This window comes from Phyllostomus hastatus, unplaced genomic scaffold (assembly GCF_019186645.2).
Source record: "Phyllostomus hastatus isolate PE091 unplaced genomic scaffold, TTU_PhHast_1.1 phas_contig_80, whole genome shotgun sequence".
In the NCBI taxonomy this organism is placed as follows: Eukaryota; Metazoa; Chordata; class Mammalia; order Chiroptera; family Phyllostomidae; genus Phyllostomus; species Phyllostomus hastatus.
In genome coordinates this window covers 13,022,358-13,094,446 of record NW_025333960.1, presented here as the reverse complement: position 1 = coordinate 13,094,446, position 72,089 = coordinate 13,022,358, and the positions used below count along the sequence as shown (strand labels likewise).

The window sequence follows — 72,089 nt, the reverse complement described above, 5'->3', positions numbered from 1 at the left end:
GTGCTGTCTGTCACTACCAGAACCAGTAAGTAGAAATAAGAATTGAATCTCTATGGGTGCCTTATTCAGATGGCCAGCTGTCTGAGAAGACAGCGGGTTATGTGCCCTAAAAACCATCTTAACATCTCATCTCAAGCTGACCTTTTTTAATTAGGATAAGAAAAGGGTAGGTAAGGGGTTTGGAATTCAGGATAAAAGTAGGTAAGGGTTTTGGAATTTAGGGAAAAAGGTTAGTCACGTAAAAGTTGCAGTCCAGCAATTTTCCTCACATCACAGTGATTCTCAGTCTGCATTCTGGTTGGCACAGTTCCCTCCTGGAGCGCAATGGCTCAGATACCATCTTAATCAGTCACAGACGCCCTGGAGCACAAAGGTTGAATTGCTTGTGGGTCTCCTGGAGTCAGTGTAGGTTCAGTCACACATTCCAGTTCCTGGAACAACAGTTTTCTACAAGAATATTTTAAGCTAAAGCTAAAAAATTTTAACTCTTGAGTTTTCCCATCACAAAGCCCAGAATCACACACATATATAGAAGCTTGACTTATTAGAAAGATGGCATAGCAAAACAGTGAAGAAAGGAGAGATTATTTAATAAGTGTTGTTAAAACAAATGATCAGTCATTAAGAAAAAAAATAATTTGGATACCTATCTCACAAAATTCAATTCCAAATGGAGCAAAGTCTTAAATTGAAAAGGTAAACCTTTGAAAGCTAGAAAAGGGTATAGGAGAATATTTTTCTGACCTTGGGATACAGAGGTTTTTAAAAAGACATTTTAAAATGTTCAACATGAAAGAAAAGATGGATAAATTCAACTAAATTAAAATAATAATTTATGCTCATCAAAAGACACACAGGGGAGGCGTGGCCCCCGTGGTGGCTACAAGGGCTCATGCAGAGGCCTGGCTGGGGAAGCCACCAGCCTCCTCCATGCTGGGTGGGGCTTTGTGGAGCAAAACAGAGGCTGGGTCCCGCAGGGAGGAAGGTAAACCGGCTCACCAGCTTGAGATGGACCCGGAAGCAGTGGTGATGGATGCCTTAGGGGAAGAATTTGATACCGTGGTTGGATATTTAGAGGATATTATCATGAGTGACAAGCTCCAGTTATTATAGAGAAACTTCATAAACAAGTACTACCAGGAATTCCAGTTGTCACAGAGAAATGTCCTGGACAAGAAGTACCAGGAGTTTGAAGACAAAAGAAAATAAACTTACCTGCATGCCTATTTTTAACAAATACATTTCTTTGGTAGAAAAATATATTAAAGAACAGCTGTTGGGGTGGATTGCTGGATTTAACATGGCAGGCTTCACAACACCTTCACAGCACCATAAAGGTGAAGGGGGTGCTGACATATTTGACATGCTGCTCACGTTTACTGATTTTCTGGCTTTTAAGGAAATTTTTCTGGATTACAGGGCAGAAAAAGAAGGCCTGGGACTGGATTTAAGCAGGGTGTTAGTGGTGATTTTATTGTGCAAATTATTCTGTGACACTAGGCCCCACCTCCAGGCATTGAGATCGTCTGGACCTCAGCAGCACAATTTACTGGGAGAGGCTTCAGCTAATGACAGAAAAATAGATCTTGGAGAGACCAGCTCTGTTCTGCAACTTTTCATTAATGTCAAGTATTAATGGATCAGAAAAAAAATTCCCTGACCGTCCTGGGACTTATTTCTTTAGAAAAGCCTTGCGTTCAGTAACCCTGGTGCTTTTCCCAATCAGACATCTCTCTCAGGCACTTGTGTCGGGCTCCTGTGGAGCAAGTCCACACCCAGCATTCCACCAGGGGGCCTTCCCCAGTCTACAGGTTGTTCTATCAGCACGAAAGTTTCAGTCCTTCAGCTTCAGTAGGGTTTTTCCTGTTTGGGAGCAGTTATCTAGGATGTTACTTAAGCCAGCTGCCTGTCTTGAAATTTCTGGGGCTTCTGTTTTCACTGTGAGTCTCAGCTGTAGGAATCAACTGAAAGGGATGCCTTTTACCTGAAAGGTACATGTGAAAGTCAATTCCTAGTCTTACATGTGCAGTCCCTCTATCAGTGTGTCTTCTGCTGGTCCTGATGCAGCCCTACTGTTTCTAGAACTCCCTTTTAAGCATTTTGAAAAATATATTTTTATGTTGATAGATGAATACTCAGACTAATCTAATGGATATAATCTCAGAACTTCCACAATTACCCACTTCAAGATTAAAGTGTTAAATGCTATGTGCTTTTCAGTTGTTAGTTCTGTGAAAGCGAAAATGCTTTCTACCCACCTATTTTCCTGGGCACCAATAAATGTGTGCTTATGCTGGCAGTAAACTAAAGGTATCCTTCTCTCCTTTTCTTATAGCATGCTAAGTATTTGTGCAAGTTTGCTTAAACTTTTTCTGCATAAATTAGTTCATTGGGTTTTCTGTTGGGGTAGAGAGTCTACAATTCCTTCTTTCTGTCAAAATCTTCCTACCAAGACTGTTCTACTGATCTAGCTCAGCAGGAATAAGAGATAGCAAACAGCTTTACTTCTTATCTGTCTGTTTTGACTTAGTACATTGGCTTAGTACAATTGCTACAGAACACAAGGAGGTGGGGCAAAGGCAATATACTATTACTGAAAGGAACCCCCCAGGTTCATTATGTCCGCCGCCTTATAGATAAGACATCTCTCAATGCCAGAGATTTGTGAAAAGGAAAGGAAATGTTTATTTAATGCTGTACAGACTTAAAGTAGTGACCTAATGTCTTCATCAAAATCCCAAAGTCCCTTAAAACACCCACAAACACACACAGTCCTTCCTTCCCCGCTTTGCCCAGTCTGGGGTACCATATCTCAGGAAAGGAAATAGAAGTCCATGGCTCAGGCAGCCCCCAGCGTTTCCTAGTAATCTGTGCTCAGCTGGTAGATCTCCCTCAATTCCCAGCACCATCAGCTGTGTCTCCGGGATCTCTGCTAAGACTGGGTGGTGGTTCCCCCTTCTAAAGCTGCAGGGGTCCCTACTCTGGCAAAGCCTCATGGAGAGTCCTTCACTGCCACAGCTGCATGGTCCTCTCTGCACAATGGCCATGGGAGTCCCCACTCTGGGAAAGTCGCATGGTTCTTCCTCCTCAATGCCTGCTGAGGTCCTCCCTCTGCCAGAAGTGGGTGGCTCTCTCCTTTCTATTGCCACAGCCGCATGGGTCTCCTTTCTATTGCCATAGCCAAGTGGTCCTCTCTGCACAATGGCTGCAGGAGTCCCCACTCTGGCAAAGCTGTGTGATCCTCTCCAATGGCAGCCGAGTCTCTCTGTTTAAATCCCTGCACCAATCTTCCTGTGCAGCCCCATTTCTGACTCCTCCCACAATTGGCTACATTTGCCAGCACTCTCATATCCTTCCAGCTTTACTGGGCTGCCATCATTAGTCTGGGCAGGCATGGTGCCACATCATGGAGCCAATCTTCTCCAAGCTCCCATGAAGGGGCTGTAACTCCAGGGACCTGCCCCCCAGTTATGTCTTGGTGGGGAAGTTACTTCCATTCCCCTGGCTTCGATCATGGCCACAGCTATTTAACATATCCATGTAACCAGTTAAAAGTTATAGATATGTTAAATGACCACACCAGAGGTTATCTGCAAAGATGTTGCTATGCAAAACAGCTCTCAATGGCCCTGCTCCCTGTGTCCCTTCCCCAACCCACACCTGTGTGTGTGTGTGTGTGGGGGGGGGGGGGTGTTGGTGAGGACATCCTAATATTTCCTGAACACCTTGAGTTCTGGGCCCCATTTCAAATCCCTATTTGCACCACCCCCCCAGCTGCACCCTGTTACACAATGTTGAACAGAATATTAGTGACCAGGAAACATGGATGTCACACCTCTAAAAAAAGAAAACCTAGTTTAATTCCCAATGTGTACCCTAGATTGTTTTTTAAGTAAAAATAAATATCTGTACTGACTTTTTACTTGGCTCTTCTGGTTTGAAAGGATGAGCTATAGGCTATGTGTTTTCTGTACTTATGCGGCATTTATTAAATATGTTTGTACAATGAATTAAGGAAAATAAGAAGGCAAAACTGCAACCTTGCGTAACATATATTCATATAACCAACAAAAAGTTCAGATCCAGAGTATACAAATAACTTGCACAGAGTGAGACAATAAAATGACCTTCTAGCCCTGACCAGGTGGCTAAGTTGGTTGGAGAATCATCCTGTACACCAAAATGTTGCAGGTTCAATCCCCAGTCAGGGTGTGTAAAGGAGGAAGCTGACTGATGTTCCTCTCTTATATCAATGTTTCTCTTCCTTGCTCCCTTCTTCTCTCTCTAAAATAAAAAAAAAACATATTTTCAGGTGAGGATTTTTAAAACATGACCCATTACCCATTTACCCATTACCCTTGGAAATGGGTAAAATATATGAACAAGCATGGCACAGAATAAGAAACCTACATGGTCAAAAAATATGTAAAAAAAATTCTCAAACACACTAGTAATCAAGAAAATATAAATTAAAAGAACCAATTAAATATAATTTTATTCCTACTAGATTAGCAAATCTAAAAAGTCTGACAATACCACGTGCAGGTGAAAATATAAATTGATAAACCGTTTTAGAAAACAATGTAGCATTATCTTGTAAAGTTTAGCATTCACATGCCATCTATTCCACTCTTAAATATAACCCCTAAAGTAATTCTTAACATGTGAACCAACAGACATGTGTAAGAACAAACATATAATCATTTGCAATAGCAAACATCTGGAGATAATCTAAAATTGTCAGAATGTGATAGATGCTCATAATTCAAATGTCCATTATCAGGAAAATGGGCACAAACTATGGTATATTAACACAGTGGCATATTATGAATGAAAAGAAATGAAGAGAGGCTGAATAAATGACACAGCTTGAAGAAATTTTAGAAACATAATTTTGAATTAGTGGAGCAAAGTGCAGAAATCTAAAGCAGTCTGATAGTATAAAATGCAAATAAGTGATGTTAAGCAAACAGATATACAGGTATAGACAGATATAAAACTATATTTTTTTCAGGCTACTTGCTAAATTAAGGAAGATGGGAAAAGGATATTCCGTTCAACACTCTAGGTCTTAATCTGGGTCATAGATTCAGAAGTGTTTATTTTATTATATATTTATTGAGCATCTATCACATTCTGACAATTTTAAAATGTATTTTGTAATACATATGTGCAAACAAATATATATGGCTACCACAAGTTAATGGGAGGCACATTCTGAGAATTCTGAGCATGATTTCCCCATCTTATATTTGGATTAATACATTTTATATTGCATATTAAGACAAAGTAAGAGTTCATTTTGGCTCTGAAACTTTAAATGAGATTTTCATACTATCTGTAGCTCCAGAGAAATTCCATAACTACTTTTTTGTTATATGACTTTTTCTTTCTTGAAGTACGGTACATATATTTTAAATAACTGATATCAAAGTTTTGTATTTTGCTTTTGAAAGTGTGTTAACACAATTTATGACCTACAGTTTCATTAGGAAAGGTATTATTAATAAAAGCAGTCTCCAACAGTAAAATACCAAATAAATCCATTAAAAGCCACAATCAAAAACCACCATACCCCTGTAAAAGACAAATGAAAGCTTCTGGCATAAGGTATTAGCTTTCATCTCTAAAAAGTCAACAATTATATTCTTTAAATATTACTACTCATCAATATATGTTATTTGAGTTTCTTAGTCCCTGAAGTACATAGCAATATCCCCATCCTAAACTTTGCTACCTACAGATTCACTTCTGGTGGTTCTTGCGTGGGAGGTGTCCAGTGTTCAATACTAGAGCGCTTCAACCTTAGAGACAGTGGCAGAAAAACCTGCAGTCCCAGAGCATGACAATGATTCTTGCTAGAGTTTGCCCATTCAGTAATGCAACATGCAGCTGGTTGCAGCCACACACACACAAAGTTGACGTCTTCTTTAACTAGGATATCACACTGATGGAAAAAGTAAGAGGCTGGTTAGCTAGGAAGGAGGTTGGAGCAGAGCCTTATTACAACAGAGAAGCCGTGGCTCTCAGCCAGCACCTGTATTGAACCAGATGACATAAACGGCACTAACATTAGCGTAGACTTGGGGCTTTCATAGCTCCAGACTCAGCCCACCACCTGAAGTTTAAGTTCATCTTCAAAGACCTAGCACTCATGAAGCATTCTCCCACTATTCCACTGACTTTGTAGCTCAGGTAAATTTATATACTTTCTGAGCTGACTTTTGTCCCCAGGAAGACAACTAACCAACAAACAAAAATATGGGCTCAGTGTGGATGATTATGTAAGGCGTCTAGCAAATTGTCAGGTTGGAAGCCACACAGCATAGTCATTTGAGGAAGCAAGGAGGGCTTCATTAGAGCTGCCTCCTCGTAGGTGTGAGCCTTAGACACAACACGTGAACAGACAACATGAAACACAAACAGAAGGACTGCACGGAACCTTGGAGACCGGCAAGAGTTAACCACAGCCTCGCAAGAAAGCGAAGCTGCCAACCGGCTGCTTTCTCTTTAAGCACCTGAGAGCCAGCCCTGCTGAGGGGACCCGCCGGAAGTCAATGAGCTCGGCCCTGAAGTCAGATTCCTCCGCCGGTGATGGTGCTTGGTGGTCCTGCGGCCTCGCGCGTGTCCATCCCATATTTCCTCCTCTCCCTCCTGCTAGCTTCAGGCTTTCTGGCTGTTGCTTCTCCGGCCAATATTCCGGGGACCCTAGCCCCTGCAGTAGGACTTAGGCCCAGCCTGGTGCGCAGAGACCCGACCGCTGCGCCGCCTCCGGCCGCCCGGATTGGGACAGGCACTTCCGTCGTCTGCTCGGCAGGTCGCAGCCTCGAGGGGAGCCGGTGCGCCGCAGGCGGTGATGGACATGCTGGCGGTCGTGATGCAGGACCTCCTGACCCAGAACCATGCCCTACGCAAGGAGAACGAGGAGCTCATGGACCAGGTGCAGCGACTGCTTTGCGAGAAAGCCAACCTGCTAGCCCAGGTGCGGCCGCCGGCTTGCCCCGTGACTTTTCCCGAAACGTTTAAAGGCGACTCCGCCCGGCTTCCCGAGTTTTTGGTCCAAGCGGCCTCGTACATGAGGTTCTTCGAGGCCAGATTTCCCAACGACACCCTAAAGGTGGCATTTTTAATCAGCCGCCTCTCTGGGGCGGCAGAGGAGTGGGTAGTGCCCTACATCGAGAGGGAGAGCCGCATCCTAGCTCATTACGAGAGCTTCGTAGGCGCGCTGGAGCGAGCCTTTGGCAGGAATGGGTAGAAAACCGCCAGGCCTGGACCCCTGGTGTCGGGAGGAGTGACGGCCGAGAGCCTCTGCGCTCCTCACAACCTCGGCACTGCTTGGCTTCATTCGCAAAGAACTCGTCCAGTTCCCAGCTTCTGGGCTCCAAGCCTTGCTAGAAAGCTTGGGGCCGTCTGTTCTTACCACCTCTGCTACCTTTTCACTCTGCCCAGCAACGCAGCCACTGGCCAGGAGGGAACCTGATAGAAATTGAACGAGCCACCCAGGATCATGCCCCTGCCACCTGGTAACTCTGAAGGCTGTTGCTGACCGCCTTTGAAAATCAGGATCAACCTGGGAAGTGCCTGAGTTTGCCGCAATGCCCGTGGACATTGCTGTGGATCGCTCCCTCCGACACAACTTCCATGGTTAGTGTTCCTGGCAGCCAAATTTTGACATTTCTCCCCCAAGAACCAATTTTCCACTTCATTTCTGTTCTAAAAACACAAGAGTCTCAAAGATAGTGGCTTTTAGTCAGAGAAGTCCAGGCACTGGGCACTACATGGAAAAAAAGTATTTACTTTTAAAATTTGAATAGATATTTATTTTATGTTACCATATATATGCCTAGTGCTGTACTTGGTGTTACCGGAGAAACAAAAATAAAACAAAATATATGTCCTCAGCAAACCTATGCATTTATAGGTTTTCGAAAACCTATAAATGCATATTCTGATGTTTGATAAAATAATACTTTTGTGTGTAAAGAATAGCATATATGATTCTTTTTTAAGTGACCATTTTTACTTTTCGCCGCATAAATTGAACACACGCAGCTTGCAAAGGAGACAGAAAACACTTGAACAATTTTTATGTTTCTGGCTGAATAGGGCAAAAATGCTTTTAAAAATGCATGTACCTACTGGCAAAAAAATGGGGATGTGTTCTTTGAACTATATCCACTTGGCTGTATTCCTTCTTATTAAATGACCTGGCTCCCTCAATTTTTTAACTGCTTTGCATTTTTGGCCTCAATTTTTCTTCTGTAATTAAAGGTATTACTTGATCATTAAAATGTGTTTCAAAAATCTGTGATTCTTTTATGGGAACAAAGAAGGGAGGGGGAAATAGGAGAATCTGAGCCCTTCTATTAAACAAAGGTTTTCTTTAAACCCTCCAAGGAGGGAAATCCATAACTGCCTTTCCTTAAAATACCATGGATTTTGTTGTTCTGGTAGTCAATATAGTCCCACTGAAATGTCCTCTTGAATTCTTGGTTAGACATCTTCATATTCAGAAAAACTCATCACTGCCTCCTTCATGGACAGTTTATATACCTGAGGACCATAGGAGAAACCCCTATATTTTTGCAAGATGTGACTAATGACAGGTTATAGCAATTATTTTAACATTGCTGATTAGCATTATAATAACTCATAAGCAGACTGGGCCCCTCTATGTGACCTTTTATATACCACACTTTTGTAGTCCATGTGTACTAACAAAATAAACTGAATCTTGGGCCTATTTGCTAATAATGTCAAAGCAGTGTTTTTCTCATAGTAAAAAAAATTTACAGGATATAACACCAATTTTTTTTCAATCAACTTCACCAGAGCAAATATTTGATAAGATACAAAAACTTTCTGCCCTGGCTGGTGTGGCTTAGTGGATTGGGTACCAGCCTGCAAACCAAAAGGTTACTGGTACCATCCCCTGTCAGGGCACATGCCTGGGCTACAGGACAGGCTCCCGGTTTAGGACACTTATGAGAGGCAACCAATCAATGTTTCTTATACTGATGTTTCTCTCCCTCTCTTCCTTCCCCTCTCTCTAAAAATAAATAAAATCTTTAAAAACTTTCTAATGAAACATCAACATCAACATTTAATGAGTCAAATAGCATTAAAAATGTAACTCGGAAGTTAAAATATCTCTTAATTTTCTGTAGCTATTTCTTCTTGTTGAGGATCACTTAGTACATAAGGCTTGTTTACAAACAGAAAGGAGCCAGGAGAGAGAGTCTCTGGTCAGTGACTTTCACATCAGATTTTTCCATGTCTGCAGTCAGGTCATAACAGATTATGGTCAGTCCGTTGTCTTCAGCCTTCTGCTGAATGGTGTCGAGGGAATAGATCCTCATCTGCTTTGTTAGGATCACCTTGATGGCCATCTTTCCTATGGACTTAGGAAATTTCTTCATCTGCTAGGTTGAGTTTGTCTTCAGTGTGGGTCTGTAATACTTGGTATATTTGGCCTTTCATTTGAATTCACAGTATGTAATCAATACACTTGAGCAATTCTTCCTTCTTGGGATAGCCTTTAATCATCTTTTTTTCCTGAAAAGGTCAAAGAAAGATGTATTCATGGAATTCATGTTTGTAGTAAGTTGATCTTTTTTTTTCAGATCTAGATTTCAGCTTCGGCAAGCTCCTGTTTCTGAGCTTCCTCCATCACCTGGGGTCCAGTTCCTAAAAATCCATCCAGGTATTGTAGGTAGAGCTCCTCATATTTGCTTTTCAATTGCAGGTTCTCCATTTGCATGACCAGGTTCTTCTGGCTAAACTGCAGTAAATCCATGATGAGACCAGTGGACAGATGTAGACACATGAGGGAGAGTTTGTCACAGGAATATCCAGAAGTCCTAAGAAATCATGCCACCAGCCTTGCTTTAGGTGGACTTCTCAAGAAGTCTTGGCATTATGAATAGTGTTTGTCTCAATAGCCACAGAAACCAGTTTATTCAAGCTTTCTGTAGTGTAGTGCATAAAATAAGAAGTACAAAAACTTTTCTTGCCCTGGCTGGCGTAGCTCAGTGGATTGAGCTCGGGATGCGAACCAAAGTGTCACAGGTTCGATTCCCAGCCAGGGTACATGCCTGGGTTGCAGGCCATAACCCCCAGCAACCGCACATTGATGTTTCTCTCTATCTCCCTCCCTTTCCTCTGTAAAAATAAATAAATAAAATCTTAAAAAAAAAAGACAAGCCTTTCCCTGTCTGCAATAGTATTTCTTAAAAAAAAAAAAAAAAAACCTTTTCTCAAAGCAGACTGTGGGGAATGGGGGTACGGGGTAGAGGTGAGCAAGAGGGGAAAAGGTGGGACAACTATAACTGAACAACAATAAAAAAACAATTTTTTTTTTAAAAAGCAGACTCCTTAAATGGCAACATTCCCAACTGCCCCAAATAATCTATCTCCACATTGGCACCTATAATTTCATTTGAGTCTCTGAAGTTCTTGTATTTGAGGTCTATGGCAGGTCTGACCCATGCTGAGAAAGGGGAGCAGGACTGCTTGTGTGAACTGATACACAAAAAGAATCCACTGTTCCTCCCTCACCTGCTGCTCTCTGAGTCTCCCCTGAGTATCTTTTTATCCTCAAGTGATTCCATTTTGAATCCAAAACTTGATGGGCACTGACAAAAGACAGATTAGTCCCAATAAAGAGTCAGGTGAACTTAAGAAGGGGTACATGTGAAAAAAAATTGCACAGTTGTTTAGTTCCTCTTGAGTTTGGCTTGTTTGGTTTTACTTGATTTGGGCATTTTGTGATTTGCTAGAAAAGCAGTCAACTTCATATATTTAAAATTAGGGAATGCATTCACTCTAGAGCCAAATAAGCATAATTTGTTACGTTTGTTTTTATTTCCTTCAGTGATGCAAATTGTTAAGATTTGACTGCCTTAGTTAAACTAATATTCATGTAATATCTTTATTTTGGACATCTTAATTTTTTGCCAATTGAAGGTACTATGCTAGCAGAGCTGGTAACTACCTATGTAATTCAAACTACAGGTAACTATTAATTCAAGTAAAATAAAATCATTTTCCCTAGGTCTGTTTAAACGGCCTGCTGTCAACAGTGCTCTACAATGATTCTTCAGCTTTAAGGAGCATCAGCATCAGCACCAGCAGAGGGACTTACTTAAAAAAAGAAAGACTGCCACCCCCTATCCCCAGACTTTCTGGGTTAGGATCTGAGAGTTTGCATTTCTAACTAAAGTTCCCAGGTAATGCTGATGCTGTTGGTGAAGGGTAAAACAAATTAGAAATAAGAAAAATATTTAATTCTCACTGGTGCAAAGAACATTTATTTTAGAAAACTTGTCATTAGTCTTTCCCTGCCTCTGAAATGTATGTAACTCTTTTTAAAGCCAAAATAAGCCTCTTGCCTATTTTACAATTCAGGCATTTCTCATTGAAATGGGACCTGGAGCGTCTTTGAAATGTAATCATCCAGGAAAATAGCACCCCTATCTCCCGCTCCGGGAGCACAAAAGCCTAACTAACTTCAGCAGGTATCTGGCTCCAAGTTGCAAAGCTATCTTTTGTCATAAAGATATGAGAAATTTATTTTTCTTTTGTATAAAGGCAATTAGTCTTTGAGAATTATTTATCTTGAGAACATGGATATAATTAATGGGTTTCATCTGCTTTGCTATATAGGTACAGTTTCTCTTTGTCTTTGCTATCTCTCTAGTGCTTTTCCTGTGCTGCCTGCCTCGCATCCTGGTTTAATGTTTATTCCATAATAAAATTGTTTTCTTTCTCATCTATCTTTGTGGAGATTTTTTTAGGTTGATAAGACATGTTATTTTTAATTATATTACAGTTCCCCAAAATCAATTGGGACCACACTTCGAGAACTACTACACAACATAAACCTAAATGTAGAACTTTAAATTTCTCTCTAGGACTTTACCTTGTTTGTTTCACCCTGTTCATACAGCCTGTTGAAATCTTTTTGAATCTTTGAATTCTTCAATTTTCATTCTATCATCCTCCCTACTTTATAGCATCTACATCTACAAAATTTATAAACTTGTTTCATGTTTTCCATACCATTATTAGTAAGTTCTGAAAAGAGCCAGCAAGGGTCCCTGTAACAGGCAATGCTTATTATTATTACTAGTCATCAGACAACTCCATATCATTTAATGTGTTAGATACTAGAGACACAGCTATGAACAAGACAATTCTGACTGAAGTGGCTACAACTGGGAAGACAAGGAAATGGACCATTATAATGCAAAATTGCAGCAGGGCGGTAGGAATTGTGCCTTAGGTAGCACAAAGGAATGCCCCAGTCTCAGCCTTGGAGGGTGTTATGGACTAAATGTTTGTGTCCCTCTAAAATTCATATGTTGAAATCCTAACCCCCAGTGTGCTGATATTAGGAGGTGGGGTTTTGAGAAGGTAAGGCATGAGGGTGGAGCCCTCATAAACAATATTAGAACCCTTATAGAAAGAGACTCATAACATACATCTCTCTGCTCTCTCCCATGCAAGGATATGAGAAGATAGCAATCTCTAAACCAGGAAGCAGGCCCTAACCCAACCCAGGACGTGCAGGCACCTTGATCTTGAACTTCCCAACCTTAGAGCTGTGAGAATTAAATATTTATTCTTCAAGCCACTCAGTCTATGGTATTTGCTATATCAGCCCAAGCTGGCTAAGGCAGGTAGTCAGGAATGGCTTCCTAAGACAATGGCCAAAACATGTTCCAAGGATGAATAGGAACAAGGGAAGAAAAGTGTTGTTGTAGGCAAAGAACTAGTATTTGCAAAGCCCAGAGGTATGAGAATATGATACATTTAGGGAACTGCAGGAAGTTTGACCAAGTTGGGTGTTGGTTAGAGATGCTGTTAGAGAGTAGGCAGAGGCCAGATTGCTCTGCTTAGGAACAGTTTCAAATACTTATCCATCTAATTTACACAACCAGAAACTCAGAAACATTTTGAAGTCATCTCCGTTAGTGAAGGAGTGATGTATGTTCTTGATCTTTCTTGGATCATTAACTCTGTTGGCAGTCAACTGCTGCATAGTTAGAACATCCAAGCAATCCTTTGGTGGGGGAAAAAGGGGCAACAAAAAGGTACTCATTTGTATAGCCAAAAGGATAACCATGGCATGGCCAACATTTATTCTCCCTTTCTTCCTTAGCAAGAAAACTATTTTTAGCTGGGCATATGACCACCAGATTACCTTATACATCACACATTCCCATGTTGTATGTCATCTGTTTGCATTTAACTAAATGGTGGCCATGGAGATCCAGGTAATGTATGGTCACTTCCAACCAACCCAAAATGGCTGTTAACATACTTTTCTCTTCTCTTCTGTCCTACTTTCTGGATTTCAGTTATGATACCTGGTATCCTAGCAGATATCTCAGACCATAAGGATAGCAATGATAAACTAGAGATGGTAGAGCCTAGGTCTATAAGGATGAAGACACCACCTTACCAGCCTTGGACTCCCTGCTTCCAGGCACTGCTAAATGAGCTATGAGAGGGATTTACTCCTTTACTAGGAGAGAGAGTTCTCACTTTCTGCTGAGAGGTATTTGATAATTGATATGAGTTAGTACCACTGCTACTTTCTCTTCCCTTTTCCAAATGGGAATTTTCATTGTGAAATCGTTGGCTATCCATATCCATGTATATCTTTTAATTCATACATTGTCATACCATGACTGTGCATGTATTGCAGAGACACTGAATTCGGAGGTTTCCAGTAGACTTGGAGAATACCTGTGACTTTGTACAGTTTCCTGTAGATTTGAGACAGCTGAGGCCTGGATTGCAACAATCCAAACATAAAAGGAAAGGGATTTGGTCTAAGGTGGAAACAACAGAAGTGGAGAGAAGGGAGAGATTTAAGGTATGTTTTGGAGACAGAAGTGACAGACCTTACAGATAAATGAGATGTGAGAAGTATTTTCCCTCTCTCCACTTCATGAATATTGGAGATTCCATTTCCATTTTCCTACAACCCTTTTCTTATTTCTTCTCAAGGGAGGAGAAGGGAATAAAATTTGATCAGGGCTCACCAGTCTTTAGTCAACCTTTTTGCTGTGGATAGTATCTGTAGACACATTTCCTATGCTCAGGCAGAGCTGGTCCTCTGGTGCTTATTGTTACTCTGTGGTATGGTACGATGCCACTAGACACCTGACTGCACCTGTTCTTACTCCCCTCTAGTCCACTGTTCACACAAGTCATGGTTATTTTTCTTTGTTTAATTTTTCAAAGTAATTCATTTGCTTTACCTAAAGAAGCTGGAAGTCTGTTTTTGGCCTACAACAGTGGAATATTACTAAGGAGCATCTCCAGTTAACTTTGTTCTTTGCTTTGATGCAAGGATGGCATTATTATGATGTAATATTGTATACATGTCACATTTCTCTCACTGGGTTTCATTGTTTGAAACCATCCCTTTGTCAGGTAGCCATAAATATCTGCATCAAAAAATAACATAAAATAAAGCCTCCACTTATAAAAATAGAAAAGAATAGGTTGATAGAGATATTTTCTATTTTTGAAAAGCTTATTAAAAATGAAACAAAAAAATCATTTCAAGTTACAAAAAAATGCATTGACTGACCTTGAAGTTTAAGAAAGCTCAAAAAAAAGTAGGACAATTAAAGAAGACAAGCAAAAAGTCTGAGGAAATGTATGGAATTCGACTAATGATCATGTTTGAAATAAATGGTGTATTGTCATGACTTACTGATCTTCTTAGAATTAATGAATGCTGAGAAAAACATACCAAGGAATGATTTGTAAACAGTCATCAAAACAAGTAGGATTCAACCAGCTCATTGCTTTCTTGTAACTGATTAAAGTTTTAGAAGAAGACAAAAGCAAAAGGGGGGGATCAGGGAATAACAGAAATCGATGTACTCAGTTGAACAATGTCTCCCCAAAATGTATGTCCACCCAGAAACTCAAAATATGACCTCATGTAGAAATAGGATCTTTGCAGGTTTAAACAGTTAAATTAAAATGAGGTCATACTGGATTTGGGTGTATCCTAAATACACTATGACTGGTATCCTAATAAGAGGAAGGGAGAATGTGAGAAACACAGAGACAAACAGAGAAGAAAGGCATGTGCCAGCAGAAGCAGAAATTAAGTGACTGAGCTGCAAACCTAAGGATGCTAAGGATGTCTGGCCACCACCAGAAGCTAGGAGAGAGAGAAGGAACAGCTTCTTCACTGGAACCTCAGAAGGAGCATGGCCTTACTGACACCTTATTTCATCCTTAGGCTACCAGAACTGCAAGAGAATATATTTCTATTCTTCCAAGTCATCCAATTTGTGGTATTTTGTTATGGCAGCTCTCATAAACTAAAACAAGGTAAAAAATTAGAATTTTTTTCAGAAAGTAAATAATGCTATAAACAACATGGAAAATCATAATAATCAGAACCATGATTCCTAACTCAAATATTAAATTCAATGTTTACATTTGCCAAAATCTTTTGAGCTACATGTCTTTTAAGCCACAAGTAGCCCTATATATGTTCAATATTATTAAACAAGAAAATATGGAGGGTAGGGGGATAATCACTACAAAGTAGCAAGCAGAACAGCTCTCAGATCTCAAAGAGTGCCATGGATAGTTTGTATTCCCAACAGAGTAGAAACACCTCCTACTGCCTGAGACATCTGGGAGGATTCACAGAGGGGGCTGCCTTCTGTAGAGGCCATGTTAGAATAAGCTTGCTCTGGACCCACCTAACAAAGCTTTAAATCAAGCCTAAAGCATCAAACTGTTTTCCACTATTAACTACATCCCAAAATAAAGCCCAAAACAGTTTAAGAAAATAAAAGTCAAGCATCCTGTAAGGTAAAATTCACAATGTCCTGAATCTGACTTTAAAAAGAAAAAGTTACCAGGCATGCCAAGAAGCAGGAAATGTGACTCAAACAAAAATATTTTTTTTAAAATGTAGAGGCCCTGGTCAAGTAGATCAGTTGGTTAGAGCATCATCCCAATATATGAAGGTCATAGGTTTGATCCTCAGTCAGGATACATACAAGAATCATCCAATGCATACATAAATAAGTGAAATGACAAACTGATATCTCTCCTTCTGTCTCTAAAAATCAATCAATACAAAAATAAAGCTTATGAGGGGAGAGACCTTAGCTTAAAAAACAAACAAAAAAATAAGACTTCCAGCCAAGATGGAGGCATATGTAGATACATTGGGCCTCCTTGAACAACCAAAAGAAAGACAACAACAAATTTAAAAACAGAAATAACCAGAACTGCCAGAAAATCAAACTGTATGGAAGTCCAACAACCAAGGAGTTAAAGAAGAAACATTCATCCAAACCGGTAGGAGGAGTGGAAACAGGCAGCAGGGGTGGAGAGGACTCGTGGCAAGGCAGTGGCTGAAGGACCAGGGCAGGTGAGGCAGTATCTGGTGAACTGGGTGAGGCAGCAGCTGGATGAGTAGGTGGTTCCATATTTGCATGTGGATAAACTGAGAGGAACAACTGGGGAGCAAGACAGACCACGCAAACCAGGGTTCCAGCATGGGGAAATAAAGCCTCAAAACCTCTGAATGAAAAAACCTGTGGGGGTTGAGGCAGCAGGAGAAACTCCCAACCTCACAGGGTCCTAGAACATACACAAAACCACCCACCTGGGAATCAGCACCAGAAGAGCCCAATTTGCTGTGGATAGCAGAGGAAGTGACTAAAAGCCAACCGAGAGCTGAGCAAACAGCATTGTTCCCTCTCAGACTCCTCCCCATGTACAGCACCACAACACAGTGCAGTGGGTTGCTCCACCTGATGAATACCTAAGGCTCTGCCCCTTACTACATAACAGACAAACCCAGACAAAAAAGATGGCCCAAATGAAAGAACAGATCAAAGCTCCAGAAAAAAATACAACTAAGCAACAAAGAGATAGCCAGCCTATCAGATGCAGAGTTTGAAACACTGGCTCACAGAAATGGTTGAGTATGGTCACAAAATTGAGGAAAAAGTAAAGGCTATGCAACATGAAATAAAGGAAAATGTACAGGGAACCAACAGTGAAGGGAAGAAAACCAGGACTCAAATCAACGGTGTGGACCAGAAGGAAGAAATAAACATTCAACCAGAAAAGAATGAAGAAATAAGAATTCAAGAAAATGGGGAGAGGCTTAGAAACCTCCAGGACAACTTTAAACATTCCAACATCCAAATCATAGGGGTACCAGAAAGAGAAGAGAAAGAGCAAGAAATTGAAAACTTATTTGAAAAAAACAATGAAGGAGAATTTCCCCAATCTGGCAAAGAAAATAGACTTCCAGGAAGTCCAGGAAGTCCTGGAAGCTCAGAGAGACTCAAAGAAGGTGGACCCAAGGAAGCACACACCAAGGCACATCATAATTACATTACCCAAGATGAAAGAGGAGAGAATCTTAAAAGCAGCAAGAGAAAAGGAGACAAGTTACCCACAGAGGAGTTCCCATAAGACTCTCAGCTGATTTCTCAAAAAATAAACATTGCAGGCAAGAAGGGGCTGGAAAGTATTTAAAGTCATAAAATGCAAGGACCTACATCTTAGATCACTCTATCCAACAAAGCTATCATTTAGAATGGAAGGGCAGATAAAGTGCTTCCCAGATAAGGTCAAGTTAAAGGAGTTCATCTTCACCAGGCCCTTATATATGTTAAAGGGACTTATCTAAGAAAAAGAAGATAAAAAATAAGAACAGTTAAATGACAACAAACTCACAAACTCACACCTCACAACTCAAAATGAACCTAAAAAAATCCCCCAAAAATGAACTAAGCAAACAACAGAACAGGAACTGATTCATAGAAATAGAGATCACATGGAAGGTTATCAGCAGGGAGTAGGATAGGTGGAATAGGGGAAACAGTAGGGAATCAGAAGCATAAATGGTAGGTACAGATAGATGGGGGTGGGGGGTATAAAGAATAGTACGGGAAATGTAGAAGCCAAAGAACTTATATGTTTGATCCATGGTCATGAACTAAGGTGGGGGAATGCTGGTGGGAGGGGGGTACAGGACAGAGGGAATAAAGGGGAGAAAAAATGGGACAACTGTAATAGCATAATCAATAAAATATATTTTAAAAATCAAACAGACAAAAAAAAGAATCCTCATACAATGCTGTTGGGAATTTAAAGTGATACAACCATTTCTGAACACAAGTTGGCAGTTTCTAAAAAGTGTGTACACCATGAAGAAAGCCATCAACAAAGGGAAAAGGCAACCTACTGAAGGGGAAAAGATATTTATAAGTGACATATCTGACAAAAGGTTAATATCCAAAATATGTAAATAACTCACACAACTCAACATCAAAAAAATGCAATCATAAGTGGGCAGAGGACCTAGATAGACCTTTCTGCAAAAGAGACAAACAGATGACCAACAGACATGAAAAGATGCTTAACATCAGTAATCATCTGGTAAATGAAAACCAAAACCACAATGAGATATCAACTAACACTTATCAGAATCGCTATTATAAAAAAGACAACAAAGTATAAGTGGTGGCGAGGATGTGAAGAAAAGGAAATCCTATACACTGTTGGGATTGTAAATTGGTGCAACCACTATGAAAAAAAAAGTATGGAGATTCATCAAAAATTAAAGATGGAACTACCATATGACCTAGCAATTCCACTTGTGGGTATTTATCCAGAGAAATTAAAAACACTAACTTGAAAAGATATATGTACCTCTATGTTCATTGCAGCATTATTTACAATAGCCAAGATATGGAAGCAGCCTAGGTATCCTTTGATAGAAGAACAGGCAAAGATGTGGTGTGTATATACAATCGAATATTACTCAGATATAAAAGGGAGTAAAATCTTGCTATTTGTGATAACATGGATAAACCTAGAGGATATATGCTAAGTGAAGTAAATCAGATAAAGACAAATACTATATGATTTCACTTATATGTGGAATCTAAAAAACAAAACGGACAAATAAAACAGAAACTACACTGGCTTGTGTGGCTCAGTGGTTTGAGTGCTGGCTTATGAACTGAAGGTCTCAGGTTTGATTCCCTCTCAGGGCATGTGCCTGGATTGCAGGTTCGGTCTCTGGTCTGGGCATGTACTGGAAGCAACTGATTGATGTTTCTCTCTCACATCACTGTTTCTTTCCCTCAATTTCTCCCTCCCTCCCCCTCTCTATCTAAAAATAAATAAATAAATAAGAAAATAAGTAAATAAATAAAATAATGGGGATGTAATTACAGCATAGGATACATAGTCAATAATGTTGGAATAACTCTCTATGGTGACAGATGGTCACTAGACTTACTGTGATGATCACTTTATAAGGCTATATATAAAGGTCTAATCACCATGTTGTATCCCTGAAACTAATATTATGTTGACTATAATTAAATATATATAATTTTAGTATTCTTACAGAAAATATGAAAAAGAAAATGTAAATCATTATCTAAAACAGGGGTGTCAAACTCACTTTCACTGGGGACCATATCAGCCTCGAGGTTGCCTTCAAAGGGTTGAATGTAATTTCAACTCCTTAAGAGTTAAGGAGTAGTTACATTTATACAACCCTAAAATTATGTCAGCCCTTTGAAGGCAACTGCAAGGCTGATGTGGCCCCCAGTGAACATGAGTTTCACACCACTGATCTAAAACATGCATAAGCAACACAAAACAAATAGAGACTACTAGTTTTTAAGAGTGCATCAAATTTCCTAGGTCATAGGCAAATCTCAGTAAATTGCAAAGTAAATTGAAAAGAACTAATATTGTACATGCTGCTTAAAAAAACACAATGTAATTAAATTTGAAATTGACTATAAGAGATTTTTCACATTTTAGAACTTTAACCCCTGAAAGGAATCACAATGTACTTTTAAAAGATACTTAGAACTAAATAATAGTAACATTAATATCAAAACTTGTTTTATTTTTAACTTATAAAAACAGTAAAGACAGCCCTGGCTGGTGTGACTCAGTGGATTGAGCACCGGCCTGTGAACCAAAGGGTTGCCCATTTGATTCCCAGTCAGAGTACATGTTGGGGTTGCAGACTGGGTCCCCAGTGGGGGTGCTGTGCAAGAGGCAACCACACATTGATGTTTCTGTCCCTTTCTCCCTCCCTACCCCTCTCCAAAAAAGTACATAAATAAAATCTTTGTTTAAAAACAGTAAAGATAAAAATAAAGGTGATAGTACTGAAAATCCTAGAAAATATTGAATAATAAATTACAGGAAGTAGAATGAAGTTAAAAAAACTAAAAGAGACCAAGGAAACAGAAAACCAAAAAAAAAAAAATAACAACAAAAGAAGAGAGGTTACTTTTAAAATGATAGATAAGATACTAGCAAGACTATCAGAAAAAGAAGAGAACCCTGACCAATGAGTGTGGTTCAGTGGGTTGGGCGTCATCCCAAAAAGCAAAAGTTCTGTTGATTCCTGGTCAGGGCACATGCCTGGTTTGCAGGTCAGGTCCCAGGTTGGGAGCAAGTGTGTGGCAGCCGATCCATGTTTCTCTCACACATTGATGTTTCTCTACCTCTCTTTCCCTCTTTATGAAAATAAATAAAATCTTTAAAAAGAGAGAAAAGAAAGCACAAGTATATGATATAAAAATGAAAAAGGAACATAACTTCAGGTAAAGTAGACATTTTAAAAAAATTTTATTAAATTTAAAGCCGGCCTTGGTGCATAGCCTGGTTCTTTCTGCACACAAACAGGCCCAACAGAGGGAGCCACATCTGTGGATTGCTGATTGCTCCCAATAGGTTGACCAGGACCAGTCACAGCAGCATCTGACAAAGGCCCACACCAGAATCTTTGCAGACCTACCTATCCATAGAAAAAAAACAAGGGGCCAAGATGGAAAGACAAAGAAACAGACCACATATGAAAGAATAAGAGAATTTTCCAGAAGAAGGGCTAGATGAAATGGAGGCAAGTGATTTATCAGATTGAGGGTCTAGAGTAATGATTATAAGGATAGTTTTAACAGCATGAAAAAAGACCTAGAAACCATAAAAATAATTACCAGAGACAAAGACTGCAATATCTGAAACAAATACTTCACTGGAAGGAGTAATGACTAGGTCAAATGAAGCAGAGGACTGAATCAGTGATTTGGAAGACAAGGTAGAAAAAAAAACACCCTGGCAGAGCAGAAAAAGAATAAAGAATTTTGAAAAATGAGAAGAACTTAAACATTTTGGACAACATGAAGCATAACAACATCCATATCATGGAAATACCAGAAAAAGCAGCAAGCAAGCAAGGGGTCGAGAACCAGTTTGAAAAAATGATGACTGAAAACTTCCCTAATCTGGTGAAGGAGATACACAAGACTGTGAAGCTCAGAAATTCCAAACTAGTTGGACCCAAAGAGGCCTACACCAAGACACATCGTAATTAAAATGACAAGGCTTAAAGACAAGGAGAGAATCCTAAAAGCCAGAAGAGAAAAGCAGGTAGTTACTTACAAGGGAGCACCAATTAGACTGACATCTGATTTATCACAGACATTTCAGGTGAGAAGGTAGTGGCAATAAATATTCAAGGTGATGAAAAGCAAGGACTTACAACCAAACCTACTTTACCCAGCAAGGCTATCATTTAAAATCAAAGGAGAAATAGGAACTTCCCAGAGAAGAAAAAGCTAAAGGAGTGTGTGAACACCAAATCAGTATAGCAACAAATGTTAAATGGCTTGGTTAAAGAAGGAGAAGAAGAGGAAGATGAAGAAGAATAAGAAGAAGGAGGAGGAGGAGGATGGAGAGGAAAAGGAGGAGGAGGAGACAGAGGTATATTGTCTAACAATAAAATGGCACTAAAAACATATCAATCCATAATCACTTTAAATGTAAATGGTTTAAATGTTCCAACTGAAAAACATAGGGTAGATAAATGGATAAGAAAACAAGATCCATATATATATGCTGTCTCCAAGAGACCCAAAATAAAATTGAAAGATACACACAGACTAAAAGTACAGGGATGGAAAAAATATTTCATGTAAATGAAAAGGAAAAAGAACTGGGTTAGCAATATTTATATCCAATAAAATAGACCTTAAAACCAAGGCTATAGTAAGAGGCAAAGGACACTACATAATGATAAAAGAAGCAATCCAGAAAAGGATATAACCCTTATAAACATTTATGCAACCAACATAGGAGCACCTAAATATGTGAGGCAAATCTTGATGGACATAAAGGGAGGGACTGACAGAAATACAGTCATAGTTGGGCACTTTAACAATCCATAGACTTCATTGGAGAGATCTTCCAGAGGAAAAATCAACAAGGAGAAAGCAGCCTTAAATGATACTAGATCAAATGGTATTAATTGATATCTTCAGAGCATTTAATTCCAAATGCATACTTATCAAATATACATGGAATGTTTTCTAAGATAGACCACAGGTTAGGACACAAAACGAGTCTCAATAAATTTAAGATTGAAATCATATCAAGCATCTTCTCTGACCACAATGTTATGAAACAAGAAATCAATCAGAAGAATAACATTGAAAAACATGCAGATATATGGAAGCTATATACCATGTTATTAAACAATGAATGGGTCAACAATGAGATCTAGGAAGAAATCAAAAGATACTTTGAAACAAATGAAAATGAGGACACTGTGGGATACTAAAAAGAAACCCTAGGAGAGAAATTCATAGTATTACAGGCCTATCTCAAAAAAAAATAAATAAAATAAATAAAAAAGAAAGAAAAGAAAAAGAAAGAGCTCAAATAAACAATCTAACTTCACACTTAAAGGAACTTGAAAAAGAAAAACAAAGCCCAAAGTGAGGAGAAGGAAGGAAATAATAAAGATAAGAGCAGAAATAAATGAAATAGAATAAAAAAATAATACAAAAGATCAATGAATCCAAGAACTGGTTCTTTAAAAAGCTAAACAAGATTGACAAAACCTTAACCAGACTCATCAAGGAAAAAAGAGAAAACACCCAAATAAAAAAAATCAGAAATGAAAAAGGAGAAATAACAACTGACACCAAAGAATACAAAGGCTTATAAGAAATTTATTATGAACAATGCAGTGCAGTGGGTTGCCCTGCCCTGGTGAATACCTAAGGCTCTGCCCCTTACTACATAACAGACAAACCCAGACAAAAAAGATGGCCCAAATGAAAGAACAGATCAAAGCTCCAGAAAAAATACAACTAAGCAACAAAGAGATAGCCAGCCTATCAGATGCAGAGTTTGAAACACTGGCAATCAGGATGCTCACAGAAGTGGTTGAATTTGGTCACAAAATTGAGGAAAAAGTAAAGGCTATGCAACATGAAATAAAGGAAAATGTACAGGGAACCAACAGTGAAGGGAAGAAAACCAGGACTCAAATCAACGGTGTGGACCAGAAGGAAGAAATAAACATTCAACCAGAAAAGAATGAAGAAATAAGAATTCATGAAAATGAGAAGAGGCTTAGGAATCTCCAGGACATCTTTAAACATTCCAACATCCAAATCATGGGGGTACCAGAAAGAGAAGAGAAAGAGCAAGAAATCAGCCCTGGCTGGCGTAGCTCAGTGGATTGAGCACGGGCGGGAACCAAAGTGTCCCAGGTTCGATTCCCAGCCAGGGTACATTCCTGGGTTGCAGGCCATAACCCCCAGCAACCGCACATTGATGTTTCTCTCTCTCTCTCTCTCTTTCTCTCTCTCTCCCTTCCCTCCCTAAAAATAAAATAAATAAATAAAATCTTGAAAAAAAAAAGAAAGAAATTGAAAATTTACTTGAAAAAAAAAATGAAGGAGAATTTCCCCAATCTGGCAAAGAAAATAGACTTCCAGGAAGTCCAGGAAGCTCAGAGAGTCTCAAAGAAGGTGGACCCAAGGAAGAACATACCAAGGCACATCATAATGACATTACCCAAGATGAAAGAGAAGGAGAGAATCTTAAAAGCAGCAAGAGAAAAGGAGACAAGTTACCTACAGAGGAGTTCCCATAAGACTCTCAGCTGACCATAAGACTCTCAGCTGATTTCTCAAAAAAATAAAACTTGCAGGCAAGAAGTGGCTGGAAATAAGTATTTGAAGTCATAAAAGGCAGGACCTACATCCTAGATTACTCTATCCAACAAAGCTATCATTTAGAATGGAAGGGCAGATAAAGTGCTTCCCAGATAAGGTCAAGTTAAAGGAATTTATCATCACCAAGCCCTTATTACATGAAAAGCTAAAGAGACTTATCTAAGAAAAAGATACAAAATAAGAACAGTAAAATGAGAAACTCACAATTATCAACAACCAAACCTAAAAAACACAAAAACAAAAACAAACTAAGCAGACTAGAACAGGAACAAAATCACAGAAATGGAGATCCCATGGAGGGTTATCAGTGGGGAGGGGGAGAGAGCTTAATGGGGGAAAAGGTACAGGGAATAAGAAGCATAAATGGCAGGTACAAAATAGACAGGGAAAGGCTAAGAATAGCGTAGGAAATGTAGAAGCCAAAGAACTTGTATGTATCACCCATGGACGTGAACTAAGGGGGCAATGCTGGTGGGAGACATGGTGCCTGGCAGAGGGAAAAAGGGAAGAAAATGGGACAACTGTGATAGCATAATCAATAAAATATATTAAAAAAAACAAAATTAAGTCGTTTAGTTAATAGAATTGTTCTAATGTTAATTTTTCAGTTTTGATCATTATATTATGGTTATGTAAGATGTTGACATTTGGGTTAGTTTACTCCAGGTATTTGGAAATTCTGTATCCATTTTGCAACATTCTGTAAATAAAAAATTATTTCCAATTAAAAGGCTTTCTTCTAAATTGTAATGTAAATGTTGGAAATATAAAGTTAAGGGAATCTCTCAGAAATTAGATCAAAACAAAGAGATGGAGAATAAGGAATAACAATAAATTTAGAGCATTTGTCTAGAAAAACTGGAGAATGTGAAAACAAGTATGAGGAAATCATAAATGAAATAATTCAAGAAAACTTCCCAGAACTGAAGAGCATAGCAAACAGATCAAAAGGACAAACCAGTTTCTAGTACAAAGACCAACACCAAGAAACGTCATATTTCCTAATATGGGCATAAAGAGAAGTTTCTTCAAAAGTTAAAGACCGAAAAATATATTGGCCACACATAAAGGACCATAAATCAGAATGGCTTCAGATTTATCAAGGTATTTTCAAATTTTTAAGATAAGTTATATTTTTAATACCTATATTCAGATTTTTTTACCCTGAAAGCAGAGGTGAGTTCTCTAGCAGACATCAATGTTATTACTTACAATAAAAGCTGCACCAGCTCCCTACACCCAGCTCCCTACAGGTGACATGGCAGCCATGTCACCCTGCACAGGGGCTCTGCCCCTTCCTCCTCCTGAGAAGCACAGATATTATTTTTGTTCCCTAGTCATTAACAATCTTTTAGAATGTAAATGACTGGCTACAGGCTTTGTAGTCCATCCCTTTAAAATGTAAACACATTGGGAAGTAAGGCTCTCAATCTCTTTGGAGGTCTCTGGCTATTCAATATCTCTTTAGCTTGAAAGATTAGTCTTTCAACCGAGGTGCCACTTCAGGTTTGCTCAGAAGGCACTAACTGCAGAATCACCAGAATATTCACTTTCTGGCATTATTTTTTGATCTAGAAGTCAACCCCCAGCCATCAATAAGTAAGAAGGTAAAGTGGATCTCAAAAGCTCACCTTCTATTCACTCCTCAGATGGAGGCTGTGCTCCTCCACCAAAGCAAGAGAGTGAACCAAGAAAAGAAGACAGCAGGCGATCCAGGAGTACTTAAATTTAGAAATATGATTTTCATTTCTTTTAGATGTATCTCCAATGTCTGAGAATGTCCTTAAGATAAGCAGGAAAGCCCAGGTTTAGTTCCATTACATCAAGTGTGGTTTAAATTATTTTGCTAGGAGTTGTGACAGTTTGAGTGGACTTTGTACATTCTGTTCATTTTCAACAGTGACACAAATGTAAGAGATGGTCACCGGCTTCCAAACCCTCCTCTCCTACTACCCCTCATAGGCATTCAGGAACTTGGATCTTATGATCACCTTTGGTGCCCGTTTTAAGTTATAAGGCAAGCAAATTTCAAGTAAGTACATTAAAAATGTCTGGCCCTGGCCAGGCGGCTCAGTTCAGTTAGCTGGAACATCAACCCGCAAGCATAAATTGTGGGCTCAATTCCTGGGGTCAGGGCACCTATAAGAGGCAACCAATCAATGTTTCTCTCTCAGATTGATGTCTGTTTGTCCCTCTCTCTCTCATTAAATACATACATACATACATACATACATACATACATAAAATTAGAATGTTTGGAGAAAATATGCAAACTAAATGATTGTAAAATGATAGGCTTGACTTCTGAAATAAGCTTAAAGACTGTGTGGTACAAGCCCCTCCTTTAAAACAGATAATTTGCCAATTAAAAAGTAGGCAAAGGACCTGAACAAACATTTTTCCAAAGAAGATACACAAACAGCCAACAAATATGTGACAAGATGCTAATCACTAGTTATTAGAAAAATATAAATTAAACCACAGTGATGTATTACCTTGAGTCTGTTAGAATGGCCATCAACAAAAAGACAAGAGATAACACATGCTGGTATGGATTTGGAAAAAACTAAACTTGTACACTGTTGTTTCCTCAGAAAATCAAAAATAGAACTATCATATTATCTAGCAATTCTACTTCTAGGAATATATCCAAAGGAAACAAAAACACTAACTTAAAAATATGTTTGCACCCTTATTCATTACAGCATTATTTATAATGGTCAAGACATGGAAACAACCTAAGTGTCCATCCACAGATGAATGGCTAAGGAAGCTGTGGTACATACAGGCATAGCTCATTTTATTGAGCTTCCCTTTATTGTACTTCCCAAATTTGTTTTTGTAAAAATTGAAGTCAAGACCTACCATCAGAAAAAAGATTACTACTCACTTTATTGTGGTAATCTGAAGCCAAACCTGTAATATCTCTGCGGTATCCTTGTATATACAATGAGGAAATTGTATATACAAAAACATATATACAAAAATTAGGAAATCTACCATTGTGACAACACGGAGGCATGATGCTAAGTGAAATAAGTCAGACAAAGACAAATACTGTCAGATCTCACCAACATGTCCAATCTAATTTCTAAAAGCTACCACACTTAGAAAAAGAGATCAGATTCATGGTTACCAGAAGCCAGGGGTGGGTGGAGGGGAGCTTGGAGGAAGGTGATCAAAAGATAAAATTTCGGTTATGAGATAAATAAGTACTAGGGATGTATAACATGATAACTAGTTAGCACTGCAGTATAATATTTAGGAAAGTTAAGAGAGTAAGTTCCTCACAGTTCTTAGTACAAGGAGAATTATTTTTCTTTTTATTGTATCTATATGAGATGATGAATGTTAACCAAATTGTGGTAAACATTTCACAACATATGTAAATCAAACCATAACGCTGTATACCTTAAATCTGTACAATGATGTATGTCAATTATTTCTCAATAAAACTAGAAAAATAAGAAAACTGTTGTGGTCTCATAATTCAGTTTGGGAAAATAATTATATAGCACTTACAATTCATTCATTCCTCTTTTCTCAATGCCACATTTATTACAGACTATTAAATACAGAGCGGGGTAAAAGTAGATTTAGTTGTAAGTACATTGGGCAGAATTTTTTCTTGTATTATTACTTGTTAATTATTGTATTATTTTCCATAAGAACTGTAAATCTACTTTTGCTCCACCCTATGTAATCTATTTTTATACTAATCCAGGTCAATTGGTTCAGTAGCCTTCCAATCTGGTCACTATTTCCTGTTTCATACTTGCTGAAAGATTGCTGGAAGACTGAAGAATACAATAGAATATCTCAGTCATTCCGAGATTTAGGAGCAACAGCACCTACACACACCCTTCATTCAATTAAATGTAAACAGCATAAGAATGAAGTGTAATTTTAAGTTCCTCATCAACCATCTCCATCTGTTATACTGTTTGAGGTCAGTAATCTTTTAAATCAGTTATACCTGATCATAAAATATTTTAAAGCTAAATTTCCAATCTATTACCTATGGAAGAAATGAATTTATCTTTTGAAATAATAAGTAAGGGCAGGGTAAACTGGGCAGGGAATTGCCATATGCATTTTAGCTGAAGAAAGTAAGAAGAGTTATGCAGCTATCCCAAGGTGGTGATAGCCTGAAAGCAGTACAGATAGAACCTTAATTCAAGTTTTCTAGCACCTTTCAGAGAGGTGGGGATCTCCTAACATAACCACGTTCACAAACATTAAACATTAATTTTGACACCACAATAGATGGCCTTTGGTCTGGTGGGGTTTCCCTGGCTCACTGAAGAAGGGAACAGGAAGAAAGCCAACAAGTAGCTCTGTTCTTGTGCAATCATCCATGACACCCTATCTGCAGTTTCCCACATTTGGAGCAGCCTCTAGAACCAAAGGACGGTAAAACAATGTTGGTTTAGTATTTGGCTCCTTGCATGAGGAACCCCTTGGAGAATTCAAAATATGGGAACTGATTTATGATATAAACTTAGGGGCACCGTTTGCATTCATGCCTCTACCTCTCCTCCAGCTGCTCTCTCCCCCCAACAGTGGACTGAAGTTGGTAAGACTGTGTGCAAGGCCACAGCTGCTCCTTTGCCTGTTTAAGGGCATTATGACATGGTGACTATGGGCATAGGCTTTGGAGGCAACTGGACCTGTTCTATCCTGGCTCTGATAACAACTAACTGGTAGGACTTTTAACTTCTCTGAATCCTGGTATTCTCATCAGTAATAAGGTGCCTTAAAGTAGTCCCAAAGCACAGAGATCACGTATGTAATGCCTGATACCTGGTAAATATGCAACAAATGTTATGTTTGGGGGCTTTTAGGGAATACCTGCTCACTCTCAATTCTCATTTCAGAGTTGCTGCTGAGCATACCTTGTATTGCTCATTAAGCTCCATCCTCTAGGACTTTCTGAGTTAATATACCATGATCAAAGCTTCTGGAAGACCAGGTTATTGGGGGGGGGGCGGGGGTTGGTCTAATTTTCTTTGTATCAGTATCTTTTCTTGATGCCAGGATCTATTATTTTAAAGAAATAAACCATAGTCTCATATTCCCCTTTCCAAATTCATTATCAATGAAAAAAGTAAGAATCATGCTATAGAAATGGTAATATTTAACAAATACATTTTCTCAGTATACATTCAAAAAAGTCACTTGAGAATGTTTCTTGACTATATTAAAAACTCAAATTACTTTCTGAAGTATGTTCTAAGAACCAGATAAAAATACATACTGCAGCAGATTTTTTAAAATTAGGTACATTTATGACCATTATTTGTAAATCTTGTGACACTTTGTAAAACTTGGAAAGGTGACCAGTTAACCCCGTCCTGGATGGTAAGCTCTGTGAGGGCAGGAGTGTCTGCCTTATTCACTGCTCCATCTCCAGCATCAAGTCCAATGCCTGGCACATACGAGGCATTCAGTGAACATTTATTGACTGATTCTTTATAGAAAATACTTTTATGTAGGATTCATGGAAATGTCCTCCAAAGAAGAGCAAGTAAAACTGATTCAGTGAACTTGTATTCTGAACTAAAAGAAAAATCAAAATTATTGGGTATAATGTAAGACCCTTTGGAAAGAAAGTAATAGATCATCCTAGAATTCATGTAAGCCAGAAAGAGAAAGGCTGGGCGTAGTCTGAAATACACCCAGTTGTAGAAAAACAAAATATAAAAATTACCCCCCCAAACACATGATTTCACAGGGGACTCGAGAGGCAGCTCTCAAGACTGCAGTGCTGGCTGTGCCACCAGAGACAGGAGCAGGGAGCCTTGCAGAGGCCAGTGTACACTTGACTGTGTGCCAACAGCCTACTTAAACGATGGGAGATTACAAAACCAAAGAGAATCCTAAAATGAATACATTTGTGAGAAGAAAGCCGCAAATGGGTTTAAGATTACATAAGTGCTAGTATAAACACAGCTTTCACAGACATTTTCAGTTAAGACCAAAGGCGATCTAGTCTCCAGCTTGGGGCTGATGACCATAAAACTGACTTGTCAAAATCAAGAGAACTCCAGTCTGACTCTGCTTCTCTACTGAGAACGCTCTTTCAGGAGGAAACATTTAGGATGCACCTAAAAGGCAGTGGATGCTGGGCTAAATATTTTGTACTGGTTATCATATTTAATCTTCACAGCAGACCATGAGCCAGAACTACTAATTACTATTTTAGAAATGATAAAACTAAGGTTCAGGGCAGTAAAGACCGTGCCTAAATTTATACATTAACTGATAACCAGAACCAGGATCCAGTTCAAGTTGGACTATATGTCTTTCCACTAAACCACACTTCCCCCTAGTTATACTGAAAATATTTACATGAATACTGGCAATTGGGAATACCTCTTCAAGAGACCATGAAATCACACAACTGCCGAAATGTTACAATCCATCTAAATTACATCTAGAGCACTTAGATCAGTATGGTGACCTTTAAGGAATCATGGATAATAGATGATGGGAGAATACCACCTTCATTTCTAAAAATATGCTTAATACAAGACTGAGTACACTCTGTGAGGTGGAGCCAAATCTCTTCTGCCTTTTTATCTCTGGGATCCAGCCTAGGGCCTCAATACATGATGGATAAATGAAGCAAGGTATCTCTACATCTGAACTGTTGTCAAGCAGATGCATGTTTAAGTTTCTTCTGAATAGTGCCAAAGGGCAGGAAGTACCCAGTTACAAGGGGGTATACAAAAATGGTCACAAAATTAAAAGACCAAGAAGCTGTTAGGTCTGTGTCAAGGTGGGTGTGGAGCATTAGGGAGGTAGGGAGTTCCCTATGACTGAAAGTGCTTGTTGATTTCAGTCATTAGGAGGCTTCAGAATAAATGTAAGTCCTCAGCTCTCACTGTGATGGTTGTCAATGGTTACCTTGCCTCCCTCTGATGTTTTCATTGTCTCTCATACATTTGTGAGGTGTGGGAGCATGGTGAGCTTGGGTAATGAAGAAACTAAAGGTAAATGGCAGAGGGAAGGGAGAGTTCTCCATTGTCTTCCCTGGAAACCTCAGCACCTTAAATCCCACAACTCAGAACTCAAGATTAAAGCCCTTACATTAATTCTGCTACACCTACACAGGCTTTTATAATTGATCTAGAAACTAATCACCAACAGCATTACTCAGGAAAATGTATCTAGGTTCCCAATGACTGAGGTAGACAACCTTTTACAACATAACACATTAAATGGAAACTACACATAAATTTACATCATTCTCCTTCACCTCAATCTTTCCTATCAACAAAATAGGAGGAATTTATTAGTAGAACATTCGCTTGATGGCAAGTTCTGTAATTACTAACAATTTTAAATTTGTGATCAAGTTAATTAGCAGGTAAATGACCTAAAGTTTAGACGTCCTAAAATTCTCTTCCACAATCACTGCCAATACAATGCAAGTTGGCATAAAAGGTAACATCAAGTTGTAGGTAGATACTCTTGTTCAAAATAAAAAAGTATGTGACTTTTTTAAATAACGAAGAGATAGTAACACTGACATTTACAATTTCCTTACCCTAACATGACAAATTCAGTGTAAGGACATTTCAGAATTAACCCCATGACTGGAGTTATCCTTGAACTGCCTAAAATGATGGTTTCACAATGCAGGGAACTATAAAGGCCAGCTGGGTGAGAGAGGCAGTCTCAACGATCCTTTGCAGCCACCAAGAAGATAACAAGGGGGGAGAAAACGGGAGGGAGAGGGGGAGGCCTGGGCTGGGGGTAAAAGGCAGAAAATTGTACTAAAACAACAATTAAAAAAAAAGAAGATAAGCACCCTAACACACATATGAACCCAGTACCAGTGGTAGAAATTATAATATAAATATATCTCATGCAAAAATAGGACAAATAATATTTACATAATACAAATAAAGGACTAAAATTTAAGCTTTCTTTTTGGGGGTACCACTGTGACTATGTGGTTTCAATAAGGGTTAATGCCACGTTAACTTGAAACTCTGAAAAACCATAAAGATAGCATAGAAAATGCACGTTGGTAGAAACTTGGATGTGTGAAAGGTTGTTATGAAAAAATGGAAACAGGAATGATAGAATTATATTTTCTCATACATACTAAAATGAAGACCCAAAAACAGTTTGTTAAAGTAGCTATCAACAAGATGTTAAATTATTTTTCTTCTGCTTTGGTTAAAACAGCCTAGGAATATCGATCACTTCCCCTTCTACTAATAGCATATAAACAGTGACAAGACTACTTCTAGGATGGAAAAACAACTTTCTTCAAAAGAAATTAATTTTAAACTAAACATTTTACCAATAAATAAGTTTCTTAAAAGGCAGTATCTTCATCCAACAAGCTTGGCATAACCCATATATTGACTTAAAAAGTAAAATTTCTCCCAAATAGTAATTGCAGGTGTTAATGCAACAAACTGTGAAATGAAATTATTTTAATGTATCTTTAAAAAAACTATCAACCAAAAATAAATTTTAAGTCAACATTTTTCTAAAATTGTACATTCCAAAATAATTGACTAATGCTTTATTATAGAACATAATTCAAACTATTGTTGATATTTCAATATATTCCAAAAGAAATTGTTTAAAAATTTTTTCATACACCAAAATTGGAACATCATTTATAATTCTGTTACAGCTATGAAAAGGCAATCAACTCTACTTAAAACTGTAACCAGTGATGAAATATACTTCAAAAACATAAACATTTGGTCTGACAATCTTTAATATTGGTTAACAACAGACTGATGCTTCTTGCTGATGGAAGTTATTTTAATTCAATGTGCAAAAAAATGTGCAGCTGTCTACTTTTCCTTGAAATACCTAAGACCAACACTTCTATACTATTTACACACTTAAAAGATTTCAAATGTATTAATTTAAGCAATGATATTGCATCTCCTTTACGGATAAATCATATGCTACAGAGAGCACAAAAGCTTGATAACATTGTTAAGTTACACGAAGGTATCTGAAGAGGCATACCTGCTCTTGTCCTAATTTCAAAATCAATTAAGAATTATTTTGATCTAGGAAGTCTTGGAATTATTGCAAATGTGAAAACCTTGTCTGTGAGAGCCAGGTTCCTATCTACCCTTTTCTAAACCTTTCGCCTCTGGTCCACTCTACAAAGCCCACCCATTCAGAGTGGCAATGCCCCAAATAAGAGGAATGAAGGAACTCAGCCCCCAGATCACCAACATCTCTGTGGATTTGCTTAGCCTTCTGGTCTTGTTACCACATTTTTGGGGTAAGTATGGGCAATCAACCAAAATGGATGAAGAGACACTTCAGCAAAGCAACCATTATTTGTCCACAAAAACTGTAAAAAACAGTGATAGAAAATTAACAAATCAAATATAAATTGAAGAGCATTCCACATTTCCAGGCCTTGTTTTCATATTTGTGCAGTGTTCTTGGTCAACCACCAGTATTTTCTGTGTCTACATTAAGCACTTTTATTAAATTATTTAAAATGCTGTTTTGACCCTAAGTCACATATAATTGGGATTGGGAAATCAATTTACTCAATTATCACTCTGTGCAGCGTGTTCACCAGTGCAGCAGTGTAGGGAGGAATTAAAAAATGGAATAGAAGTCTCTCACTTCTGAACTGGACACAGGAATCCTCAAACTAAAACCATAAAAGAGAAAGGGTGGGACTTACTGGCAACATTAATACTACACACCAGACAGGACAGTGAAACTGTTTGGTCAGAACCAATCAACATCATTTCCTTGAAAAGTTTTAAAAACACCTAACCAGGCACTGCCTTAAGTCCAGTGAGTACAATGCTCCATAAGTTAAAAAAAAAAATACAGTGACCAATGTTCATTTGTTATGAACAATGCAACCTCAGTCTCCATGGGTCAGGCAAAGTGTTCATGTCCCACCACCTCTAGCTACAGGCTATTGTTTCCAACTGCTGCTCCGCTTCGGCAGCCATCGCTGCCGCCTGCAACTGTTCTGTCTCGCTCTGAATGGCACTGGGGGTAACCTGCTTCCTTTCACTGTGCATATTGTTCTCGTGCCTTTTCAGATCAGATGCCTTGGCAAACGCTTTGGTGCATGAGCCACACACAAAAGGTTTTTCCCCTCTGTGTCTTCGTTCATGATCTTTGAGGTGGGACTTGTGTTTAAAGGCTTTGTCACACATGTGACACGCAAACGGTCTTTCATTACTGTGAACCCTCTCGTGCTTCTTTAGGTCTGGGGCACGAATAAATGATTTTCCACACACCTCACAACTGTAGGGCTTATATCCCGTGTGGATTTTTAGGTGTTCTTTTAGGTGGGCCTGAGTGGTAAAACCTTTTGTACACATTTCACAAACAAAAGGCCTGTCTGCTGTGTGGAGTTTTTCATGTTTCCTCAATCTGCCTTCGTCAGAAAAGGTTTTACCACATGCCTGACAGGCGATCTGCTCCCGATGATGGCCGTAAAGTAAATACTCAAACTTCATGTCACTGGCAGCAGTTGTCCAGCCTGGTGTCTGTTCATCCTTCACTTCACTCATTCCATCATTAAATGTTAAGGCTTGAGGAGTCTGAGACCCCAAATCTTTCGATTCTGGGGTCTCCATGGATTCTACTTCCTGGCCATAGCAATTTACTTTTCGAACTTCCTCACTCCCCAGCTCTTTCAAGATTGCTTCCTGAACCCTGAGTGTAGTTGTAGGCGACTTGCCATCCTCCTGACTCGGCGGGGTGCCTTCTACGGTGTCATCAGATGGACTGTCATCTTGATCTCCAATTTCTTCCACATCATCATCCTGAGTATCAGCAGCATCTCCAATGGGGCGATTTATTTTGAGGCAATACTTAGTTTTGGACTGGCCATTATTTTCATCAGGACTAGACACATCACGCTTCTGAGAACAGAGTTTATCCAAAAATCGGATACCAAGAATCTGACCTGATGACATCATTAAGTTAACATCTTCTTTTTTCACAGAAATCTTTGCTGTGTACATGTAGTTCAGGACCTCTTCAAAGATATCAGAACGTAGAAAATCTATTTCTATGACTGAAGAGCTATCAACCTCAAGCTTCTTAAAAAGCTTTTTAAAGTAGGTGCTGCAGGCGGCAAGAACACATCTGTGTGCTCTGAATTTCACATCTTCAACGACAATAGCAATATCACAAAACTCTCCTTCCAGGCGTTGTTCGTTTAGTGTTTTCAGAAATAGAGTTTTATGATCATCGTCATTATATTTAATGGTTTCAGACATACTGATGAAAAACTCCTACAAAAAATTTTTAAAAAGAAAGTTTGATAATTATGAACAACACTTTTTCATACAGAAAACAGATTTTCATTTTATGATCAATTTTTTATACTGAACAATTTCAAAAAGTCATTCTGAGTGGTTTAAGAACATGAGTAGAAAAGACATCCCATCTTAGGGATTTCCATATTGTTACTTCTATTTATCTTCAGTTTACAAAGTATTTGCCTAGTTATAATTATAGCCAACTTTTACTAAGCACATGATACATACCAGGTGTTTTTCTATGTGCTTTGCATGTCTTCACAAATGTAATGATCAAATAAACCCATGCAATAGGTATCATTATCTCTACTTCATAGATGAGGTTGGGAACCTGCCCAATACTCTAGTTATTTAGTGAAGAGCTGGGACTCAATTTCAGGCAATCTAGCTCCAAAACCTGTGATTCCTGACAAGTAAAGGTAATAATGACAATTCAGTTTCAAGGTTTAAGAAACAGCTCTGAGGCAAAGATACACCAGTCCTGTCTGTTGCGCCTACTCTATTTTCACATAGAGGAAGGCTCAGTAAAATAAGTAACAGCGTTCAGTGTTCTACTTCCTAGACAGAACAGACAAATCAGTGTTGCAGAGCTAGAAAGGGATATCACTGCCAAAATATTCCATTTGATGTGGACTTCTAGTTTTTCCACACTGGTTTGGTTTGGGGCCAATGAATGAGGGCTAAGGTTTAATATGACCCTCAAAGAATCAGATGACATTTGGGAAGAGAGGCGATAAGCAGCTTCATTCCCTCTGGATGCCAATCTATCTGCTATCCAGACAAAAATGTCTTTAAAGGTTAGATGTACTTGACAAGGGCTGCAAGTATTTTACAAGCAAAAGGAATTTAGAACTGGCACAAAAGACATCTGTCACAACATTAAAGAAATTAATATTTTTAAAAGTATTATTTATTTATTTATCTTAGAGAGAAAGAAAGGGAGAGAAAGAGACACATCAATTTTTTGTTCCATTTGTTTATGCGTTCGTGGGTTGATTCTTATATGTGTCCTGATTCGGTATTGAACCTGCAACTTTAGCGTATCAGGATGATGCTCTGATCAACTTAGCTACCCAGCCAGGGCATGAAAATTGATCTTTTGAAAATAATGTATTCTGGTTTCTTTTCAAAAACATTGTTTTCCTTTCATTCAATACAATATGAGGAAAATAGACATTTTTCCCCAGAGAAATGTAAGTGCTAACACAATTGATATATGTGTATATCTACATACATTATTTTTAAAAGCAAATACTGAATCATAGTTTCAAGATTTAATATCCAAAGTTATAGTTACCATGAACAATTCAGGCTATTGTCTTAATGCTTGAAATGCCAAATTCTTCAGATCAGAATAACTGATCAGGGGCACGCCCGTCCTACAAGAGAAAAGGACACACAAGAGTAAGGTAGGATCTTCTTCTATCTAAAATTCTAAACAAGAATTTTTTAAAAATAAACTTTCCTTTCTTGTCCTGCCGCTTGCACATGTACCCATTTTCAGGATGGGGACAGAGGTCTAGCTCTGGGAAGACTTGAAGGAGAACAAGAAAGGGCTGCAGCACTTAGGGTGTGGAAAGACTGTGCACAGGGAATCAGAGGATACACTGGAGAGCCACTAAAGAATTTCTCCTCACAAACAAAGCCCATGTATAGATGTTGATAGCTACATAGATATCAGAAAAAGCCAGAAAGTGCTCCCTGCCCCCACCATTTCCTGCTAGGTATGTAGCCCTCCACATTTTTCTCTGGGCTAATACAGAGGGTATATCTATTTTTATAAATACAGAGAGTTATAAAAGATCACATACCCAACAGTTAATATTGGAGGATATAGTAGCTGCTTTCTTCTTCCTACACTTCTGTATGATGTAGCACATATCATTTAGCCTGCATGTGAGAACTGTAGGTGTTTTCACCTGTATCCCTACAGACAAGCTCAAAGATTTTAGATTTTTTTTTTTTTGAATTTTAACTCTTACCATAGGGACTCCATCCTGCAGACCAATATCCTGAAAAATACAAAAAGTTTCTTCTACTGAACAGTGACTACACAGATAAGGGACTGGGCTGCAACAGCCTTACGTAAAAACTGCAGTGGAAAACTCAAATCAGGAGACCAAAATCCTTAACACTATCAAAAAGTTCGCTCTACAGAAAAGGAAACACAGCAATCAGCTGCCTTAAAGCAGCAAGGAATTTTCTTATCTGCAAAGTGTGAGAACTGAGAAAAATTAGTTCTACAGATGCTTCGGAGTTTGTTTCTTAAATAGGGCACGGTCTGTAGTCACCCCAAAGAAAGCAACCAGGCCAAACTTCTACCGGGTCACTTCCTACTGTATTTCAAGGCTGTGGGATAAAAGTGTATGGACTAGAGAGAGGGGGGAATGACCGTATCCATCAGTGTGTTGATTTTTTTTTTCTCCTTTTTTGGCCAGGGTGTTGTTTGGCCTCCACTCTCAAGGTCTCTGAGGACCAGTTTTTTTTTTCTACTGAGATGTTCCAATTGCTAAGTTCAGGTGCGTCAAACTGGAGGATACCCATTGCCAGTATATGTGTAGCTGGTGAGAACACTGTAGCTTCAATTACACCTCCATATCAAAGCTGCCCCTTTATTATTGCTCTCCAAACCGTTGAGGAACCGAGTCGCCTTAACGGGGAGAGGGGGCTCCAGCACAGCCAAACTTGCCTGGACAGCCAGCCGCCTCCCCTACCCCAGAACAGCCGTGACAATGGCGGCGGCACGACTTCCCAGTCCAAAGCTCGCAACTTCGGGGTAGGGATAAGGAAAGATAACGAAGCGCAAGAGCCATCTAGCCTTCAGAGGTTCTCCAAGCCACCCTCTCGTTTCTTTCTGCCCGGAAAGTGGGGAAGTGGATAAGGCCGTTTGCATTTCTTCCCAAACAAAAGCTCGGCCTCGGAGCCGGAAGGTGAAAGAGTGACTTTCCCTTTCATAATCAGGCTTCCCGCGCAAGATTCTGGCCTCCGCTCTGAGCGCAAAAGGAAGAGCCCACGGCGGTCCCGGCAGCGGCAACGAGCGGGAGCGGGCGTGTGGCCCGTCTCCGCAGCCCCGCGCCGCGCCGCGCCCCGTACCGCCCGCGAGCCCGGAGCTCGCGCCCCGCGCACTCCCTGGCCGGCTCGCGCCGGGCCCTCCCCCGCCCTCCCGCGGCCGGGGGCGGGGGCGGCGCGCGGCCGGCTTCCCGAGCTCGGCGGGCGCACCCGGGAGTGCGAGCGTGGGGGTCCCGGCCCCCTCCTCCACAGGCAGCTGAGGGCGGTGCGGTGCGGTGGGGCCCCGGGCTCTGAGGGGCGGCGCCCGGAGGGCCACACTCAGCGCTGGGCTCCGGGCCGTCCCAACCCTCACGGCGGAGCGTTGCGGAGATGCGAGCGAGAACGGCCATGAACTCTGCCACCAAGGCTCAACGAGCGCGCGCCCGGGGCCGTAGCGGCCGCCGCCCGGCTACTGTTCCAGCCCGCTCACCGGCCTGCGCAGCACCCAGAACGCCCGTTCCCCACGCCCGGCCCAGCCCTGGCCCACGCCCGTTCCCGCTCGCACCGCGCCGCCGCCGGCCGCCTGCACATCCTGGAGCTGGCTGGTGCCCCTGAGCGTGGCGAGAACGCGCTTCTTCCGGGCCGCCCCGCCGCGCCAGCCGCAGGCTGCCCCCGTGCCCGCCTCGCTGATGGCCCGGGCCCCTTCCGCACCCCCGGCCCGCGCTTACCTGCAGCGTGGCACAGCCACAGACACTCGACGTGGGCTCCCCGCGCTCGCTGCACGCAGGCCGGGGACGGGATGGACGCGGGGCACGGGGGCACGGTGGGTGGCAGTGTTTTTGGATTTTTTTTTTTTTTAGTTTGGGGAGGGGGCGGGGTGGGGGGGGAAATCGTGCACGTCCCTGATGGTAGCAGCCCTCCTGCACGAGCACAGAATGTCTACCCGGCCTTGAAAACCCCCACCGGCAACCCCCCCTCCCCGTGCATGCGCGGTGCGGGCTGGGAGGAAGGCGCGCCGCCGGCTTGCGCAGGCACGGAACCCGACCGGGCCTCTAAATGGGCGAGCACAGAAAGGGTTAATCCGGGCCCTTCTGTTGCTTTCGTTAGTCTACGGGGCCGCCCCCATGAGAGCCCTGGCCTGCGCACGCGCGCGCACGCGCTCAACTAGGGGCGCGCGGAGCCCGCGCGCGGGAGAAGGGGGGGCGGGGCGGGGCTTTGGGAGCGAAGGACCGAATGCACGAGCGCTGCTCTCGGGCACCCGCCCCGCCTAGAGCTCCCGCCTCCTGCTCCGACTCCTGAGCTCCCGCCCGCGCCTGGCGCCTGCACTGGGGACGCGGGATCCCGGCGTTCCTGTGCGTGTGCACGTGCTTAGCGCTGTACGGCCCTCGGGCGCGCGCTAGTAGGGTGCTGCGGCTGTGGGCTTTGCCTTCGGCTATGGGGCGAACGCCCTAGGCACCCTAGCCTTCTGTGTACACCGAGTGACGATGAGACTAACGAACATTGGGTCTTGGGTGGTGTCCGTGTCGCATAATGTATACCGGGGAAATGGTAGGCACTCAATAAACGTTTGCCAAACAAATGAAAAAAGAGACATCTTTCATTTCGAGAAAAAGGATCGATCCCAGTCACCCAGGAGGAAAGGAACACCCCTGAAGATCTGGATCCCGCCAAGCCCGCACCCGCCCTCCAGCAATTACCCAGATATTCAAGGAAAAGCCGCGGGAACCTGGAGGCCATAACCCATCTCTAGCAGTCATGAACCTGGACTGGTTTTCATTTGCAGCTCCCTCGAGGGCTCCATTGATGTAGCACAGTTCTTACATCCCAGTTCAACAAAAGCAATGGCTCCATTGCTGTTGAAACCATGTCTCGTTCCCTGTAACGATGTGGTTGGGCCTGTGCCCGCAGTTGAGACCTGAGAAATCCCTCCAGCTCCTGCGTTTTTTGCTCACCAAAATACAGTGAGTTGGACAGCACTACCTCATCGCTTCAGAGTCGCTTTTGATACTGCATCTCTTAGCGTCTCAGAAGAACACACGTAATTTAACATCTAAAAATTAAAACAGGACCTTCCTCTTGGGATTGCGTGAAAATTACATGAGATAATAATGCTTACAACCAGAACAATGTAAACATTCTAAAATGATTAGCTGTATTAAATTCTAGAGAAATTTTATCTGGCCTCAGCAGATTTTGGATTATTAATTGACATTAAGTTTCAATGTTTCACAAGGTACTTTTGAACACATCGTTTTTGATGTTCACAAAAGCATGGAGATTATAGGTGTACTGAACAAAGCAGGAAAGAATAGAGCAGTCCTAGAGTCAGGCATACTCACTTCAAATATTGGGTGCATTGTTTAATTTCTCTAAACCTTAGCTTCTTATCCTCTGAAATGAAGATAAGAAAAGCACCCAAAGGGCAGCCATGAGAATTAAATGAAATAATGCCCATTTAAGTGCTTTGTTCAAACATTAGCTAGGTGGTGTTAAATGACCTGCCCAATCTGCATAGATGGTGGATTTAAGTGGTATAGGACTAGAATGGATAAGATTTATACTCATAGTTGATATCTTTGTGGTCGTGTTCCTTCTGACACCACGGCTGAACCTGTTTATTTCAATCCTGCCTATGTTTTGCATTCATATAGTGGGGATAATAATAGTACTATATCATAGGGTTATGTTATGAAGGAATAAAACTGTCACTGCATTTAGCAGTGCATGGACATGACTAGCACTTAGTCATGGTTCATTGTCTGCTACTGCTCCCCCTTCTCCCATACCATATAATTGCATAGGTTTATGTACTTTCTGAAGATATTTTTTATCTGCCTATTATGTAAAGACAGCCTTATTGCATACACCTAGTAAGGTCTTTCCACGATTTGACTAATCTGATGAAATTAAAAGAGTTCAGATTCTCAAGCACTAGAATGCATATCTCAAGTGACAGATTCCTGACATCTTGGTTTTGCATCTATTAACCCTCTTCTCATATGTTTTATGCTTATGTCACCTAAGCTTTTCCTGGCTGTCTCTTGCTTCATCAGGATCATAGGAATACGTCTAAATTAAAGGTGCAACTCCAAGGGAAGGAGGAGGAAGGGATGGAAACCACAAAGAAAGGGCTTGATTGTTACCAGATAGGCACCCGCTTGAAGCAGGTCTGCCTCAGGCCAGCCTTTAGTATGTGGGTTCCTGACTTTGTGTATGAAAGGTTTCACAACATGAGTCCAAGTGATTTTGAGAATACGTTTATTAAGGCTGGGGACAGTGAAACAAAAGAAAAATTTAGGGTGGAAGAAGTAATAAGAGAGAGCTGAGACAGGGCTATTTTGGCTCCCTAGAAAAGTTACAGGAAAGAAATGAACCAAGGAGGGGCTGCTGTTAGCTCACCTGTAGTCAGAGAAAAAGGGGCCCTGGAGACAGGATCAGGGAGTAAGGCCAGGTGGAGCTGCCACTGCCACTGTTCCCCTGGCTGCAAGTCTCCTTGAGGCCCTTAGAGTTCAGGAGGAAATAAAATGTTCATGCCCGAGAAGGGGCAGGGGCATGCTCTGGAATGAGCCCAGGCTGCATCTTTGCTCTGAGGGCTTTTCATCTTTTTTCTGCGCATGCGAATCTTAGGGGAGAGTTTCAGCAGAATATTCACTAGCTTTCCAGGTGCATTTTTAGTATGCTGATATGACACCTAGGAAATGAGCGCATAAGGGGTTTGGGGAATATTCTTTAGTCTGTATACTGTTTTACTTTTATCTTGAGTCTGGCTTTTAATGGGGTTTTTGTTATTTAGTCCTCTGACTTCATCTGTCCTTGGGTTTAGCTGGTATAAATAGCATTAATTGGGTCTCTGTTGTATTTCCCAGATCAGGGAGATTTTAGTTATGCGTTTTTTGGTTAGGGAGGAGAGGTGTAAACCATTCACTCTCAAGTTTCCTTAGTTAGAAGAGATAAGTTTTTGTGATTCACCAGCTGCCTGTAAATTGCTCAAAATGTTTGGCCTTGTTGAATTTTCTCATCTCAGTTTCCCCATTCCACTTGCTCAGGAATTTTCCTAGTGTCTTACTATCCTGCTTCATGGTCACCTGCCATAACCCAGCACTGTGCAACACCCTTTAGGCCATAAATAAACATTGGCTGGCAGATAAGTGATAACCTAGAAATTGATACTACAGGGAGTTATAAGGGCACATTTAAAAATCTATATAATCGGAATAAAAATAGTACATACCTGAAAGTGTTAATTAACTCAATACATAGTTATGAGTATTCATTTTGTGCCAGGCATATGAGCACTGTGGATATAGCAGTGAACAAAACATACAAATATACCCACCTGGGAGGCAGACAAGAAGCAAATAAGTAATTTAAATATATATTTTGTTAACAAGCAATCAGTGCTATGAAGAAAAATTCAACAGGGGAAGGACATAGCAAGGCTGGAAATATGGGTGAACAATATGAAATAAAGCCATCAGGAAAGGCACACTGAGAAAATAGCATTTAGGTGAAGACCTGAAGGAGCTGAGGGGGTCAACCAGGTGAGAATTATGATCAGGAGCCCTCGAGGAAGAAAAGAACAGCAAGCACAAGGGTCTGTAGTGGGAGCATCCTTTTGTGTTGAAGAAACAGCAAAGAGAGAAGTAGGGAGGCATTCCGAGCAGACACAGCCCCACTGCCCCTCTGCATCAATCTAGATGGGGCAGATTAAAGCTTAATGGTTTTTGGTTTTGGTTATCTATTGAGATACTATGTTTATGTTTGTTGAATATGAAATGCCCACTATACTCTAAGAGTGATTTTATTTATTTCTAGACAAATTCTAGCATGGTTTAAGAAACTTATGGAACTGAAATCTTCAAAGGGGGAATAACAATGGTGGTGAGTTGGTGGGGGGTGGAACATGAATTGTGTGATTGAATGACCTGCGAGTCAAAACTGTGGGCTCTTATAGAGAAAGGAAAGGAAAGGTTTCAAAAGGTAAGGGGGACACTTGCTCTATTCCGGGAAGGAGTACCAGCAGTCATGCTGGGCAGGGTTACAGGGAGCAGTGTTCTCCCTTGAGGACCAGGATTCCAGTAGATCCCTGGAGCAGTCCTTGTCAGCCTTGGCTGTGCATAGTAATCACCTGGGAGGCTTTGCAGATGCTGGCCCTGGAGTTCCACCCTCAGAGGTTCTGAGTAATTGCTTAGACATGTGGCCCAAGTTATCAGCAGCTACAACAGTTCCCCAGGTGATTGTAAGGTACAGCCATTGTTGAAAACCATTGTCTTATAGCAAGAAGGTGAGGGGACCTTTCAGGGATGGTTGAGGTGTTGAGAGATATACATAAAATCCATTTAAGATACTAACACAATTTCTGATACATAGTAAGCTGTTGACTTTCTTATTCAGACTCAAATGCTTAAATGCTGGCCTAAGAAGGTGACATTCATTCTGAAAGATGGGATCAACATTAAATGAATAAGAACATCTCAGCAGAATTCCTTTTTTTCCCCCCAAGATTCTTTTTCTTAAAGATTTTATTTATTTATTTTTTAGAGAGAAGGGAAGGGAGGGAGTAAGAGGAGAGAAACATCAACGTGTGGTTGCCTCTCACGTGGCCCCCACTGGGGACCTGGCCAGGCGTGTGCCCTGACTGGGAATTGAACCAGTGACCTTTTGGCTCACAGCCCACACACAGTCCACTGAGCTACACCAGTCAGGGCTCAGCAGAATTCTTTATTCCATCCAAGATGATATCTTTATAGAAATCCTCCATCTTTCCATGGTCAGCCCAATGTTCTGCCTAGAAATTAGCCATCCCTTATCTTTGTCTATGCTTTAAAAATGAGACTATAGATGAGGGCAAAGTGAAGAAGTACAATCTTTATTCTTCCCTCATAATTAGCTTGAGAATCAAACATATTTATCTGTATAATGAACCAGCAAGTGGGTTCTAAGTTCCAGTTTTCCTGTGGGATGAATAGTTAAGAATGAATTTAAGCCAATTAATTGATTTAAGCTGTAGGATAATAACAGTAACAGATGACCCTAAGTATTACATGACTATCTTTATGATTAGGGAACAAGCTAATAAATTTTTCCATACTTCTGTTATCTGTTGTTATTAATAGAAGTTATGGTCTTATCCAGTGAAAAAAAAGAAGCAACTCAAGAAGAGTTCTAAGAAATTCATAAAGACACATAAATCTTTTTAGAGCTAATATTTAAACCACTTCAGTAATTGGAAAAAGAATGATCAGACAAATTATGTTATCAGCTTCTCATTGTATGTCTCACTATCAGAGTACACCTGTTTATATTTCTAAGCAGATCTTTTGGGGAAATTCTATATAGGCCTGTCTTATTTTATTGTGCTTTGCCTAACTGTACTTCACAGATGTTGCATTTTTTACAAATTGAAGGCAAGACCCTCCACTCTCTGACTAGCTTTATTGCTATATGCACTTTATTGTGGTGGTCTGGAGCTGAACCCACAATGTCTCCAAGGTATACCCATAATATATTAATTTGAAGAAGTTACTTTTAGCCCTGGGTGGTGCAGTTTGGTTGGTTGGAGTCTTGTCCCATAAACTGAGAACATACCTAGGTTGCAGGTTCAATCCCCATTTGGGGCATGTATGGGAGGCAATCAATTGATATTTCTCTCTCACATCAGTGTTTCTCTATCTCCCCTCCTTCTCTCTATATTTGCCTTCTTCTCTCTAAAAGCAATGAAAAAAATGTCCTCAGGTGAAGATTAAAAAAAATTATTGGTAAAATTATATTCTCCTGTTTGCAAAATAGTGTTTAGAATAATTAAATGAATACTGAAGGGGAAATGTGCAAGTAAAAAATAAATTCTTTAGAAAAGTACAGCAGATAGTATACTCATATTTCATACTCCAAAGGAGTTATACATTTTGAATTTCCCACCCAAGGGAGGTATAAATTGACTAATATGTTAGTGTGACCTCTGAGGAGTCCATATACTGTAAGCTAGCACTAGAGTAGGGTAACTATTTACATTAGAAGATCCTACTTTTAAAAATAAACTCCTAATTTTGGAATAATCTTAGACTTATGGAAAAGTTGCAAAAACAGTACACTGTGCTCCTGTGCTCCCCTCCACTGAGTTTCGCCATTGTTAACATCTTGCATTACTGTGGTACATTTATCCAAACTAAAAACCCGATATTGTGCATTACTATTGACTAAACTCCAGGATGTTTTTGGATTTCATCAGTTTTTCCATTAATATTCTCTTTCTGCTCCAGGATCCAATTCAGGGTTGTATACTGCAGTTAGCTGTCCTGTCTCCCAGCCTCTTCTGTTCTGTGCCAGCCTCTCAGTCTTCCCTTGGTTTTTCATGACTGGTAATCTTGAGGAGTACTGGCCGGGTGTCCTGCAGAATGTCTTCCCCATCTGGGTTTGTCTGATGTTTTTCTCATGATTACACTGGGGCTGTGGGGCCTGGGGAAGACTACCGCAGAGGTAAAGTGCTCTTCGTCACGTCATCTATTTTAGTCATAAAATTTGGACAGGATAAACTCTGAGATCCTTTCCAGTTCTGAAGGGCTATGACCATATATTTTATAGAGCCTGCTATTTTTAAGTAAATATATATTTTTCAGTTTTATAAATTTTTCTCTATAATTTCACTCAATGATAAGCAGGCAGGGGACACCACATAACTGATACATCAACAGCAGAAGATTGACTTTATACTTTTGCCACAAGCCATGTGCTCTGTATGGATCCCTAGCATTTCCATATTTATGACAGAATTTACCAGGCCACTAAATAGCCCTTGGCTAAACTTACCATTGGAGGTAAATGTATCAGTAGGCCAAGCATATTTTTTAATAAAACAAATGAAAAAATAATTAAAAATAAAAATGTATTTGATTAGGGGGATATCAAGGACAAGAAAGATGCTTCTAGTTCTAGGAATCCATGATTCCTTGTGTGAGAATAGGAGAAAAGTTTGAGAGGAAAGATGGGTAAAGAAAAGAGATGAGAAAGAAGAAGAAACTGCTGGTGAGTAGGAAAACCATTTTATTAAAGTGATTTTGTGGTTGCCTTATTTTCTTTTATGACCCCTCAGTATTATACTTACAAAGCAACTGGGACTTACCAGTTTTGGAAATTAATGTTAACATGATTTCATTGTGCATATAGTACTGAGCATATGCTATGTTGACACTAAAAAGCAACATTACATTTGCTTTGCATTTGTACGATCCTTGCACATTCATTATTCAATTTGATCATTGTAACAGCCTGTATATTTTCATTTGAGAAGGGAAGAAATGGAGTGTCAGGTAAATTGTTATTGGATTTGAAATACAGAAGCACTTTTATGTGGTCTATACCCTCATTTTACAGATGAGAGGACAGAGACCTTGAGATGGTCAAACTAGCACTTGCAGCTAGTTAGTGGTAGAGCGCGGTAATAATTGCTGGTCATCTAGTACTCCAGGCCTGCTGGCTGCCTTTGGAGCAAACAGCGAATGCCTACACAGTACTTTTCATAAGTCTGGAATTGTCATTTATCCTCACTACTCACTATGAGGTATATCTCCCCATTTATAAGTGATGAAACTGGAGCACAGAAATTAAGCCATTTCCCCAATGTCAGGCAGCTAGCAAATGGTGGGCCAAAGATTTGAACCCAGATTGTCTCGCTCCAGTGTCTCTTAACCACTATACCAACTGCCCTAACTCAGATGATTATTTCCTTGCCTCTTAGTTTTATATTCTCTCTTATGAATAGAACACTTTCAACTGTTGTTATTGTCTCAAGAATTCATAAAAGTCTCACACTGATAGGTATATAATCAACATGGAGGAGATTTTCCCAATTGGTGCTGAAATAATATTGCTCTCTTTGGACAATTGGTACAGATGCTGAATTTCTCCTTAACTGATCCCTTCCACTTTTGCCTTCACAATGCATTGTGAAGAGGCTCCTGCTTCAATCCAGTTACTCACTCCACAAGTACAGATTGTGCGTCCAACCCACAGCCCGCAGGCTGCATATAGCCCAGGATGACTATGAATGTGGCCAAACACAAAATCATAAATTTACTTAAAACCTTTTTTTTTTGCTCATAGTTTTTGTTAGTGTTTGTGTATTTAATGTGTGGCCCACGACAACTCTTCCTCGATTGTGTCCCAGAGATGCCAAAAGGTCAGACCCCCCTCCCCCCCACCGTATGCATGTGGGATTGGAGGACATTGTCGTGAACAAAACAGACACAATCCTGCTCTCAAGAGATTATAATTTAGTCATGGTGGAAGGTGGGAAATTTGGGATGGTAGGGAAAACTTTTCTCACAGTACCACAGCAAAGAGATTAGTTGTTGAAAAAAAAATAGATATAGCAGATCGTAACTATGATTAAGTCATCCCCGTAGACTAACTACATGATTAAATATTAGGTAGGGTCCTGGTAAGGTTTTAGAAGGGAAACTGCCATCATACTTTGAGAATAATAAGTACAGTATAATGGCTAATATCAGTCACTATGGTTTGTAAGATTCAATTCATGTCCAACAGCAAGATGATTTTAACATTCCATTTAAAAAAATGTTTTCCAAAGTTTGTTTCATATTTTTTCAAAGGGAAAGGACTTCAGCATATCTGTATTTGATAGAAAGCAAATTGTAAAATGTTTGAAATTAATGAGGAGATAAATTATTTTCTGGTCCCAAACAGTTCTCTATCCCTCAAAGACAAAACTTTCGAAACACACCTAACAATGTCCTGGTAATCTCTGGGAGCTGAAATTATTTTAGTATATGTTGACAAGAGGGAGACTGTGATATTCTTTAATAGCATAAGATCCATGGAATGAAATATATTTGATAATTTATCTTAAAAATTTTCATGTGGAATGCTGATTTTTAAAAAAGACGTTGCTTATTTATTTTTAAAGAGGTGAAAGGAGAAAGAATGAGAGAAACTTCAATGTGAGAGAGAAATGTTGCTCAGTTGCCTCTTTTTTAAAATATATTTTATTGATTATGCTATTACAGTTGTCCCATTTCCCCCCTTCACTCCCCTCTACCCTGTACACCCTCTCCCACCTACTTCCCCCCGCTTTAGTTCATGTCCATGTGTCATACTTATAAGTTCTTTAGCTTTTACATTTCTCATACTATTCTCACCCTCAGTTGCCTCTTGAACACACCAAGACTGGGGACAGAACCTGCAACCCATGCATGTGTCGTGACTGGGAATCTAACCAGAATCCAACCAGCAACCTTTCACTTTGTGTGATAGTGCCCAACCAACTGAGCCACTTTGGTCAGGGTTGAATGTTGATTTTATTTTTAACTTCCAGTTGGTTGGCATACATTTCTATTATTCAGATTTCATTATTTATGGCTTTGATATGACTTTAAGAGTAGACAATTAGACAGCAAATAGAAGTAATTATTTACTTTTCTAGTCAGCATTTTTATTTATTTATTCTGAACTCATAAATTCCTATATGGTCACATCAAACCAACTCTTCCTTAATCTGCGTGCAGTCAGAGGAAAGAATTATGACCCTGAAATCATAGAAGGAAATACTGCTTTTAGCTTTGGTGACTCCACAGGGCACCCATTGATGACTGGGTTGTCATTTGTTCATTTTTGCCTTTGCTATTATTTTCTCCCCACACAAATTGCTTTTCCAATGTTTCTGGAAGCAGCATGGTTGTTTTCACTTGGCAAAACCCACTGTTGGATGCCTATATTTCTTTTGCCATCAAATTTAGTGACTTGGTCAGATTTGCTATAGCAGCAGTCACAAGTAAATCAATGCTTTATGTGAAATTCCTCATTTTTATTGTCGAGGTGTTAAATGCAATCTAGATGCATAAAATGATTTATTTCCCTGCCAAGTAAAAAGAACAATAATCAAGTGTATCCAAGATCATTATAGTCACCATGACAGCCAGATTGAACTAGCATCCTAATTATCTCTAGAATCCTTTGTGCATCCCAAGTCCTTCCTTCTCTCACACTTGCTAGTCTTAGAATAATGAATATTAGTCTCAGTAGATTTTAGTTAAGGTAGTCATCATGATTTTTTTGTACAGTGCTATGAAATTAACATTCACATACATATTTCACCTATACCCTCTACATACACAAAATGCTGTGACGTTGGGAGAGTCGATACTTTAGAAATGGAGAAACTAAGATTTAGAAGCTAAATGACTTATTGAGGATAATACAGATAAAGTGGCCCTGCTGATGCCAGAAACTTCTGCTTCTGTGATCATTGCTCCAAACTCTGCAGTTCCTTCAAGGTACCAGATAAAACAAGGTTAGAAACGAGATATGCTATCGAAGTCTCACAGTGCTAGTGTTACAGAGCACAACAAGGGAGGCCTGGACGATATACTATTACTGAAAGAAACCCCCCCAGGTTTGTTATGTCCGCCGCCAGAGGAAAGACATCTCTCAATGCCAGAGATTCGTGAAAAGGAAAGGAAATGTTTATTTAATGCTATACAAACTTAAAGTAGTGACCTAATGTCTTCATCAAAATCCCAAAGTCCCTTAAAACACCCACAAACAGACACAGTCCTTCCTTCCCCCTTTGCCCAGTCCAGAGTACCGTACCTCAGGAAAGGAAATAGAAGTTTGTGACTCAGGCAGTCCTCTGGTTATTCCCATTTAGTACTCCATCTTGACTGGGAGACCTCCCTGGGTTCCTGGCACCCTCAGCTGTGTCGCTGGGATCTCTCCTAAAACCGGGTGGTGGTTTCCCCTTCTAAAGCTGTGGGGGTCCCCACTCTGGCAAAGGCACGTGGTTCTCTCTCCCAGGGCCACAGGAGTTCCCACTCAGCCAAAACTGCGTGCTTCTCCTCCACAAAGCTGCAGGGAGTCAGGGGGTCGCCACTCTGCCAAAGCTGAGTGGCAGTTCTCTGCTAAAGCCGCATGGTTCTCTCTCCTCAATGGCTGCCATGTCTGGGTTTAAATCCCTGCGCCAATCTTCCTCTGCAGCCCCATTTCCGACTCCTCCCACACTTGGCCTCACATGCCAGAACTCATATCCTTCCAGCTTTCCTGGGCTGCCATCCTGAGTCTGGGCAGGCGTGGCCCCATGTCTTGGAGCCAATCATCTCCAAGCTCCCATGCAGGTGCTGTAACTGGGGAGGGGGGGACCTGTCCAGGGTCCCCTGGGCAAGTTGATGGGGAAGTTCCTTTCCATCCTCCTGGCCCAGAGCCTGGCCACAGCTATTTAACATACTTATACAACCAGTCAAAGGTTATAGTTATGTTAAATGACCATGCCAGAGGTTAGCTGCAAGGCCATTGCTATGCAAAACAGCTTTCAATGGCCCTGCTCCATTTGTCCCTTCCCCCAACCCACACCCTGGGCAGGGGGGATGGGGGAGGACATCCTAAAATCTCCTGGACACCTTGAGTTCTGGACCCCATTTCCAATGCCCCTTTGGGGTCCTCCCTCTTGGCTGCACCCTATAACACTAGGAAGGCTCATCCATAGGAAGTCTCAGTGTCAGTGTTTATCTGGCTAAACAGCACACCACTGGGGATGGGGTGAGACTGTAACCTTGGATGGAAGCCTAGGTTGATTTTTTTTTTTCCAAAGTGAAAAGCAGACAAATGGGAGGCAGTCAGGTCTGATGGATCATTAAGAAAAAACACTCTGGATCATTTCTAACCTAAGAGTTATCACGACCAAGGTTTTGTTGTCTGCCTCCCTTTTCCGCATTTAGTAAACATTCATGTACAGTCTGAGGGCACACCATGCACATTTTCAGTTCTTATAATCTGACCATAAGATGAATTCCTATTTACTATGGTCTATCTACTCAGGTGCTGTTATTAATCTGATTTCTGCTGGTTGTGCAACTGGAAGCTGTAACCTTAGGTTTTAATCAGGGCCAAGGCTGTAAGGACACAATGCTTTAAATTACAATTTCCATTTTAAAAACTTCAGAGGTGAGGAGGATGGTAAGAGTTCTTAGTAAATTTCCTGTGTCTCAGTAGCAGTTTTGGAGGGCCCTGTGTTTATGGCCATTTCAGCCTCCATCTAAATTAACATAGTTGTCGCTGTTGGGTTAAGGGGAAAGCATATTCCTATCATTGGGTTCCAATGTTTATACATAAAATCCCTTATGTCGCATTCCTTCTCCACTAACTTTCTACAGCTTCCCTTGTTCTTAACTTTTTTTTTACCTCATTTAGAAGTAAACAACTTTTTAGGACAAACTACTTCCTTAACTTCTCTTAAAAATATACCCATCAATTTCCTTCCTTTTGTAACAGTATTTTTTCTAAATTTTAAAAGAGAAACCATAAAAAGAGTATTACTGATAATACAAAAGTTATCTTATACACCTTCAGCAATTATTAACATGGATTCATTTATGACCAAAAGGGGGACATGTGGACAAAAAGGCACCACATACTAAACCTGACAAGCTCAGGGGAGGCCTGCATGCCGGCCTTGCAAACTCAGAGAACTAAAGGAACTACACAGGATGGTCTGAAATTAAAACTTTTTAACTAAAAGCAGTTTGGGCAGGTAGTCATATCCTAGGCCAGAATCTTCCCTGACAAACCAGTCTTTAAGTGTGCCTGTTTATTTGCCTTTTTGAATCTATGGTAATGCACCTTTGGAAGGTCAAGGCAACTTCCCTTCCTCCAACCCCTCGGGCACAGTCACTGTACCAGAGCAGAGACCTCCCTGATAGTGCTTTTGTGTCAGTTGTCCACAGTTAACTATCCAGTACCCACCTGTGTAAAACAAATATGTGTCTATCGTTTTACTTTTTATTCAGCCCCAGAGGTTTCTCCGCTTTGCTTTCTCTTGCCTCCCTGATCTGTCACCAATAGATTTCATGTAACCCCTTTGTACCTCCGCTTTTGATTGTGATATATAAAATAAGGTGCAAAACAACCATTTTCTGGAGCATTTCCTCAATACTTTGCGGTTTTGTTTTCTGACAGATATGGTCAGATTGGCTCAAGAAAACTCATAAAATTATTATAGAAAAAGAAAATAGGTGTAAGATAGATGAAAATAGATGTTTGACAATTCACAAAAAGATCTCATTGCTGGAGTAGATAAGCAAATGTGACCTTTTGTCTGGTTCAGTTTTTTAAAAAGCTATCTTTTTTCTTTATTCAATCTCTGTAGTTCCTCAGAGTTTTTTCCACTCCTTTAATCAGTTACATTTAATAAAGATGCCTTTGGTCCAACATCAATTTTTCTTTCAGGTAATGAAAATAGTACGAGACAGTTTGTTTCCTTTATTCGCAGAACTGTGATAGGTCTGTGGGAAGGAACTACAAGACAGACCTGCTAAAACTATGAAAGATCTAATAGTCCAAACTTTTTTTACCTTAAGTAGCAGTATATTCCAACAATCTGTACTATTCTAGGGAATGATAGCTTAGGAAAGAATATGATTTGAACTTATTCATGTTTAGAAGGTGTCTAAAATTGAGAGCCAGCCAGATCCATCTACTCTGACCATAACTAGCCCTAGAGTGAATTGTTTAAAGAAATTGGGTCCCAATGATCACCGGTGGAAACTTTTTGAAGTATGTCCATATTCAAGTGGAGATTGAAGAAGCTCAGCCAAAAGAACTGTGGACTGACTGACATGACAACTGTGGATTGAGCAAAAATTATTATTTTTCAGTCACGTGTCATTTATTTGAAACACTAGTATATCATATATCATTTTTAGCATGAACTTTACAAAAGCCAAATATATCTAATTCAAATAAAATAGAAGGTGTGTAATGGGTGTAGCCTGAGAGACTCCAGGGCTCCCCAGCAAGCCTAGCTTGGGGACTGGGAAAAGCAGCAGCACAGGGATTGAGAGTTACTTTGCATATCAATAACAACAGGCTAGCCAGGGAGATGGGTACAACTTGGACCCAAGAGGTAGCTGGGAAGCAGCTCCCCCGCCCCCAGCCAGTTACAGAGCCTGCATGAGAGCTGGGAGATGGGACACTCCACACTGTGGGGCCACAGCTGCCCGGACTAATTATGGCAGCCAAGAAAGGCAGAGAATACAGGAGTGCTAGCAGGTACAGCTGATTGTGGAAGGAGTGGGAAACAGGGCCACAAAGGAGATTCCAGTCTGGAATTAAACAAAAAGTCAGGCCACCTTGTGGGATGGGGATGGCACAATGGCACAGTGTGAGGTCATGCAGGAAAAAAAGGGTTGAAAGGGCTCTTGCTTGTGGGCCATGAGGAGGTGCCACATGGTTTTGGATTAAGAACTGGAGATCATGGTGACACAGCTGATGGTGCTTGGAATTACAGGAGACCCGCCCAGCTGAGCACAGATTGTTGGGGGGAACCCAGAGAAGTGAGCTGCAGACTTCTGTTTGTTTCCTTTTGGAAGGCAGTACGTCTGACTGGCTGGCGTGCTCTGAGACTGGCCTCCCTGGGCAAAGTGGGGAGGACAGGGCTGTGTGTTTGTGTCTGTGGGTATATCTTTTTTTCTAAAGGGAGAGAGATTTAACAGCAGAATTCCATAATTATTCTAAACCTGTATAAAGTTTAATTAAATAGTTCCTTTCCTTTTTAGCAAACTCTGGCACCGAGAGCCACAATTCCTACTGGTAGCAGGCAAAGAAGAGCCACAGCACAAAATGACCCTGGGGGAGGGGGCTATTTCTGTAACAGATGCACATCAATATTATATGTATTTCAGGTTTCTTCTTAATTCTTGTCTTTAAAAATATTTCTAAATCCTGTAGTAAAATATGGCTTTAAAATAGATTTTCTTAAGCAAAAAATATTGTTACAAGGGGTCAAGACTCAAACTCATGAGGAACTAAGGCAGTAGAAGGAATCATAACATGTGAAATTCTTTAAATAAAAATTTATTAACTTTAAATAATCATGCCTACGTTACACATAATTTTTTAAAAAACCCTTTATACTTACAAAATAAAAAGAAAGAAAATAGTATGAGCTTTGAGAGTTTCTCAGCCTAGGTTTGCAGCTCAATTCTGTTACATTTGTGTAACCTGAAGCATGGCAAAAAAATTCTCCCAAGCAGAACAGTGGATAAAATTCATCACCTCTTCAAATTGCTATGAGGTTTATAATAATTATTAAATCAGCATATGCACAGTGCCTGGCGCAGTAAAGGTAATCCACAAATTCATTTCCTTTGATAAACCATATTCTAGCTCCCATCAGCATTTGGTTTACATATTTCACAGTTCCAGTGCACTGCTGCAGGGAGATGGAGTCTGCCCAGCTCCCTCACCCAGATGTCCTGGCGAACGTAACTTAGCAGCGTTCACACAACCTGAGTTGGGGCCCACGTGTGCAGAATGAACCTCTGTTACATAACTAGAAGGTCAGTACTGGCACCCGCTGGCTTTGTGTGTACCTAGTGTAGAAGGGAGTTGGAACCTCTCATGGCTCGAGACGTGGCTTGTGGTGTATGTGGGGCACCCTGCCCCAGACTAAAGGCAAGTCAGACATCTCGATGGCTCCACAAATTTTCTTCCATCTGCCTGAATCCTGTGTGAACCTGCCTGGCCTTCAATGGCTGCAAGACAACTGCAATAATGGCCAAGGGAGTAAATAACACACTAATAACAAGGCTGAGATGAATTCAATACATATTACTTAAATACAACATTTATCTTGTCCAACATCTGTATCATCATGATGAGTTTAGATTAAAGCATACCAAATCTTCTGTTGGACTGAACATCTCTTGGTAATTTATGCAAACAAATAGCTTAAACCTTGCATATAGAAAATTGTGAAAAGTACAGAGATTCTTTCAATTCAGTGACACAGGCTCACTCTAAAAGGATGCATGAACCTAAGTATAACTTGTTAGTTTATCATTCAATCATTTATTGAATAAATATCTATTGAGTTCATATTGTGTATCTGGCTTTCCGGAATCTGGTGAGTTTCCAGGTAGAGAAGCAACCAAAAGTTACAGTGGACATTCTTAAATTCCAAAGTAGCTCCAGTTGATGTGGAGAAAGAGAGGCTTCAAGTAAACTTGGAATCTGTATCATTTCAAAACAGACCAGAAACTAAGGAATCTGCAACTGCTGAGCTATTTCATGATGACAAGTATCAGGAAGGGGAAATGGCCTCTTCAGTTCAGTGTCTCCTCCCCTCAGTGCTACTTCTTCTAGACCACAGGGTTTTCACATCTATGGCACCCCTGGGAAAATGGCATGAGAATGCCCTCCCCTTTTTTAAAAAAATATTGCTTTATTAGAGAAACTTATACCCAAATTACTTTAATTGGTTTTAAAAAGCCTTAATGAGTATCCAATAAGAAAACATATACAGCTTCCACAGGAATAAGACAAAAAAAATGGGGTTGATGATTGTCCCAAATGATATTTCCTAAAAGAAATAAAAGTTATGTTTAACCTTTTTCTTTTGAGGCAGGGCAAGTGAACCACACACATCATAAGTAAAATTGTTTTTACTTTACGAGAAGGAAGGATTGTGATCCTCTCTTTGATGACTATGAAATACAAAATACAAGATCCACTCTTCTGTTCTAGATGAGGGGAAAATGTCATTCTTCAATATTTCAGTTCTCATGCAATGAAATCCAAAGTTCTGTTGATTCTGCCTTTTCAATTCATGTACTGCCTGCTCTTCCTCTTCCTCTTCAGAGACACATTTCTGGCATAGGCATTTGACTCTGATTTTTATCATGAATATCAAAGGTTAAAAAAGCCTTAGGCCATCTAACCCATACCTCTGTTTTACAGATAATGAAACAGACTGAGAGGATTGGGACTTGCCAAAGATGACCTACCTGGCAGGTAGGACAGGGCTGGCTTCAGGGCAAAGACGCCACACAGCAGTCACTGCCTCTGGAGCAGAGTGTCATGATGAAATCAGTGTTTGGTTCCTTGAACTGGCTTGAATTCCCCCTCAGATGGCCACAGGGTAAACTAAACACACAAAGGATCAAGAAGTGATAGAGATATTTATGTGACAATGATCTGTTTGTGTAATATTTAAGAGTATGTGTTACGAAACCTTAAAAGGGGGGGATTTTATGAACTTACATATAAAACTATCTTCCAAAACTGACAAAGTCTTTCTTGACGAGAATTTGAGGCTAGAAGTTTGAAGTCATAGGCCATCACTGCTAAGGGGACAGTTTCTCTTTTGGAAAGATGATTAGGGAGAGTCTTCGGCATTGGTAAATAATAATACCTTCTTTTTAAATACTTTGCACAGTCATAGAAAATATGCATCACTTTATTTAAAAAAGAAAGAAAAACATGACTGCAATGAATATATATTATATTTATTCGCAAAAAGATACTATATATATATATATATGTGTATATAAATATACATATACACATACCTGTAAGAATATTTTTAGAATCTTTATCTTCTTGGTAGGGATTTGGTTACAGTATCATAACCACATCACAGGCAGAGTGAAAGACTCAGAGAGGAGGTGGGTGTTTCATTACATTATTTTCCTAGACATATAACATCTGCACAGATAAGCAGACAGGCTTGAGAAATCAAATGCCCCTTGGGTGTTGTTTATGATGGAGTAGTGGCAAAAAAACAGGTCTTGAGTAAAAGCCACTACCCCATACTCTACTCCCAGCCCTTTTCATACTACCCACAAACATTAATGTCTGAGGAATATACCACTGTCTTCTATTGAGCCTCTGGATAACTTGCTTTTTGGACCAATCCCTCCCTACCAACCACCACTTGCAAGTAAAAAAAGAAAACCAAACACTCAGAGTTTAAAGTTATATGCTTCCACTCCAGAAATGTAAAATAAACATATAGAGGGGGATGGAAGAAGGCTAGGAACTCTCCTTAATAAACATGTATCAATATTCAGGAATACATTTAGATAAAGCCCGTGTCTGGCTTGAAAGGAACCTGTTCATCCAAGGAGTACTAAAAGAATACATGTAGGTGAAATCTTAAGAGTCCCAGCTCACAGTAACGACAAATAGCACTCTGAGGGGCCTAGGACTTTTTCCTTCAGAACTATGTCTCCTCCTCCTGCTTTCTGGTCCCAGTCACTCTCCATGTGTCCTTACCCTGTGGAAACTGCTGAACCCACCCTCTCTTCATGCTGTGTAGCAGACACTGGCCCAAGGACATGTTCACATGAGCCCAGAGCCATAGGGACAGGGAAGGGGAGCTGCTTGAGGAGTGTATACTGATGAAGGTAGTTTTTATGCCATGCACGGTGAAACAGATCCTAAGGAGGATTGCCAGGATTAAATACAGGACAACCGTGTGTGTTTGAATTTCTGGTAATCATGCATAATTTATATGTAAAGTGTGCATACTTATGTTAAGAATTATTCATTGTTTATCTGAAATTCAAATTTAACTGAGCATCCTATATTTTTATTTGCTGAACTCAACAACTCTAATTCTGAGTAAGGTGGTGATGTCCAAAAAATAAAATATTATTCCAATTTAAGCATTTAAATAATGTTGTAAGTCTAATTGTTATAGTCATTTTCTTATTTTGAAGGTCTGTGTTTTATAGCATTCAAAATTCATATTATGTTGGGATCTGTAACATTAATGATATTTTTATTTGTAGGGATAGAGGTGATATATAATAAACTGAGATTATTTATATAATTGCAATTAAGTTTAAATATTTGAAATATATACACCACCCCATATTTAAAAGTAATCTAATTCATAGCAGCAGGTCCTTTTCTTTTTTCAGAATTAGCCTGATAACCATCGAGATAGATTTGAGACTACATCCAATTTGGAAAATGGCTGAATCACAGATACAATGACACGTTTCCAATGCATTGTCTATCAGGAAGGTGGGGATTGAAATATCTGTGAGTATCAGCAAGGAGTCAGTCCCTTGTTATTTCACAAAGGCCGTGATCCGAATGATAACTATTCCTTTTTATAACAAAGACGACAGTAAAATCAAAGGGAAAATATTCAAAGTAGGATGAAAGGAATTGGTATGAGAAAAGACTACATGCTGACTAGAAGAAAGTAGGAAATGATTTTGGAAGTTTTCCATCATGGGGCACACTACAATCACTGGCTTTGGCTCTTATAAAGTTTCTTTTCTTTTCTACTATCTCTGTGCTTCCATGATCTCTGCTGAAAACCAGCAGAAAGAGAAAACTTTCCAAATGCTAATAGGTAAATTCAAGCATCCTGTGTCTGTATGCAGCGAGTAGTTACTCAGTAAAGCTCAACAGCAAGGTCAAAGGCAGAGCAAACTTGCCTTCTCCTAAAAACTTGATGTCTTTGTTCTCATAATCTACCAAGAAAGATAGTGGCTAAGGGGAAGCATGGAGCAAAAACAGCTAAGGCAGAAACACCTAAATCAGTGCAGTGGAAAAGACATAGGATCAGAAGTTTTGAATTTTGGACACCACTCTGCCAGCAAGTTCTTCAGTCTCTACTTTTGTAGAATGAAGAAGTTGAGCAAGACCAAGCTTGTAAGCTCCCCCTGTCCAATGAAACTACAAAGAAACTTAATTCAATTACATTTTCTTCTAAATACTTACCTCCCTTGTCCATCTTTCTTCCATATTTACTCAGCAAAATTCTAACCCTCGGGCAACCCAGTATTGTAACATGGGCATCACCACTCCCAAGAGGTTGAGAAGCACAGGAGAAAGTGGCAGAACTGAGGGGGTTAGCGCCACCCCAGATTCAGAGCCAGCAGCCTTCACCCCCACTGAACAAAGGTTGTCCCTCAGTTTAGAGACAATAGAAAACTCCCCCAAGGGCCTGCCTCCTCTGTGCTCGACAGACTCACTTCCATCCCACCAAACCGCTTTCCACCTTCGGTCTCAGTGGCAGGAGGATCTTGTCCTAGGTAACGCTCCATTGATTATTATTTCTCTAGAATACAACTTTCTTCCATTTTACTGGAGGATTTTCTCAGCATAAAATGTTTATATAATCTATTAAAAACAAAAACTCTGCTTGGTCTGTCCTATTGGGGTTTCCTTTCTCAAGAATTAAGCTCTTCAAGAGGGTGGTCTAGGATGATCATGTCCACTCTCTTACTCCAGTTCCCTCCTTTACTCACTTCTGCCTGACATGCTTTTGCCACCCCAGTGAACAACCCTAAAATGATTGCCTTCCTCATTGCTAAAGCCAGAGGACACATTCCAGCCTTGGGCCTCATAGCATTTGCTTTTTTATTCTGCCCCCCTACCCAACTCTCTTTCTCTCTCCCTTCCTTCCTCTCTCCCTCTCTTTTCCTCTCCTCTCACCCATCATTTCTCTACATTCCCTGCAACCTTAAATCATGTCTGTGAGTTTTACATATGAGTTCTTTGGTTTTCCACTTCCTATACTATTCTGACCTTCCTCTGTCTATTTTGTACCTATCATTTATGCTTCTTCATCCCTGGACTTTTTCCCCCATTCTCCCCACCCGCTCCCTACTGATAACCCTGTATGTGATCTCCATTTCTCTGATTCTGTCCCTGTTTTAGTTGTTTGCTTAGTTTGTTTTTGTTTTTTAGATTCAGTTGTTGATAGTTGTGAGTTTATTGTTATTTTACGGTTCATAGTTTTGATCTTCTTTTTCTTAAATACATCCCTTTAACATTTCATATAATAAGGCCTTGGTAATGATGATCTCTTTTAACTTGACCTTATCTGGGAAGCACTTAATCTGCCCTTCTGTAACAGGGTGCAGCCAAGAGGGGGGGCCCAAATAGGGATTTGGAATGGGGTCCAGAACTCAAGGTGTTCAGGAAATATTAGGATGTCCTCACCCCTTCCCCCACAGGTGTGGGTTGGGGGAAGGGACACAGCGAGCAGGGCCATTGAGAGCTGTTTCTCATAGCAGCAGCTTTGCAGCTACCCTCTGGTGTGGTCATTTAACATATCTATACCCTTTAACTGGTTACATAGATATGTTAAATAGCTGTGGCCCTGCTGTGAGCCAGGGGAATGGAAGTAACTTCCCTACCAAGATGTAACTGGGGGGCAGGTCCCCCAAGTTACAGCACTTGCGTGGGAGCTTGGAGAAGATTGGCTCCGTGACATGGGGCCATGCCTGCCCAGATTCACGATGGCAGCCCAGTAAAGCTGGAAGGATATGAGTGCTGGCAGGTGTAACTGATTGTAGGAGAATTCAGAAATGGGGCTGCAGAGGAAGATTGGCGCAGGGATTTAAACCCATACTCGGCAGACATGGCTGGGAGAATCACACAGCTGTGGCAGTGCAGAGAGAAGAGCACTCGGCCTTTAGCAGGGTGGGGACTCCCACAGCTCTGCGAGAGAGAATCACCATGTGGCTTTAGCAGAGAACCGCCACTCAGCTTTGGCAGAGTGGTGACCCCCCTCCTTGCAGCCATTGAGGGGGGAGAACCATGCGGTTTTGGCTGAGTGGAGATTCCCACAGCCATTGTGTGGAAAAGGACCATGCAACTGGGGCAGTGGAGAGAGAACCATGCAGCTTTGCCAGAGTGGGGACCCCCACAGCTTTAGAAAGGGGAACCACCACCTGGCTTTAGCAGAGATCCTGGTGACACAGATGATGGTTCTGGGAACCAAGGGGGGCCTACCAGCCAAGCACAGATTACTAGGAAGAACTGGGGGCTGCCTGAGCCATGGACTTCTATTTCTTTTCCTGAGATACGATACCCCAGACTGGGCAAAGGGGGAAGGAAGGACTGTGTGTGTCTGTGGGTGTTTTAAGGGACTTTGGGATTTTGATGAACACATTAGGTCACTACTTTAAGTCTGTACAGCATTAAATAAACATTTCCTTTCCTTTTCATGAATCTCTGGCATTGAGAGACATCTTCCCTCTGGCAGCAGACATTAACAAACCTGGGAGGTTTCTTTCAGTAATAATATATCTCCTCAGCAACCACCCCCCCCGCCCCGCCCGCCACCATTGTTCTGTAACACTTCCACTCTAAATGATAGCTATGCTGGATAGAGTTTTAAAAGCCAATGCTTACATCCACATCCCCGATCTCATCTCCAGCCATTCTCCTCTGTTATTCTCTATATTCTTGTCAAAACAAATGCCTGAGGTTTCTAAAATGTGTCATGTTGGTAGTTTCCCAGGGCCTTTGCACATGCTTATTCTTTTGAAGATTTTTAAATTTATTTTTATAAAACATTTCTAGCTGCTTTTAACACAGGCATTTTAAAATAGGTGCTATATTAGTATTACTATGAGTGTGCATTTAGGTTTAAGTATGAGTATTAGTAAAGACACTGGCTAAGCTGCTATAGTAAAAACAAAAACAACAAGAGTTAAAAAACATTGGCTCTAGCAAGGCAGAAGCTTAATTCTCACATAAGAGCTGTGTCCAGATAGCCCAGGGAGGCTTGGCAGGTCTGTGCCTAGGACCAATTTCCTTCTGTCAGGCTGCTCTGCCATGTTCTAGAACTGCTCTGTCCCTATTTCTGTCAAGTTCTTAAAATACAGCTAGTCCAAACTAGGACATACTGCAAGCATGAAATACCAGAATTCAAACTATCTTGTTAATACCTTCATATTGATTAAGAAGTTTTAAATTACATGTGTGGCTCACATTCTCTACTGGATGCTGCTGTTTTAGAATGTAGTAGATTATTGGAGGACGGAAGATGGCGGCTTTACTCTAGGCAGCATTTTTCTCAGCTTCTGTGAAGAGGGGGGAAACTTGTGGATCGGTGGAGAAACAGATCAAGTGGGCTAGGTTACCGAATCACTTTTGAAAGCAGGACATCAAAAATTATTGCACTCACTGGAAAACCAGACGGTAAGGAGTCTGCTACAGGACAAAAGGGGCCCAGGGATCAGCGCGGGGTCTAGGGGTGTGCAGACCCCAGGCCCGCCCAGTGCTCCGGGGTCTGCCCCAGGGCTCCCGGGAGAGGGAAGTCGCTGCTCCCTCCCCCGAATACGGGGGGGGGGTGAGCAAATCCAGGGGAGAACATGTTGCTTGAAGGAACAGATTGGCCACTTGGACTGGGAAAAAATCGCCCAGGGAATATGAACACTCACCCAGAGACCGGGGAGAAGTGAGGGCCTCTAGCTGACAGGACCAGGGGCAACCTGAAAGAGCGCCCACACCCCTAGACTGGTGGAAGGGCAGATCGGTGGACAGTCCCCATAGGGAGGTCGGAATCGCGTGCTGTGATCCCGGGAGGCACGTGGCGCTTGGTGCGTTCCTCCAGTGGTGGCTCAGAAATTTCCAGCCAGCCCGACTGGGGGAGCTGGGAAAGGCGCCAACACCTGGTTGGAGTGCGGTACGGCAGGGAACACGGAGCTGGAAACGGCTTGGCTCGCCCACCATCGGGAAGGCTGACTCTCGCGCACCAGTGTGTTCCGGAGTGCCCAGGGTACCTGACAGACTTGCTGAGATCTGGCTGGGAGAGAGAGAAGCATTTCAAAGGTCCCTCAGCCACCTGAAGCCAGCAAGATCAGAAAAACTGGTCTGGCCAGTTAGAAACCAACAAGAGGTGTTTTTTTGTTTGTTTGTTTGGGGGTTTTTTTGTTTGTTTGTTGTTTTTTTTTTGTTTTGTTTGGTTTTGTTTGGTTTCTCTGGCTGTTGTTGGTTGATTGATTTTATCTTGTGTTTTATGTGACTTTTTTTTTCAATTCTTATTATTTTTATCTTGCAATCCCTTATGTTTCTCTTCCATTCAACCTAATATTACTGTTTCCACTCCAAATTTATCTCTCCTGCACTACATCTTCTGCTTTTCTTTCTTTTTTTTAATCTTGCAAGTTACTGTATATTTGCATTATCTTTTTCTCACTTTTCCGACATTTTTTATTTTAATAATATTTTGGTATTCTTTTTCTTTCTGTATAATCTTCTTTGCTTGGCTGGTTATACTGTCATTTGATAGGTTCCCCCTGGTATCTCAGTCACAAGGTGTTGATAAGTTACTATCCTTCATCTGTGTTCCATTAATACACCTCTCAAGGGTTCTATACTCTTTATTCTTGTTATCCAGACCTCATCGATTCTGCCACAAGACTGTCACTTTACTATTACTGCTAGTAAAACCTAGTCTATACAATTGTAAATGCTTCTCAATACCCCTACCTGATCTCAGCCCACTTTGCAATTTTCTTAACTATATTATTGTGGGGGTTGTCTCTATTCTTTTACTCACTAGTCCTATATACTAATCTTTAGTCCAACCCTACCTTAGAAGCTGACCTCCCACAGCCTCACAGCTTTCTAGATCCAACTAACAATCCTCTCAGCCCCCAATAAGAGTCTTACCTTCTTTCCATCCTTTCTAAAACGTGGATAGTGGGGTGGAGGATCACGGTTAACACTATAAGGAGCCAAAGGATAACCCATCTCTTCTCTACTGGGCTGCTAAAGTAAATATCATAGTATACTGTCTTGCTGTTTTAAACCCTTTTGCCTTACTCCTCCAACTGATCCCAAAAAAGAGTAGGGGGAAGCTGTGAACACCAGGATACATGAAGGAGATTGCACCACTGAATCTCACAAATATTCTACCACAGAAGTTCACACCATAGTTACAGGGAATCAGAACAGATCAAATTAACAAACAAGAAGAAAAAAGAAGAAACCCACAAACAATGAGAAAACAAAGAAACAACCCCCAACTGAAGGGAAATGAGGAAGCCTCAGGAAAAATGCTAAATGAAATAGAGGCAACTCAACTATCAGATAGTGAGTTCAAAACAATGATTACCAGGAAGTTCAATGAACTCACAATGAGCTTTCAGAAATTAGAGGGGGAAACTACATCAATCTCACTGCAAACTATATAAACATGAAAAAAGGAAATAGAAATTCTCAACAAAGGTCAAGAGGAAATGAAGAATACAATTTCTGAACTGAAGAACACAGTAGAAGGAATGAAAAGCAGGGTTGATGAAGCAGAAGATCGGATTAGCAAGCTGGAGGACAAAGTAGAAAACAGCATCCAGAAAGAGCAAGAAAAGGAAAAGAAGCTCAGAAAGAATGAAGAGGGATTAAGAGAAATGCAAGACAATATGAAACATAATAATATACGTATAATAGGGATACCAGAAGGAGAAGAAGAAGAGCAAGGGATCGAAAACCTAGTTGAACAAGTAATAAATAAAGGAGAACTTCCCTAATTTGACGAGAGAAAAAGTCACACAAATCCAGGAAACACAGAGAGTCCCAATCAAGAGGAACCCAAAGAGACCCACCTCAAGGCACATCATAATTAAAATGACAAAATTTCAAGACAAAGAGAGAATCTTGAAAGGCAGCAAGGGAGAAAAAGGAAGTAACATACAAGGGAGCCCCAATAAGGCTAACAGCTGACTTCTCAATGGAAACACTTCAAGCCAGAAGAGAATGGCAAGAAATACTCCAGGTAATGAGAACGAGAGGTCTCCAACCAAGGCCACTTTATCCAGCAAGGCTCTCAATCAAGATAGAGGGCCAAATAAGAAGCTTCCCAGACAAAAGAAGTCTAAAAGAATACACCTCGACCAAACCAGCTCTGCAAGAGATTCTAAAAGGACTGCTTTAAGGAAGGGAGGGAAAAAGAGAGAGAGAGAGAGGACACACGTACATAAAAGACAATGAATAAGTACCTATCAATAATAACCTTAAATGTAAATGGATTAAATGCTCCAATCAAAAGACATAGAATAGCTGATTGGATAAGAAAAAAAATGACCCACATATCTACTGTCATACAAGAGACCCACCTCAGGATAAAAGACCTACACAGGCTGAAAGTGAAAGGGCTGGAAACAAATCTTCCAAGCAAATGGACAGGAAAAAAAAAGCCGGGGTAGCAATACTCATATCAGACAAAATAGACTTCCAAAAAAGGTCCATAAAGAGAGACCTAGAAGGTCACTTCATAATACTCAAGGGAAGAATCCATCAAGAAGACATAAATATTGTAAATATATATGCATCCAACATAGGAGCACCCAAATACATAAAGAAAATCTTAGAGGACTTCAAGAAAGATATGGACAGCAACACAATTATAGTGGGAGATTTTAACACCCCACTATCAAAAATCGACAGATCTTCTAAACAAAATATCAACAAAGATATTGTGGCATTGAACAATACCCTTGATGAAATGGACTTTACTGATATATACAGAGTCTTCCATCCAAAAGAAGCTAAATATACATTCTTTTCAAATGTACACGGAACATTCTCAAAGATAAACCACATGATAGGATACAAAACAAGCCTCAAGAATTTCAAGAAAACTGAAATCATACCAAGCATTTTCTCCGACCACAAGGGACTGAAGCTAGAAACCAACCCCAAGGAAAAAAAACAAAAACACTCAAAATCATGGAGATTAAATAGCATGCTATTAAACAATGAATGGGTCAAGAATGATATTAGGGAAGAAATCAAAAGGTTTCTGGAAACAAATGAAAATGATCTCACAACAACCCAAAACTTATGGGACACAGCCAAGGCAGTCCTGAGAGGGAAGTTCATAGCGATGCAGGCCCACCTAAAAAGGTTAGAAACATTCCAAACAAACAACCTAACCCTACGTCTACAAGAACTCGAGGAACAACAACAAAGGCAGCCCAGAGCAAGCAGAAGGAAGGAAATAAACAAGATCAGAGCAGAATTAAATGACATAAAGATTAAAAGCACAATTCTAAGGATCAATGAATCCAAGAGCTGGTTCTTTGAAAAGATAAACAAAATCAGCAAGCCTTTAAGCAGACTCATCAAGAAAAAAAGAGAGAAGACCCAAATAAACACAATCAGAAATGAAAGAGGAGAGATTACAACAGATACCACAGAAATACAAAGGATTGTAAGAAATTACTACAAAGAGCTGTATGCCAAGAAATTTGAAAACCTAGGTGAAATGGACAACTTTCTAGAAAAAATATAATCTTCCAAAACTCAATGAAAAAAGAAGCAGAAAGCCTGAACAGACCAATAACAACAAAAGAAATTGAAGCAGTAATCAAAAAAACTCCCAACACACAAAAGCCCGGGACCAGATGGTTTCACAGGAGAATTCTACAAAGCATTTAAGGAAGAGCTAACCCCTATCCTTCACAGACTATTCCAAAAAATCTAAAAAGATGGAATCTCCCAAACTCTTTTTATGAGACCAACATCATCCCAATTCCAAAACCAAATAAAGACACAACAAAGAAAGAAAACTTCAGGCCAATATCACTGATGAACACTGATGCTAAAATCCTCAACAAAATACTGGCAAACCACATCCAACAGTACATTAAAAAGATTATACACCATGACCAAGTGGGATTCATTCCAGGGATGCAAGGATGGTTCAATATTTGCAAGTCAGTAAATGTAATACATCACATAAAAAAAAGCAAAGACAAAAACCACATGATCATATCAATTGATGCAGAAAAAGCATTTAATAAGGTACAGCACCCATTCATGATAAAAACACTCGGCAAAGTGGGAATAGAGGGAGCATTCCTCAACATAATAAAGGCCATATATGAGAGACCTTCAGCCAACATCATACTCAATAGCCAGAAATTAAAATCTTTTCCACTAAGATCAGGAACAAGACAAGGCTGTCCACTTTCACCACTTCTATTCAATATAGTACTGGAAGTTTTAGCCACAGCATTCAGACAAGAAAAAGAAATAAAAGGCATCCAAATCGGAAAGGAGGAAACAAAACTGTCACTATTTGCAGATGACATGATAGTATACATAGAAAATCCCATAGACTCTACCAAAAAAACTGCTTGATCTACTAAATGAATTTGGCAAAACAGCGCGATACAAAGTCAATACCCAGAAATCAAAGGCATTTCTGTACACCAACAATGAAACAGCAGAAACAGAGATCAAGGAAAAAATCCCATTTGAAATAGCAAAAAGGAAAATAAAATATCTAGGAATAAACCTAACCAAAGAGGTAAAAGACCTGTAGTCAGAAAACTACACAACACTGGAGAAAGAAATCAAGGAGGACACAAACAAATGGAAACATATACCGTGTTCATGGATTAGAAGAATTAATATCATCAAAATGTCCATACTACCCAAAGCAATTTATACATTCAATGCAATTCCTATTAAAGTACCAATGGCATATTTCACAGACATAGAATAAACACTTCAAAAATTTATATGGAATTATGAACGACCCCGAATAGCTGCTGCAATTTTGAGAAAGAAGAGTAAAGTAGGAGGGATCACAATACCTGACACTAAACTATACTACAAGGCCACTGTAATCAAAATAGCCTGGCACTGCCATAAAAACAGGCACATAGACCAATGGAACAGAACAGAGAGCCCAGAAATAAGTCCAAGTCTCTATGGTCAATTAATATTTGACAAAGGAGGCAGCAACATAAAATGGAATAAAAATCACCTCTTCAACAAATGGTGTTGGGAGAACTGGACAGCCACATGCAAAAAAAATGAAACTTGAGCACCAACTTACACCACATACAAAAATAAATTCAAGGTGGATAAAAGACTTAAATATAAAACGTGACACCATTAAAGTCCTAGAGGAGAACATAGGTAGGAAAATCTCAGATATTTCACGAAGAAACTTTTTTACTGACATGTCCCCTAGAGCAAGGGACATAAAGGAAAGAATAAACAAATGGGACCTCATCAAAATTAAAAGCTTCTGCACAGCTAAAGAAAACAGTATCAAAATTAAAAGAGAACCAACTGTATGGGAAAACATATTTGCCAATGACAAGGGTTTAATCTCCAAAATATATAAAGAACTTACAAGACTGCACTCTAAGAAGACAAGGAATCCAATTAAAAAGTGGGCAAAAGACTTGAACAGACACTTCTCCAAGGAGGACATACAGAAAATCCAAAGACACATGAAACGATGTTCAATATCGCTAGCTATCAGAGAGATGCAAATTAAAACCACAATGAGATACCACTTCACACCAGACAGAATGGCCATCATAAACAAAGCAACAAACAACAAGTGTTGGAGAGGTTGTGGAGAAAAGGGGACCCTAGTGCACTGCTGGTGGGACTGTAGACTTGTACAACCACTATGGAAAGCAGTATGGAACTTCCTCAGAAAACTGAAAATGGATCTGCCTTTTGACTCTGCAATTCCACTGCTGGGACTCTATCCTAAGAATACTAAAACACCAATTCAAAAGAACCTATGCATCCCAATGTTCATAGCAGCACAATTTACAATAGCTAGATGCTGGAAGCAACCAAGATGCCCATCAGTAAATGAATGGATCAAAAAAACTATGGTACATTTACACAATGGAATTCTATGCAGCAGAAAGAAAGAAGGAGCTCCTACCCTTTGCAACAGCGTGGATGGAGCTGGAAAACATTATGCTTAGCGAAACAAGCCAGGCAGTGAAAGACAAATACCATATGATCTCACCTTTAACAGGAACCTAAATAACAAAACAAAGAAACAAACAAAATATAACTAGAGACACTGAAATAGAGGACAGGCTGATGGTGACTGGAGGGGAGAGAAGAGGGAATTTAAGGGGACAGTGGGAAGGGTTCACAGGAACAAACTTAAAGGACACATGGTCGTAAACTAAGGGGAGGGTGGATATGGGAGGGAAGAAGGGGGGGCTGGATTGGGAGTAAAAAGGAGAAAACTGTATTTGAACAATGATTAAAATAAAAAAAAGAAAAAGAAAGAATGTAGTAGATTATCTTCATCTATATGGTGAAAGCCAGCTTACAATGCCACATACATGGTCAGAGAAACAAGTTGGAATAGTAGAGGGCAAGTCATCTTTTTGAAGTAGATGTATGTAATTTGCTCACATCAGTTCACTCACATTTCATTGATGAGAAATTAGTCACGTGGCCCCAACAAACTGAAGAGAATACAAGGAAATGTGGTATGTGCATGCGTAGTGATATGCCATATTGGAAAGAAAAAAAAGGAGAATGGAGTCTAACATAATAGATTCTAATTAGTTTCTTTCACAGGAATGTTTTTAAGAAGAGGAAGTAGAGTTGATTTTGAGTAGAGGAAGTTGAAAGGTGTTCCTTGGGAGAGGAGATGGGGAAAAAATAGACTAGAAGGTATTCAGAAACCTAGTGAAAAATAACCAAATTAAGACATTTGAACAGCTGGGTTGAGAAAGTAAATCAAGGTAGAAGATGTAAGCTATGGCTGAGGGAATAAAGGGGTTGGCCAAGGAAGAAAATACCCTCAGGCTAAAAGCAGTGCACAGTAGAGGGAGGAAGGAGGATATATGTAGTTTGCTCTCTGCCTGTGTAGCTGGAACCTAGAAAGTTTAAATATGGCTTTGCTCTTAAATATTGGAGAATTGATGTGGTTAATCAGTAGTAAACTGAGATCTGAAAGGCCTCAGGACAGAGGATGATGAAGACAGAACATAATGGTGCACAATAAATACATGGGTAAATCTCACAGACACAATGTTGAACAATAGAATCAAGATAAAAGAATATATGTTCTATTTTTCCCTTTATATAATGTTCAAAAAGTGGAAAATCCAATCAATGGTTATAGATATCAAATGCTCATGGCCTTGGGGCAGAGTAATGCATAAGATGAGCCATAAGGTAGGTTTCTGAGATGCAAGTAATGTTCTACATCTTGATCTAGGTACTGTTTATATGAGTATGCTGCTTGGTGAAAAGTCATTATTGACATGTATGTACTTTTCTGCATTCATATTATATTTCAGTACAAATTGTATAGAAACAAGCAAGCAAATAAGGGAAGCAGTTACTATGACTGATATAGAGCCTACATTATAGACCAATTATGACTATTCCTTGTGAATGGGGAGAGGATGACCTTAACCTGAGCACATTGCTGCTCACTTAATACCTGAAAAAAAAAATAAAGGTTCTGTTTACAAGTAAGCAGGAGAGAATGGCTTTTTAGTGGGCAGCAAATTGTGACTGACACATGCAGCTATTTTTAAAATAGCTCAGATCCATATTTATTAATGTCCACCATAAATTCTGAAATAGGAAAGGTAAGATGTTAAGTACTATTCTCATTCTATTCAAAATGACCTTCCCACATATGGGAAAAGTGTTGAAAAGGGCATGCCAGCCTATGAATTGTGGTCTCCAGCAATCCCACTTCTTGGTATTTATTCAAAGAAAATGAAAACACTAATTTGAAAAGATATATGCACCTCTATGTTTATTGCAACATGATTTACAGTAGCTCAGCTATAGAATCAACCTAGGTGTCCACTGACAGATGATTGGATTAAGAAGATGTGGTATATATGCAATGGAATATTCTCAGCAATAAAAAAGAATGAAATCTTGCCATTTGTGACAACCTATATGGATCTGGAGAACATTATGTTAAGTGAAATGTCACACATAGAAAGACAGGTACCATATGGTTTTACTTATATGTGGAATCTAAAACATACAAACAAAGCAGAGCAAAACAAAAATAGAAACAGGGACCAAAGGGATGGTTTCCAAAGGGGAGGGGGCTGGGCAGAAGAGGTGAAGGAGAATACCAGTCAGTGATATTGTGATGTTTGCACAGTGACAGATGAGCACTAGAATTAGGGGTGATCACACTGTAAGGAATAAAAATATTGAGTCACTATATTGTACACCTGAAACTAACATAAGCTATATAATATTGAATACCAACTATGCTCAAATTAAAAAAAAATACTGGGTCCATGAGGGCAGAAGGGTGAGGAAATGGGGAGGGGGGTTAAACTTATTAGGGTTTTCTTTTTTTGCATTGTATCACTGACTATAAGAGGCATGTGTATTTTTGCATTTTTGAAGCAGAATTTACCAGGAAGATTAAAACTAAAAAATCATTAACCTCTTAAATTAGAATCTAAGTGGCCAGAATGGGGACATTTCATGAAGTTGCGCCTAGCATAGACCTGAAGTCCAGGTGGTGACATTTTCTCATTTGTCCTTAGTATCTCATAGGAGAATCACACCTTCAGCTGACTGCTAACAGAGCAGCAACAGAAGGCGCGGGTCTTCCTAACAGCTTGGGTTCCTCAGGACCATTTCTTGAGTGAAATTCAGAAACTGTTAGTGTACAGCTTCTTGGGAAGCAGAATGCTCAGCAGCATTCAATTCCTTTCTGTGACTTTGGTATTAAAATCTGTGGAGAAGGAAAAAGTGGGAAAAAGTCAGTTCTGTGTGGCAACACCCACATGCCAGAGGCTTTTGCTAAATGGTGGAGAAAAGGCACCACCATGGTGAACAAAATGGGTGTCTCCCAGCAATCTGTGGTTCACATCTCTGAAGATCAGGAGCAATCAAGTTATCCTTCACAATGCAGATTTTTCAATAGCCACGTGTCACCACTCCACCTAAGAAATGCTAGTTAACAGTGACACTACAGGATCAAATTCACCTGCAGGACTTTTTCTCATTTATTGAAGTTGCCTTAACTTTTTCTCAGGTATGAAACAAAGAGCAGTAAAAAAGATAAATTGTTGTATCATTTATTTAATATCGAATTACTCATTTCTACATTCCTTCTTGGCTATGAATTAAATGTTAAGCAATTCATAAAATAGCTATGAAAATACAATCAAGATTCATTTCAAACAGTCTGTATTTCCTAAGAATTTTTTTAAAGAAATGCTACCAGAAATACTGGCTTTGGCTTCCTGAAATTAGAGTTAAGCCCTTTTTCAAGTGGATAGGTAATTGTAGTGTAACAGGGTGCAGCCAGGCACCCTGTAGTGTAACAGGGTGCAGGGGGGGCAAATAGGGATTTGGAATGGGGTCCAGAACTCAAGATGTTCAGGAAATATTAGGATGCCCTCACCCCTTCCCT

General features: G+C 40.1%; 2 protein-coding genes across 5 annotated transcripts; one reads left to right on the top strand and one right to left on the bottom strand.

The window, feature by feature from the left end:
- The first annotated feature begins 6,524 nt into the window (after nucleotides 1–6,524).
- On the top strand, nucleotides 6,525–8,291 carry LOC123826137 (protein LDOC1-like). The gene has a single exon (XM_045850064.1). The coding sequence runs from the start codon at nucleotides 6,857–6,859 to the stop codon at nucleotides 7,253–7,255; it is 399 nt and encodes a 132-aa protein (XP_045706020.1). The 5' UTR covers nucleotides 6,525–6,856; the 3' UTR covers nucleotides 7,256–8,291.
- A 23,925-nt stretch (nucleotides 8,292–32,216) lies between these two features.
- ZBTB14 (zinc finger and BTB domain containing 14) lies at nucleotides 32,217–39,900 on the bottom strand. Of its 4 annotated transcripts, XM_045850329.1 has the most exons (4): nucleotides 37,351–39,060; nucleotides 37,180–37,258; nucleotides 36,666–36,747; nucleotides 32,217–35,341 (listed from the first exon to the last, which is right to left on the bottom strand). In XM_045850329.1, exons 3-4 carry the CDS (start codon nucleotides 36,666–36,668, stop codon nucleotides 33,995–33,997), a joined length of 1,350 nt encoding a protein of 449 aa, XP_045706285.1. In that variant the 5' UTR covers nucleotides 36,669–36,747; nucleotides 37,180–37,258; nucleotides 37,351–39,060; the 3' UTR covers nucleotides 32,217–33,994. The 4 variants fall into 4 exon arrangements, with proteins under 4 accessions (XP_045706285.1, XP_045706283.1, XP_045706284.1 ...); XM_045850327.1 differs by lacking the exons at nucleotides 37,180–37,258; nucleotides 37,351–39,060 and adding an exon at nucleotides 39,085–39,900; XM_045850328.1 differs by lacking the exon at nucleotides 37,180–37,258.
- Between the last annotated feature and the right edge of the window lie 32,189 nt (nucleotides 39,901–72,089).

What these genes read in the sequence shown, in the direction of transcription:
- LOC123826137 (XM_045850064.1), top strand. Translation starts at nt 6,857, where the DNA reads ATGGACATGCTGGCGGTCGTGATGCAGGACCTCCTGACCCAGAACCAT.